General features: G+C 43.3%; 1 protein-coding gene across 1 annotated transcript; it reads right to left on the bottom strand.

The window, feature by feature from the left end:
• Window positions 1-32,377: 32,377 nt before the first annotated feature.
• Ampd1 (adenosine monophosphate deaminase 1) lies at window positions 32,378-56,409 on the bottom strand. Its single transcript, XM_051199102.1, has 15 exons — window positions 56,348-56,409; window positions 51,489-51,669; window positions 49,571-49,736; window positions 45,530-45,695; window positions 43,736-43,955; window positions 42,419-42,548; window positions 39,847-40,041; window positions 39,447-39,578; window positions 38,799-38,962; window positions 36,366-36,492; window positions 36,020-36,183; window positions 35,230-35,350; window positions 33,186-33,359; window positions 32,895-33,005; window positions 32,378-32,580 (listed from the first exon to the last, which is right to left on the bottom strand). The coding sequence occupies exons 1-15, from the start codon at window positions 56,367-56,369 to the stop codon at window positions 32,422-32,424; spliced, it is 2,232 nt and encodes a 743-aa protein (XP_051055059.1). The 5' UTR covers window positions 56,370-56,409; the 3' UTR covers window positions 32,378-32,421.
• Window positions 56,410-56,880: the final 471 nt, after the last annotated feature.

Genomic DNA, 56,880 nt, shown 5'->3' with positions numbered 1-56,880 from the left:
ATTCTTTGTGTATATGGTACTAGAAGAGCTTTATGTATGCTAAGCAAGCACTCCATCACCGAACAACATACACCTCCAGCCCATAAATCTATTCTTTACAAACCTCTCTCTTAATGAAACAAGGACCAATGTAATATTACAAAAATCACACATAAGGCTGGGCATAGTGGTACAGGCCTTTAATCCCAGCAATCAGGAGGCAGAGGCAGAGAGTCTCTGAGAGTTCAAGGCCAGCCTGGTCTACATAGTGAGTTCCAGGACAGCCAGGGTTACATAGTGAGATCCTGTCTCAAAACAAACAAAAAAAGCACATAGAAGCAGAACTGTGTCCAGTAATTAAAAAGTGCATTTACATGTCTAGACGGGAACTGATTCACAAACACATCAGTAACTAATTTCCTCCTCTCGTCTTCTGTTGCTATGTAGTATTAGCCCATCACATACCCTTATTTCAGCTGAACTGTTAGCAACACAGGGTTTCACACAGGCTGCTGAAGAGACTCAACCCAAAGGCACTCTTATCTTGTCTCTGGCTGCACTTCCCACATCTGTGCCACCACGCCCTGGACTCAATCAGCACTCACCTTTCTCATCCTTCCTTTCACAGAGGCCTCACTCAGCCAGCCCCACAAAGCACTTCCTCAACTGCGAAGGAACACTGGCCAAAACTTTTCCTGCCACCAAGCAGAGACCTGCTCTCAAGCCCTGCTGCACAGGCTTATAAATAGCATCGACCAGAACTTCCTGAGCTAGGGTCATCCTTCCTCCCGTTTCATCTGTGTGGTCCTGATTAACAGGCAGGAAACTATCTTAGCCTGGCTGTCAATACAGCTGACCAAGCTGTACTGTCGCGTGTGCACATACACACGCGCACACGCACACACACACATTTATTCTTGCCAGAGGAAATGCTCTTCAGGACTTGCACAGCTTTCATTTAAACCACAAGTTTTTGAAATCACTTTTCCTACTGTGTTCACTATACACAGGAGTCTCTTGTGGCATTTGCACACAGAATTATGAAAGCACAAGAGTCACACTTGCTCCTTTATACTCATTCTTATTCGCACCCTCACTTCCCCTACTTTAGTTTCATGCCCTCCTTTTCCCCTCCAGCTTCCACATTAAGGAAGTCATGTGATGTTTGTCTTTGTGGGCATTCTGTTTTGTGGACATTTTTACAACTTTGTAGGAAATTTAGCTTTGCCGGAATAGAAACTCTAGTCTAATGCAAAAAATATTTCTTTTAAAAAATTAAGAAAGTAAACTCACATGAGTGATTAAAAAAAAAAAAACATAACAAAAAAGTGTGTGTGTGTGTGTGTGTGTATGTGTGTGTGTGACTTGTTTTTTGTTTTTCTGAGGCCAAATCTCACTCTGGAGCCCAGACTGGCCTCAGACTAGTCACAATCTCCTGTTCCAGCCTCTAGAAATATTAGCACTGCAGCATGACAATGCATGACAAAGCATTCAGCTACTGTTGATCAAGACTCCAAACATATTTTTCTTGCTTCTGATACGTGCAAGTGTTTTGACACTCGGGTTTTCTTCATTACAGACAAGATGGATCTGGTTACTGAAAGGCTTCCAGTCTTGTTAACAAAGCTTTCCCACTTTTCCCTAGTTAATATGGGGAACAGGAAGAACGTGAAAACTTTCAGAGCTACAAAAAAATGTTTAAACCTGAAAATTGAACTGGCAACAAATGGCTACATCTGTGGAATTGCTGCACCGGTGTTGTTCAATCCAAAGCAGGCAGCTCAGCTATAGGAGAGGATCCTACTTGTTCTCATTGTATGCTTTCAAAAGGTCAAGTCGTATGACAAACGGTATAATCCCAGCACTCAGGCTGAAGCAGAAGGATAGTGAATTTGAGGCCAGTTTCTGAACTACAGAAAGAGATCCTGAATCAAAAGAAAACATACAAGTTTTGATGCCTTTAACATTTATGACTGTACTGATAACACAACAAAAACCTTTAGAGTTAATTTCACAGTTCTAATATTTTTTGCAAAATTGAGGGTTCTATATTTTTCTTTTTGTTTGCTTTTTGCTACCCGGCCTCATGCTATAGCCCAGGGTGGTTTACACTGGGATTGTAGGTGCAAGTCACCTAGTTTCCAAATAAATTTATTCCTTTTATAAAATGACTTGCCTAATATGTCTCACTTTAAAAAATAAAATAACTAACTTGTCAAACAAAACTTACCTCAGCCAGCTCATATTCTCTCTAGTGCCTCTTCCCCATGTCTCTCCTAGCCTGAAAGAACCTCCAAACCCATTTCTGTTTCCCTGGTCCTTCTACTATGAAGAGACCTCCACCCCATAATGCTGGTTAGTTTTCAAGGTCTCTTCTAACCTTCATCTTTTAAAAAACTCCCAGGCTGAGGCCACCTAATTCATATTACTAGAGATTGCCTTTTCAAACTTGCTCAGAGTTCTTCCTGCAGAAGGTCACGATGCAAACATCTTACAATTTAAACATCTCTCTCTCTCTCTCTCTAAGTTTTTTGTGTAGCCTTGGCTGCCCAGGGACTTGCTCTGTAGACCAGGCTGGCCTTGAACTCACAGAGATCCATCTGCCTCTGCCTCCCAAGTGCTGTTTTTAAAGCTAAGGGCTTCATGACCTCTGAAGTCATGTAGCACTCAAAGGAGAAGGTAGGAGCATAGTCACAGTGGGTGGTGACAGCAAGAGATGTAGCAGTAGTCAGCAAGTCCCTAGGAGAGCAGAAAAAAGCAAACCAAGCACTCTCGAGTTAAGTGTGAAATGGAATGCTTTTGGGGATTCTAAACCAGGCTTCTTTGCTTTTACTTTCTGTTGTTCTCCAGTGTATTTATATCCATCAAATAAATCCACCAAAGGCAGTTATCAGCTTAAAACGTCACATGTGTTCACCATATTACAGGAACCAACGTGACCCCAGTCAGGTAACAAATTCTCTTTGGACAAGAGAATATGGATGCTCGATTTACCAAATTCTCATCCATGGCAAGTTTCTTCACATCCTTTACAACAATCTAATTAATTAGATGAAGTTGTTATAATCACTTAGATCATTCGTTCTCCTTTTCTTATTTTTTGCATGTGTGCATCTGTAGAGTAGTGGTTGACACCTGTCTACTTCAGTGCTCACCGAGGCAGGCTTCTCACTTGAGCTTGAGCTCACCCCACTCAGCTATTCTAGCCTGCTCCCTTGTTTCAGGGATTCCCCTGTCTCTATCTCCCAAGTACTGGAGTTCCAGGCTGGAAGACACTCCTGGCTAGCATTTACATGGGTACTGGGGACCAGAACTTAGTTACCCATGCTTGCACAACAAGTACTTTACCCTGGAGCCATCTTTCAAGTTTCAATTTAGGTCACCCTAAAAGTTGACTCACTAAGTGATAAAGGGGCAAAATGGTCAATTTTATGATATATAAATTTTACCTAAATTAAAAAGAAACTAATGAGCTGGCTGGTGGTGGCACAAGCCTTTAATCCTAGCACTCGGGAGGTAGAGGCAGGCAGATCTCTGAGTTTGAAGCAGAGCAGGTTCCAGATCAAGGTCCAAAACTGCACAGAGAAACCCTGTCTTGAAGAAGAAAAAAAAACCAAAAAACAAAAAACTAACTAATGGCCGGGTAGTGGTGGCGTACAACTTTAATCTCAGCACTTTGGAGGCAGAGGTAGAATGACTTCAGTGAGTCTGAGGCCAGTCTGGTCTACAAAGCAAGTTCTAGGACAGCCAGGGATGTTACACAGAGAAACCCTGTCTGGAAAAAACAAGAAAGAGAGAAAAAACTAATGAAAGCAAGCAGGAAAACTCACCTGTAGCCATGACTGATTGGAATCACCTTGCTTGTACAGCTATAAACTATACAGAAGAAGATAGATAGACGGCTTTCTATATTATATATAAGCACAAGGGACTGTGATCCCTGAAGGAAGCCGAGCCCCACTTTCTCCCTGGATACATTCTATAACACAGCATTGAGCTGGGGAGCCCCAACAGGGTGTGGCAGCCTTGCTAAGTTGAAGATAAAGAGACTAGAGTTCTAAAGGGGCTAAAGCAAACAGAACTTTCCAGGCAAACTTACCAGAAAAAACAAGGGGGGGGGTGGATGGGGGAGGGGGTGAAGCTCCATAAATTTACATAATTTACATGAAGCCTTGGCTAAGCATTGATCTGTAAATGCAGATGTGGCTGGGCAATCAACAACCAATAAACTAAGACCAACCAGGAGGGAAGGGTAAACAGACCATCACCAAGTTCACAAAGGCCCAGGGAATGTTCAAATTTCACTAACAGATAGGGCTGGAGAGACAGCTCAGTCAGTAAGAAAGAGCACGTACTGTAGAAGACTCAAGTTCAGTTCTCAGTATCCACGTGGCAATTCAAAAGTACCTGAACTTCCACTCTGGGGGAACCCAGCGTCTCTGGCTTCCTCGGGCACCTGCACTCATGTACTACATTTACATACTCGCAATTTAAAATAAAAGTGGCAAGATGAATCATATTGCAGCATTAATGTTGATCATATTCATTGCCAAAGCATACATTAAAAAAAAAAGTGCCAGACACAGCAGAATTAGCAAAGACTTCAAGTCAGCTAATTACAAATCTGTTATTTAAAGAAAAAAGTGACAAATAGAAGAAAAGAAAACAAGGGCCTCAGTCGGTAAAACACTTGCCACACAAGCAGAAGGACATGAGTTCAATCCCTAGCACTCATGACTTAAAATGAAATCCCAGCACTGGGCAGGCTGAGCAGGGCAGTGTGTATGTATAATCCCAGCCTTGGGCAGACAGAAACAGGAAGATCCCTGAAGATGGCTGGCTAGCAAGCTCAGCTGTATCAGTGAGCTCCAGGTTCAGTGACAGGCCCTGTTTTTAAAAATAAGATTGAGGGGATGGAGAAAAAGCTCAGTGGTTAAAAGTACTGGCTGCTCTTCCAGTGGATTTGGATTTGATTCCCAGAACACACAGGTGGTTAACAACCATCTATAACTCCAGTTCCAAGGGATCTCATTTCCTCTTCTGACCTCCAGGAATACCAAGCACACACACGTAGTACACAAGCAAACATGTAGACAAAACGGCCATACACATACAAAATTAAAAAAAAATTAAAAATAAAACTGAGAGACCTGAATAAGGAGGAGCTCATGGCCTCCAGACTGACAGCTGGGAAACCAGCATAGGACTGACCCAGAGCCCCTGAACATGGGTCTCAGTTACAGGTCCTGGGCAGTCTAAGGGACCTCTGACAGTGGAACCAGGATGTATCCCTGGTGCTCGAAAGGACTTCGGGAGCACATTCCTCATGGAGGGACACTCCCTTAGCCTAGAGACTCAAGGGAGGGCCTAGGCTAGTCTACCCCAAATGACTTGACAGATTTTGATGATCCCTCCTGGAAGGCCTCACCCTCCCTGGGCAGTGGGTGGGGAATGGGGAAGGTGGGGGGCATGGGAGGATGGGAAGGAGAAGGAAGATGGGAGGGATTGATATGTAAAGTAAGAATAAAATAAAACAAAACAGAATTGAAAGGGCCAGATGGTGGTGGTGAATACCTTTAATCCCTGCATGCAGAGGCAAAGCAATACAGAGAAACCCTGTCTCGAAAAAACAACCAAAAAAAGACAGATATTAACTTAAAAATGGTATATGCCTTTCTTTTTAGCATTGGGAGGCAGAGGTAGGAGTATCAGGAGCTGATGGTCAGCCTTGAGTTTAAGCCAGTCTGAGTTACCTTGAGAGCCTTGTCTCAAAAAGCAAATGTGTGTGTGTGTGTGTGTGTGTGTGTGTGTGTGTGTGTGTATGTATAGATATACATATATGCATACATAAATACACACACACATACACACACACACACACACACACACACACACACACACACACATATATATATATCCCAAACCAAAAGAAACACTTTATTAAAAAAATGTGTAAAACATGCTGTTTATCAGGCTGTGGAGATGGCTTAATGGGTAAAAGTGTATGCTGAACAAGTGTGAGGACCGAAGTTCATATCCCCAGCATGCATGTAAAATGGAGTGTATCTGAATGAACCCATAATCTCATTGGGTGGGGGACAGGGTGGAGACAGGAGAATCACAAAAAAGCCCGGCAAAACCGTGAGGCCCAGGTTTAATAAGTGGTCCTGTTTCAAAGGAATAAGGCAGAGTGATAAAGCAGGATGGTCATCTTCCTGTGGCCTCCCCACTCCCCCAGCCCCCCCACACATCATCTCTCTCTCGTTCTCTCTCTCTCTCTCTCTCTCTCTCTCTCTCTCTCTCCTCACACACACACACACACACACACACACACACACACACACACCTCTCTCAAACACCTGACTACCCTGGAAACCATCTGATGACATAACCTCAATTTTCAGTCTCATTGCTTGGTGAGCAAAGGAAATTATGGATATGAGAAGCCTTCATATCTGTAATGAATTAGGACTCTTGGAAAGAAGTGACTCCATGCTAGACAAGGTGTGTTAATTGTTCTAAACAACAGTCACTCTTTAAATGGAAATTCTACAGAACCAGAACAGAGATACTTTGATGATTCCTCCTCCACACAGTTGAGGTGGAACCCATGACCTTGGGCATAAGTGTAAGTTCTAGCATGGGGTTCCACCTCCAGAAGAACATACATTCATTTCACCATGGATGCTTAAGCTCTTGTTCTTCTTTGGTCGTGGGAAAAGTGGGAATTGGCTATTTTAATAACATTTGTTTTATGTTTAGAGCCAAAGAAACCATTTATCTGAAGAAAGCAGCTGCCAGCTACTTAGCTACCAGAAGGAACATGGCCAAATGGAAAAAGGATTGTTGTTGGCATCCTGAGGATGGCATTTCAGGAAAAAGATAAGAGATAAAAATCTCTGGGGGAAAATAAAGAAGCAGCTCTCCATTAATTATTTTTAAAAAGCAGTATGGCATGGTAAAGAGAGACAGTATGAGTTCTACATCTCCTGTGTGTGGCTCTTTAACAAACGTCGCGACACTCCCCCAGTCCTCCCTGCCAAGTGTTTCACTGCAATGGAGATGGAGAAATGGCTTTCCCAGAATGAAGAGTGAAGCCCCCTACTGCTGGTGGCACTGGGTTCAAATGTGAATGTGCTAACTCCGCTTGCTTTTTCCATTCAATACATTTATTCATTTCATTTCATTCCTACACTGTTGTAACAGCACAGAAGCAGGAACCTGAAGCGGGGAATAATTTTGCGGGAGTTACAATTCTAAATTGATAACATTTTTCCTTAACTTTTTTGTGTGCATAAATACTTTGTATGTCTGTGCACCACAGAGGTCAGAAGAGGGTGGCAGATGCCCTGGGACTGGAGTCACAGAAGTTGTCAGCCATCATGATAGTGCTAGGAATCGAACCTGGGTCCACTGGTAGATCAGTCCGTGCTCCTTTATCACTGAATCATAGCTCCAGCCCCTCCTTGGTTTTGTTGTCATTTTTGTTTTGTTGGTTTTTGAGACAAAGTTTCTCAGTGTAGCCCTGGCTGTCCTGGAATTCACTCTGTAGATCAGGCTGGCCTTGATTCATAGATCCACCGGTTTCTGCCTCCTGAGTGCTGGGATTAAAGGCATGAACCAACACTGTTTAGTAGGTACCTTGACCTCTGGCCATTTTGATGACCCATAAGAATATTTAATATCTCTTTTTGGAGCCATGAGATGGTTTAGCAGTTAAGATTATTTGTTGCTCTTGGAGAAGAGCTGAGTTCAGTTCTCAGCACCACATGGTGGGAGTTCCAGGGGATCTACCACTCTCGTCTAACTTCCGTGGACACTGCTTGGACATGTTGCACATACATGCAGGCAGGAAAACACTCATACACATAAAGTAAAAACAAGTATATTTTTAAAGGAAACATTAAAAAATAATAAATAAGCTGGGTGTGGTGGTACTTTTAATCCCAGCTTGGAAGGCAGAGGCAGTCAGATCTCTGTGAGTTCCAGGCTAGCCTGGTCTAACAAAACAAGTTCCAGGGCAGCCAGGGCTATTATACAGAGAAATAAATAAATTAATAAAAGTATTTCTGTCTTTTTTAGAGTGGAGAGACAAGATGCTTCTCTGAATGTAGCCTGTTTCTTGGGGAACAGAATCGCTCACTCACTTGGGCAATGAAGGAGACAAACCACGGAAGAATGCGCTGCTACACCATGTGTGGGGGCAGTATCATGGCACACAGTGCAGAGAGTACAGGCTTCAGAGCTAGACATCTGGGCTTGTCCTCTCCAATTCACCCATCAACACAGATGCTTCTAACCTCTCAAGAGCCTTAACGTGTTTCACTTACAACAAGGGAACAAGTCTTGTCGTACAGTGCATGGAGGACAAAATGAATAGCATGTAAAGCATCTTGTACCAAGTTTGTGATGATGGCTACCACACTACTGTAGAAAGTTAGCTGCACTCTATGGGGCTGACAGTACACAGCTTGACAGCATCTCACTCTTCTTTCCTCCGATAACGATGACATTAAGGTATTCCCTTATCCCCACTCTCTATGGCCCACCTGCCCTCTGTCTCATCCCATTCAATTAATATGGCCAGGCTACTAAAGCTTGGATCCTATCAGACTCTAAAGCAGCTGTCTTCAACCTACAGGTCAGAACCCTTTAGGGGTTGAATGACCTTTTCACAGGGGTCACCTAAGATCATCTGCATATCAGATACATTATTTTCATAACAGGAGCAAAATTACAGTTATGAACTAGCAACAAAATAGTCTTACGGTTGGGGTCACCACAACATGAAGAACTGTTCTAAAGGGTGGAAGCATTAGGAAGGTTGAAACCCACTGGTCTAGGGGGTGCTCCACAGTCTACAAAACTTCCAAGGAGCAGCAGATTTTTTTTCAAGAAGTGAAGCAAGGTTCTGCTATCAAAATTGAATTAATACTTCCCAATCATCTCCGGTATAAGAAATAAATTAAGTTATTGAACTTAATTCCCTCAATTAATATGAGACAGGCACAGTCTTCTCTATCAATATTAGCTCACTGATCTTTAAGTTGCCTTTCTGTGTCCTGTGTCTGTGGGTTTTATATCTCTGAACTTAACCAACTATGGATTGAAAACACTTGGGGGGGGGTTTCTGTACTAAATATGGACAGACGTCTTTTGTCCTTATCCGACAAGCAGCATGTTATAGAAATTATCTCAATGCACTCACATTGCACTCACATTCTATCAGTTGCTCTGAGTTGTCCAGAGTAGGTTCACCACACATATGAAGGTGACCACAGCTGACACTGCACCATTTTATAGAAAGATCTTGGGCATATATAGACTTTGGTATCCATGAAGTAGTCCTGAGACAAATCCCATGAAGCTGAGGGTTGACTCTATTAACTTATTCCTAAACACATCTAATTCTTTGACCCTTACTATCACTCAAGGTGTGAGACAACACTAACATAATAATAACACAATTAGAAATATTTTAAAATTGGCAAAAGCAGGGCTGGCAAGAAGGCTTCCCTTGCAATGGACCCAAGTTCAGTTCCTAGGGATCCAATGCCTCTTCTAGCTCCTGTACACAATGCATTCACATATACATATCCATAGTCAGTCCATCCATCCATCCATCTAGCCATCTGTCTATCTGCCAGTCCCCCCCCCCACCTTCTCTCTCTCACACACACACAATTAAAAAGAAAAGAATTTTTTTTTTTTTTTTTTTTTTTTTTTTTTTTGAGACAGGGTTTCTCTGTTTAACAGCCCTGGCTATCCTGGAACTCACTCTGTAGACCAGATTGGCCTGGAAGATTCACCTGCCTCTGCGTGAGTGCTGGGACTAAAGGTGTGAACCCCTCTCTCCTGTAAAATAAATCTTAATAAACTAAAAAAAAAAAGGGGGGGGAACTGTGCACAACTTCAAAGCTTTCAAAATGCACCTGCTTTTATAGCACATGCATAAAATAGTTTTACTACCTTTAAAGATAGTTTCTGGGACTGGCAGGATGGTTCAGTGGGTAAAAGTGCTTGTCACCAAGTCTGACAACCTAAATCTGACCTCCAAAACTCACTGAGAACTGACTCCTGCAAATTGTCCTGTGACCTCTTGGGGACACATATGCATAAGTGCAAAAACACAGCTGCACAAAATAAATGCACACATAAGTACAAATGGCTCCTGGTTTAAAAGATAAAATTATGTGTACATATTTTCTGATGTGGCACCAGTAAGATCAAGTTCATATTTTTTAACACAAGGACTTTTGGCTTCTAACTCTGCCTTCTGCCATTTGTGTTCCTCAGCTACTTTTATTCTGGTTATATCAAGTAATCTGCAGCATAGCAGCACAGAGTTGCAGCTCTGGCCTCACACAGGGCTCAGATACCATCAGATCTGGCTTTCAGCTTAGTAAGCAACCTTAAGTCACTGAACCCTTCTAAGTACACTCTGCCTCCTCATCTAGAAGATGCTCACAATGACACAGCATAAAGACTTTGAGCATTCAACATGGGCTATGCACAGTTCCACTCTAGCAATGTTAATCTGTGTTTGTTTGTTTGTTTGTTTGTTTGTTTAGTGGACAAGCAATCTACCACTGAGCACTTTTCCCAGCCTGCATCTAATTGTTTAACAACAACGCTAGATACTGCTGGAAGCCTCACTTGCAGAAGGGCAAACAGGCCCAAAGAGCATCCTTTCCACAAAATACAGATTGTACAAACTCATACTGTGTGAGTTTAAATATGAGGTATAAATACTGTGCAGTGCCTAGGATATAAACAATTGCTCAATAAATCACGGAGCCTATGAATTTCTTTGTGAGAATCTACCTTTTTTACATTTGCTATAGTGGGGATTGAACCTAGGGCTTTGCAAAAGCTAGGCAAATGCTCTCTCTACTCCTGGGCTATGTCAACAGCCCTTCAATTTTGTGAAGTAACATGCATACTCAATAGTAGCTGGAAAGTGTTTCTCTGAAGCCTTACTTGACCCAGTATGAATCAAGTGCCCGCTATGCATGCCATCTCTCTGTGGCTCCCTCCAAAATTTGAATTCTTCTTTGTTTTATTTTTTGTTTCTTTTTGTATTTTGTTTTGTTTTTCCAGACAAGATTTCTTTCTCCATGTAACAGCTCTGGCTGTCCTGGAACTCATTTTGTTAACCAGAGAATCTCAAGGTGGGAATCTTATTGGGCAGTGTAAGGGGGAGGGGGCTAGGCCTGCACAACAGTCTCAGGATTGGTGCGCTTCCAGGCTTGGGCGACTTGTCATGTTGACTGGTTCACTGGTTGCTATGGCCTATAGGCCCTTCCAGGGCGGTTGCTATGCTCTGCACGTCACTGTTGTGCCACTTTTACCGTAAAGCATGCCCAGAGCTGTAAAGCACATCCAGAGTCCAGCCAGCTAACACCTGATTGGTTCCTTGCCACGAGGAGATCAGGGTATCTGATCTCCTAGTGACAAGGGCAGGCAGGCCCAGCAAGGTCAAACAAGTGCTGAGTCAGAGCCTACTTGTCTTTTCTGCAGCCTGTCATGGTTACTAAAGCAGGGGGCTGGGTCCCTTCACTATGTAGCCCCAGCTAGTCTGGCACCTGTTATGTAGACCAGACTGGCCTTGAACTCACAGATCTACCTGCTTCTGCCTCTGAAGTTCTGTGATTAGAAGCCTGTGACACCATTTTTGATAAAGTATATAGGAATAAAGCAAGCAGAAAATTCCTCAATGAATTTAGCTAAAAATGTTTTCTAGCGAATCATTGGAGGCAAAAACAAACATAAAACAAGTAGCAACCTGGCTTATACTTCTCAAGCTTTTTCCATCTCGATGACGCTTACTTGAATAATCTTCAAAGAAGCACACATGGGATTTTGGCCTTTTATCTCTCTCCCGTTGGAGGAAACTGCCATATAAATAACTGAAAATGGCTCACAAAATAGCAAGTGTGTGTGTGTGTGTGTGTGTGTGTGTGTGTGTGTGTGTATACATATATACATATATACACATACATAAATACAGACATATATCCCAAACCACATACCCATGGCATATAGTCACACACTTGTGTGTGAGAATCACTCACACAATAAGCGAATGTAAATCTTTTTAAATAAGTTTTGGGGCCAGTGAGATAGGGTGTTAAAAGGCACTAGCTGTCAAGCCTAAGGGCTGATCCCTGGGGCCCACGTTGTAGGAGGGCCTGGCTGGAGGAAGTATGTCACTGGGGTGAAGCTTCAGAAGACTGGTGACATTTAGAGTTATTTCTGCCTTCTGTTTGAGATGTGAACTGCTCAAGTCACCTGCCACCTCTGCTATGCAGTCTTGAATTTTAAAACCCTTTGGAACTATAAGCCCAAAATTAACTCTCTTCTACAAGTTGTCTTGATTATGGTGTTTTATCTCAGAAATTAAAAAGTAACTAATATGAATGAGAAAATATTTCTGAATATGAATATAAATAATACCAAAGTTGCTCATTTAAATAATTAGCATAGAAATAATAAGAACAAATTTTCTATACTTACAGTCTGCCACACAGCAGATGCACAATTTCATTTGAAGCTCACAATTCATAAGGGAAGGGGCTGGAGAGAGGGCTCAGAGTACTTGTTGCTCTTTCCCGGGAGCTGACTTTGGTTCCCAGCACCTGTTCACAATCACCTGTAATTCTGGCTCCAGGGGATTGGGCACCTTCTTCTGGTCTCCATAGGTACAAGTAGTACAAACAGTACCTATGTAGGTGCACCTTTGAGGTTATGTGTTTACACACACACACAAACACTAGTTTGTAGACTACTGAAACATTTTAAAAGAGATGATAGCACAGGTTGGAGGAAGATAAGCTTTTGTTGTTGTTTCTTTTTGTTGTTTTGTTAGATGTATGGGTGTTTTGCCTGCATGTGCACCATGTGTGTGCAATGCGGTGCCTGTGGAGATCAGAAGACAGCATTAGATCCCCTGGGACTGGAATTACAGATGGCTGTGAGCTTCCATGTGGGTTCAGGAAACCGTACCTGGGTCCTCTGGAAGAGCAGCCAGTGTTCTTAACTGCTAAGCCATCTTTCCTGCACATTAATGGGATTTAAAAAGGCATTCCTCTCAGGCCACATATCAGAAGCCAGAAAACAGAGCAACAACCATGTTTCATAAGTAACCAGGCACTTGTCTAGAGTTCTAAACTAGAGACACAGCTCAGCAACACATGTGTGATGCCATGGGCTCAATCCAAAGGAAAACCCTTCAAAACCTCCAGGAATGTGAACTGGCTCTTCATCTAACTGCCGATTAGCATTTGAAAGAAAATTATGGTTTCTAAAGTTCCACTGGAACCTAGAGCCCAAGACAGATTCAGGAATCAGATTTATGGGAACCCTGAGGGCTTTGTGTCCTGGGAAAGCACCATCCCCAGAGAAGATGCTCTGACCACTCTTGCCATCCTTGGTCTCTTTCACAAATAAAGGGATTTATTTAGTTACATTATATATTCCATTTGTGATGTGAAAAGGTATTTAAAAAACTTTCACTCATGGAAAATGAGATACATAGAATAGACAACTTAATTTAGTTAATTTAGTCAAGATATAAATAGCTCTCAGGATGATTGGCTATTATTCAAATCAAATATTCCACTGGTTTTTCAAGCCACTGAGTTATTTTCTAAGGTGCCTCTTCCTGCTGTTAAGAATTTATAAAAGGAATGCAAACTACACAGGGTTTTGTGGTGCACACCTTTAAACCCAGTATGGAGAGGCAAAGGATCTCTGTATATCCCAAACCAGCCAAGCCTACATCTTAAGACCCATGTGAAACAACAAACAAAAAGTTAAAAGGAATTCAAACTAAGTGTCTAAGGCAGACACCCTATATATGCTAATAACACAAGCTAATTCACTGATCAAATCATCTCTCTGGCATAAACACAGTAATTACATTGGGTAAAAAGACTGACACAATAAACAAGCCTATAAAGTCAGGTTTTATCAAATACCAGTGTTTTAAAGGCATTCAACTAAGCAAACCTAAAAGGATACTTTTTAAGAAAAATTCTTCCATAGGAGCAGAAAGGGGATGGGATGTGGGGGAGGGGGGACAGGGGAGGAGGAGAGGGTGAGGGAACTGGGATTGACATGTAAAACAAGCTTGATTCTAATTTACATAAAAACATTATCATAAAAAATTCTCCCAGGGTGGTTGTTGTTGGGGGAGGGGTTGTTTTGTTTTGTCTTTAGCCAGGCTAACTAACCTCCAATCACTCTGTAGCCAAGAATGACCATGCTCTGAGCTTGCATTCTCTCATCTGGACCCCCCTACCAGGCCCAGTTCAGGGTGATGCTGGTGCCCTGTGCTTGCTAAGCAAGCACCTGACCAACTGAGTATCAAGTATCACCAGGCAAAGACCCTCCCAAAGTTTAAGATTGTTTCCAGCTAATACAACAATACAATTTATTGCCCATATTATTCTTCACCCATAAAGAAAGCTATTGAAGAATAGCGTCCGCCTGCCACAGCAAGTCCTCAAACTAACTTGACTCATACAAGATTTCTGATCAGCAATAAAAACAAATTGGGTCTCATAATTCTCAGCAAATAAAATGTAAACAGATTCAATCCAAGATCAAGGGACTGAAGAGATGGCTGAGTGGCTAAGAACACTGACAGTTCTTCCAGAGGACGTGGGTTCGATTCTCAGCAACAGGGTGGCTTACAACCATCTGTAATGGGATCTGATACCAGTACTGTATGCAGACAAACATGCAGAGAGAACACTCACATACATAAATAAAAAAAAGTTATACCAAAACAGAAAGAAAATCCAAGTCTGAATGTTTGCATAGCAATATATGTAAATGGTAACACTGCCTAAGCATCTACTGCTATTACTGAATTTAATTCTCACAACTGCCTTAAGAGACAATGATTACCTTTCATTGATGTTTTATTAAGGAAACCAAACTTTTAAGTTTTAAAAAGCTAACTAAATGCTTGTGAAAAAGGCAGATTTTCTACAGAGGGAGTTCCAGGACACACTCCAAAGCTACACAGAGAAACCCTGTCTTGAAAAACAAAACAAACAAACAACAACTAAAAAGATAAAAAAAAAAAAAAAAGTCAGATTATTAGTGATTTGAATAATGGCCTACCATCCAGTAGATAAGCTAGCTACTTATGACATCTTGCCTATTAGAGCACTGTGCAAGCTAGGATGTCTCAAACTATGTATGTATTGCCATTTCTAAAATCCACAGCGGCAAGAGTGGCAGGGAGCGCCTTCTCTTTTACTGATGTAGGAATCTGATGATGGTGATTTTCCCCAGCACACAGCCCTCTGCACTCTGGCAAATCTTATTTCTGGATCTGTGACACTTTCCTTTTTAGCCAAGAAAGCTAAGGCTGGCTGGATTGGTTAAAAGAAACCTGGGCTCCTGTATGTAACCACTACCTAAGTATTGCTGGTTGTAGACATAACAATACCAGTTACTGCAACAGGATGTTATAAGCAGCTTTTCCTGTCTTCTCAGCAGGGTTCTCCAAGGTCTAAACCCAAACATGAGTCAAATGCCCACATCTAAGAACAGCCTTGTGCAGACTCTGCAGACATCCATCACTTCAGGACCCTTCTCAAGGGTGTGTATCAACTAGAAATAAAAATGGCAGGGCTAGAGGTGGCGCTGAGGCTCAGGGCACCTGCAGTTCTTCCAGTTTGGTCCCCAGCACCTGCACTGAGAGGCCCACAACTGCCTGTCACTCCAGCTGTAGGGGATCCAATGCCCTCTTCAGGCCTTTGTGGCACTCTTGCACATACACATAAATAAAAATAAAATCTTAATAATGGCGTAGGTAAGCTAGGCATTGTGGCACACACCTGTAACCCCAGCACTGAGTGTGTGAGGCTGGAGGATTTCATGTCTGAGGCGACCCAGGGCTGCATGACAAGACTCTATCTCAAAATAAAACAAATGAATAAACAACAAGCATTTTAGATAAAACAACCAAATGACATTTCAGCAGGCAGGGGAAGTTTTACAAGCTACCACAATTGGGAAATTATATACAAAGTAACTTTAATACCACAAAGCTTTTAGAATTTCATTACATTAATTCAAAATTGGAAAAGATAATTAAACAAATCTTAATCTTTTTATCTAATTACCAGTAAGAAATCTTCTCTGAAGCCAGTACTAACTGCCCGGAACTGGAACATGGCCACTTATCACAGCACTAGAAAGCCAGTAAAACCCTCACTTCCACTAGTGTTCAAAGACTGCAGTTTTCCCCACACTCAAAGAGATATAAGGTTTTAAAAGTCACAACATAGGACTGGTAAGATGGCTCAGCAGGTAAAGGTGCTTGCTACCAAGCCTGACCATCGATGTCCGAGGCCCTGGACCCACTTGCTGGGAGAAGAGAACAGACTGCCACAGGATGTCCTCAGACCACACAACCATGAGAGCACCCACAAAATAAATAAGTAAATAAAGTCTAAGGTTTTTACAGCCACAAAGTAACACTAACAATAGAGAATTTAAAAGTACTGAAGGCCAGGGAACAGCTGTACATCTACCCCCACCTACATAATCACTGGTATATTTTGGTGTTTCCTCCTGATCTTTTTTTATGAGAGTATTTTTATGGAGCTGTAATTAGAATGTATTTATAATTGTATCTTCTTATTTTTCAACTTAAAGCTATATAAAATGATGACAATTTTCAAGGGTTCTGAACTGTTGACACAAATGGCTCACCCCAAACATGAATCTATATCCATTATAACATGTAACTTCCTGTCTTGCTCTAAGCTAAAAGCTGGAAGACGGTTCTCTGTCTTCAACTCACGCTCCAAAATTATATGTTCTTTGCATATTTCATCTCACTTGGTGTGCTGGTTTGGTTTTTTTGGTCAACTTCCACGGACCTAAATGTATCTTGGAGGAGGGGATCTCAATTAAGGAATTGTGTCCACCAGACTGACCTATGGGCAAGTCTGTAGGTCATTTTTTGATTAATGATTGATGTGGGGACCCAGCCCACTGTGGGCAGGGCCATCCTGGGCAGTGGGTCCCTGTGTGGAAAGAAGAAAGAAAGGAGAGAGAGAGAGAGCGTATTGAGCAAGCCATAATGGCAAGGCAATAAGCAGCATTCCTCCATGGTTCTTGCCTCTACTTGAATCATGTCCTAAATTCTATAGATGATGAATTGTGACCAGAACCTGTACCCCAAATAAATCCTCTCCAACCCAGGTTGCTTTTGGCTACAGTGTTTATCATAGCAACAGAAAGTAAACTAGCAGGGCTGGCAATATCAAAGCACCAAGAGTAACATTTTTTTACTTGGTTATCTCTCAACTTGCCGTTTAGAACACTAGAAACAGTACTTCCTCTGGGAACCACACTGCTAGGTTTGCAGTTTCAAACACCTTCAGGTCACAATATCATTTAGAAATAACCACAGTTATTATTGTTACTAAAAGCACTTCTCTCCCTAAAATCATCAGATGGATCAGAGAAGGCAGATCCCTACCCCTAACACGCCAGAGAAGGGCGAGGAAAGCCTTTACACAGGAGAGATGATCAGTGAGCAGAGCAGTGGTATTGGCAGAAAGGATGCTCCAGCATGGGCTGTTGGAGCTAGAACAGAATGAGGGTACGTACATGTGGGCTGATGGATGGGTGTGAGCTGTCAGAGCAGGGCAGAGCATTGTCAAGTGCATCTCAGCTCTCAACTAGTTTTCTACGCGTTAACACACAAAGTCAGCAAGCAAACAGCACCCTGACTGAATATTACACAGCTAGTAAGAAGAATGAATTAGAGATCCGGGTGCCGATATGGAAGGGAACAGATATACAAGAGGGGAAAGAGCCAGGGGGAAACCATTTCTCCAGTCTTTTAAGGATATAAATGCATCTATCCACTTAACCTCCAGTAACATGAATTAGGATGTCACACAACTAACACCTATCCTTTGTCCTCTTCTCAAACGGTGTCAGGTGAGGGGTAAGTTCTCATTTTCCTCAAAATAGAGAAGAGAATGATGACTAAGTGACACCACGGTGGCTTTTGCAGTTCAGTACATTGAGCTGTGACTTAGTTTTATTATCTTCGTGTTAGTACTTTTCACACTACTAGCCATTTCTTAGGTTTATATATTTTTATTTCACGTGTGAGTGTTGGCCTGCATGGATGTGTTGTGTGTGTATACCGTGTGCATGCAGTGCCTGTGGAGGCCAGAAGAGGGGGTTGGGTCACACAAACAAATGGTTGTCAGCTACCCAGTAGGTGCTAGGAACCAAAGCCAGGTCCTAAGCAAAAGCAGGAGTGCTCTTAACTGCTGAGCCATCAGTACCTGGTGTGGACTGCATGGGGACTGTGCTGAATGACAAGTTCCAGCATTGTGTCCTTGCAGGTCTCATTTTCCAGCACCTTTTACTTTCATTTTTAATGATTCTCACTATGTGTTATAGGAATTCCCTTAGGCCTTTTCCTTTGGGAAATTTTGTGCAGGTCTTGAAGGATGAGAATATATAGAATGGCAGCCTCTTTAAACAAAATAGTTCTTGGGAAAAAGACTGAACACTGTGGAACCACATAGTGTGATAACTCTGCTTACTCCCACGCAAGTTAATACCAAGTTGCTAGAAAATTTGATAAGTAACATATGCTTTATAAATAAGCTATATTTGATAATCAAGATTTGTAATTCCTAAAGTCTACTCCAGTTCACAGTAATATGACTTTTGGTCACTTTAAGCTTTAGCTATTTGGATAAACTAAGTCAAAAAACTACAATATTCTATGAGAGAGAGAGAGAGAGAGAGAGAGAGAGAGAGAGAGAGAGAGAGAGAGAGAGAGTCCATCCGAGTCAGGTATTTAGACAAAATCCCCCATTCCCTCAGAGGCTTGAAGAAAGTTCCTGCTTGCTAAAAAGGGAGTCATTCTTATCTCTAGCAAGAGGAACTTTTGGCTCTCCATTAACATATGACTGGTGCCTATTTGTCAAGGTCAATGCTAGTTTCCTCAATGCCTGATCATAAACCATATCCAACCTCACCTCTCCCTTTCTCCCATTTAATCCTTTGAGCAATTATAGAGGATAAAAGGTGTAGCCTTTTTTCAATAAAGGAGTAGCCATCCTGATTCACCTTCAAATCTGTCAATCTCCTTCCCACCTCACTGCAGACACCTACTCCTTGGGACTTAAACCCTGCTGGAGCTGGACTCCAGCAAGTAACCAAGGTTTGCATTCTGCTTCTATCCATGGCTCAGTGTTTACTGTTCTTGTAACTTTATTAAAAAATACAACATGTTGCTGGTAGGTAGTGACATACACCCAGGACCCGGGAGGCAGAAACAGGTGGATCTATGTGAGTTCCAGGCCAGCCTGTCTACAACATGAGTTCTGGGACAGCCAGGACTGTTACACAAAGAAACCCTGTCTTGAAAAATTAAATATTTAAAAAAATATATAGTATGCCTTCCCCCCTTTTTTATGATTTACTTTAATTATGTGTGTGTGTGTGTGTGTGTGTGTGCGTGTGTGCATGTTTATTTATGTGTGGGTAAGCACATGAGTGCAGGTGCCCACAAGAGCTAGAGATGCCAGGTCACTATGCAGCTGGTTACAGGTGATTGTGAGCCACCTAATATGGTGCTGGGAATCAAACTTGGATCCTCTGGAAGAGCAATGGATGTTCTTAACCGCTAAGTCATCTCTCCACCCTCAGTACGTAGTATCTTATGCGGTTTCTTTTGTACAAAATAATATCTGTATGGTTTACTTTGCTGTATATGAGGGTTTTTCATTTCTTGCTGCTGTATAGAATAATATTTAATGGTTAAAAAAAAAATACCAGCACTTACTTTTTCAGATCTCCTGCTGATAAGTACGTGCACTGTTTGCAGATTTGGCCTGTGCTGTATAAGGAGGGATTGGGTAGAATGCATTAGCTAGGCACTTACTTGCCTAGCACTGGCTTGACTCCTGGTATCACCAAATAAAAAGCTGTTACCAATATTTGATACATAATTTTTTATAGACATAATTAGTTTTTCTTGGTGTTACCAGAATTTCTACTCTGTAGAGTGGGTCTATTACTATAACATGTACTTTTCCGAAGTGTTTGGACCAAATTACACTCTCACCAGCAAACGGGAATCTAGACTAGACCCTCCTTATCTCACTAGCACTCAGAACTGTTGTTGTCTTGGAGCTCTAGGTCCTCTGTACACAATGGCATCTCATGGTTTCCACGTAAGCTTGTCAACCTCATTCCTTTCTTTTGTATTTGTTTATTGGGATGAGGCCTCAGCATCCATCCCTGTCTGGCCTTGAACTTGTAATCTTCCTGCCACAGTCTCTAAAGTAGCATGCCGCCACACATGGTCAAACTCTTCTATCCTGTACTGCATGACTCTTCATTGCCATACAAATATTATTTTTAAAAATTATTTTTATAGGCCATTTGTTGAAATTAGCATCTCATAAATTCCAGAAACACTGCCAGCTCTGAGAAGTGTCTGAGTCGGTGTACATGTATCATAGACACATGACATAGACAAAAGACAGGAGAGACACCAGATGTTTAGAGCCATGGAAGCCAAGAAGCCAGGAAGACCAAGATCTGAGTGTCTGGTGGGCATCAGGACCCAGACAAGGGCAGGCTAAGTGGCAAGGAGGAGGCTGAAGGAGAGATGGCAGTGAACTGGGAGTGGATGGGGCCATGAAGAACAGGAGCAGCAATGGTAAACAATCCTGCAAGGAGTTAGCCCAAGGCAGCAAGTGGACAATACAGTGAGAGTGCGAAGGAGCATCGGGTGCAGGAGAGCTTTTCTCCTTAACACAGGAAAGAAGTTATATTTAAACCCGGGTGGGAAGGCGTCAGGAAGGAAGGGGGAAGAAACAAGGATAGAGAACAGAAGCCCAGGAAGGAGAGAAGGCAGGAACCTTCCGTGGGATCTGGAGGGGTGAGCAATCACCAGGGGCAGGGCCACTCTGCCACTGGAGCAGGAGTGAGGACAAACAAAGGACAAGTAATGCAGGCAGATTTACAGGCTTTGGGGCTACTCTATGATGAAGTTCTAGCGGAGGGGTTTTACTGTTTCTTTGCTTTGAAATAAGAAGCAAGATTGCCTGCTGAGAGGGGGGAGATGGGAGAGCTAAAGGTGTGTGGAGGAACGAATATTTCAATCGGGCTTTGTGAGAAAACAAAGCAAGAGCACATGGGTTTCCCTGGCACAGGGCTTGTTTCCTTCTAGGAGTGCTAGGATTTGAACCCAGGGCTTCACTCATGCTACAGCCCCAGCCCTGCACAAGTGTTCTACCCAGAATCCACCAGATGGACAGGAAAAGCGAGCCAGGGAGCTGTGGTCACAGCTATCACAGAAGGAAAGGTCCTAAAAGAAAGGAAAGGGCAGACTCATGTCATATAACTAAGGACTGAGGTAGGGTCCATGCATGTGGCCACAGGAAATAAAGGTTTTCAATAGGACGGTGGTGTAATTTCCATGTAAACCGTCCCCAGTAAGCTCCAGTGTTCGATGGTGGCTCTGTTTTGGGAGGTTAGGAAGCTTTGGGAGGTGAGGCCTCGCTGGAGGAAGTGAGTCACTGGAGGCTGGCCTTAAGGCTTGATAAACCTGGCTCAATTTCCCATCTTCTCTGCTTCCTGATGGCAGACATATGTCACCACAGGCCTTACAAGCTGGCAACTATGCCTTCCACACCATGGCAGACTGCATCACTAAAGATGGAACTAAAATACCTCAGCCACTGCTTCTGCTCTGAAATTTGGTCACGGCAGTAAGAAAAATAACTAACACAGATGATCTGGACAAAGTATGAATATGACATTTATTTGAAAGTCAGTAAGAGAGAGTGAAAACAGCCATAAGGAAACAACTTCAAATAGAACATTTGAAAGCTCAAAGGGCGGAGGTGCCTTATGTTTTTGGAAACTCTAGAGCAGTGGTTCTCAACCTTCCTAATGCTATGACCCCTTAATACAGTTCCTCATGTTGTGCTGACCCCAACCATAACATTATTTTGTGGCTACTTCATAACTATAATTTTGCTACTGTTATGAATCATAATGTAAACATCTGTTGTTTTCCAATGTTGACCCCTGTGTAAGGGTCAACTGACCACCACCCCCAAAAGGGGTCACAACTTACAGGTTGAGAACCACTGCATTAAGGGAAGGCCGGAGGAGGGAGAGAAAAAAAGAGCATGCAGGAAATGGGGAGATGGGTAAACCTCATGAAATAAAGAGTACTAAGGCTTGCGTGGCGTTTGAAAACAGTGACAGTTCTTACAGAAGTGGGAGAGGAGAAAACACGTGTAGCATGAGACCAAGTTGGTTGATTCTGATCATATCACATGACCCTATTGTAGTAAAAAGGACTATCTATGATAAGAATTAAAGGCCTAGCTACCCGAGAATAGCTCAAGTGTTTATCTTGAGATAGGTCCTAACTATGGTGGCCCAGGCTAGCCTTACACTTCAAGTCCTCCTGTCTCAACCACAGGATACAATCTTTAAGAGCTGCTTAACAATGAGCAGTGGTTAACAGATTAGGGGACAAATTCTTAGTTGACCTTGGATAACATGATTCATAGAGGGGATAGACTACATAATTCTTAAACTTCCTCGGAACCTGGGCACAGTAATAAAGAATATAAACTTGGGCCAAAGGTAGGAAAATTATTGACTACCCTTACATGGGGGAATGCCTTACTTCTCCAGAATGCACACAGAATGCCAGAGGAGACAAGGATTGGCAAGGGCAAGAATGAAGTCTGGACGCATTGTGGTGGTACACAGCCCTCACCCAGATCTCTGGATGCCTCAAAGGTTAAGGCTAGCCTGGGCTACAGAAGACCCTGTCTCAAAACAACAAATCTGAAGCCTAGGTTAAGAGACTAAGAAATGGGATGTTTGTAGTGAGAAACTGAGTTCTAGGAAAGTAACAAACACAAAGAAGTCAGGCATGCAAGAGCAAAGGGAAGAAGACAGTGGGCAGCATGGTGTGGGGTGGGCAGAATCAAAGGAAAGTTGCCTAAGGACAGCAACAGCAGAAGATAATGCTGATGTGGTTTTACACACACACACACACACACACACACACACACACACACACACACAGTTCACAAAACAGTAACTTCTATCACTATATAAGATAAAGTATAGCATATAATTTAGGTCAAATATTATCATTTTTTCAATTCCAACATAAACCGTATAAAAATTAAGTTAGGGAAGATTCGCTGTAATGATATAGGCAACTTTTCCTAATCCCAGTCTGGAAAACACATGGACAATGCTATGTGCTTATCAGGTTCACTTAAGAGTCTGTTTCATTCTTTTGCATCTAATTGGGTAAGGGTTGAGAATCCCAGCTAAAACAATGAGCTGCCGTAAGCGGTAAAAATAGCAACACACTCAGTAATGGAAGTTCTTTAGTCTTAATACAGAATGTGATGCCATTATTCTTCCGAGGAAATAAAGAACAAATCTCAAGAATTTGATGTCCTCTGGAACAAACCTTCCAGTTACCTGCTAATGTGATAGGAGAGGAATCATTTCTTCTAGAGACATTGCCTCACCATGTATCCCTGGCTGGCCAGGAGCCCCCTTTGTATACTAGGCTAGCCTTGAACAAAGAGACACATCCGCCTCTGATTGTTAAGGGTGTGTGCCACCAAGGCTAACAAGGTCAAGATTTTAAGCCATATTTTCCTTCAAGGTTTCAAATATTTCTGCTATGTAACTAAATTAGCCAATAGTGGCTCCTTCTCAAACTGTTCTTACGTAAGTCGAAGAGTGGTAAGTCAAGTCTCTATTTTTCTTTGAAAGTATCTATTTATTGGATTTTTTAAAGACTTATTTTTATGTATATGAGTGTTTTGCCTACATGTACATTAATGTGCCACAGTGCACAGTGCCCTGAGAGGCCAGAAGAGGACATCAGGTTCCCTGGACTCTCCTGTCATGTTGGTGCCGGGAACTGAAGCCAGGACACCCCCCACCCCTCCACAATGGCAGCAAGCTTCCTTAACAGAACAATTTCTCCAGCTCCCATGTGTCTGTCTGGGAGTCAGGGTCTCCTGTAGTTCAGTATAGCTGTGAGTTCACTGTAAAGCTGAAGATGGCCTGGGGCTCCTGACCCTCCTACCTCCATCTATATTCTGGGGGTACAGACTTTATGTGTTTGTTTGTTTCGAGACAGGGTTTCTCTGTGTGGCTTTGGAGCCTGTCCTGGAACTCACTCTGTAGAGGAGGCTGGCCTGGAACTCAGAGATCCACCTGCCTCTGCCTCCTGAGTGCTGGAATCAAATGTGTAAGCCTCCACCACCCAGTTGGAGGTGCAGACTTTTACCACCTCATCCAGCTTATGTGAACCTGGGACCAAAAACAAAGCCTCTTGCATACTAGGCAGGGACTCAACTGAGCTACACCCAGCCCTCTTTGAAAATATTTGAAAGACCTTGTTTTTTTTTTTTGGGGGGGGGGTCTAGGGTAAGGCTCAGGCTGGCTTCAAACTCCTATGCAGTCCAGGATGGCCTTAAATTTCCGATTACCCTGCCTCTACTTCCATGGTACTAAGATTATAGACCAGTCTGGGACCTAACCTAGTCTTGTGTGATAGTGGAGATTGATCACAGGGATTCAAGCAAGCGACAAGGCACTGTACCAACCTGGCTACATCTCAGCCTGAAAGTTGTTTAACCTTCCAGTAGAACTCATCTGAACGTTTTATGACAATTGACAGGATCTCTTCCTGAGTGAGTCTGTGTAGTGGTGGGAAGCTCAGCTGGTTATCTGAGACCTGCATCACCCATCACCCTTATCCTGGATGAGCCTGCCTGACATCTGCATCTCATTGCTCTACAGACCCTACAGGTTCAGAACAGAGACAGTTAAAAATAATAAAGCCAGCCTATTCACTGAGTTTTCCAAGCTAAGAAACAAAAGTCATTGCCTTTTCTACTCCTCTGCAGCTAATGGACTCTTGAGCACTCCCAATCCCCTATCTTGGCAGCTGCCCTCTCCTCTTCTTGGTGTTGTTTCTTACTCTGGATCCTCATCTGCTCCATCAGGAGTTACTTCAATAGCAAACTTGGCCTATCTATCTTATCCACCTCCAAATTACCTCCCTGCCTTTTGTCTGCCTTCATTCAATCCAGCCACCACACAGAACCATTACTGTGTAATCTTGTCTAATTACTTCCAACTCTTCTCTAGCTCTCCATTGTCTCTAGATTCAGTTGCAAAGTCCTTACACATAGATTCTCTCCAATAACTGGTGTTAACAGACTCATTCCCCCTCCCCTCCACCATAGCTTTACAGAGGTATCTGTTAAAAATAGATGCTATTTCAAAGTATTAAAAACACCTTCAATACCATATTCTACAGTGATAGATTTTGTCAAAATGAACTTAATCACTCATTTCTTTATTCCAAGTCAGGGGACCTAATCCCCTACACTTACCTGGCAAATGCAGTGATCTAATGTAACAAACAACTGTGTTCTGCAATTTTCTTTTTCTAGATTATTTTTAGTTCAACCACCCACCTCTGTACCTCTGACTTTAGTAACCAGAACACATTTCTCAAACTTGCCATAGAGTCACATAGATTCCTGGCTCTCATTCATAACCATCCCACAGCTCGGCAAACTCCCAGTCATCTGTCAACATCAAATTCAAATGTGGTGTTTGATTCAACATTTTCTACAGCTTCCCTCCCTATCGAAAGCACAATAACTGTTTCTCACCATGGTTTCCATTACATTCTGTTTTTACCTCTATTATCAGACTAAAACTAGAGTGGCTTTATTTTACTTGTTTATTGTTTTATTTTGGGACAGATTTCCTGTTTTAGTCCAAGCAAGTCTCCAAAATTTCATGGCCTCCCAAGTACTGGGACTACAGGTATATCCACCATAACTGGTACATACATCTCTTCTCTTGCATCTAACATTTAAGTCATGGTTTGACAACAGATATTTTAAACTTCTTATTGAAAAATAGACACATCTTATATTACTAAGATAATGCCCAAAGTGACTGGGAGTTTAAAAACAAGAAGAATCCCATGTCATTTACCAGCACACACACACACAGACACACAGACACACAGATACACACACACACACACACACACACACACACACAATTCTACATACAAAGTATAATTAAATTGTAGCTTGGACATGCCTCTATATCTTGTAACACCAGTTTTTCTGTCTGACCCTCCTCCTCCTTTCCTCCCTCTCTCTCTCTTTCACTCTCTCTCTCTCTCTGTGTGTGTGTGTGTGTGTGTGTGTGTGTGTGTGTGTGTGTCTGATTTGAAGTTCATAAAAGCTCTGTCTTTAAAATACCTGTTGATTTCACTGTGTCTTACAGAATTTGAAACTCAATATAAAGCAGAGATTGAGAGCTGAGCTCAGTGTTACTGTAGCCTGGCAGGCTGACACCTCCACTACTTGGAACTGGTGGCAGGCAGGTTACTCAGTTTCTCTATGTCTCTCAGTGATGACAGTGTCCCTCATTGGTGCCTTTTGTGAAGACTAAAAAGCTAATATGTGAAACAAATTCAGGACACTGCCTGCACTGAGCTTTCCAAATAGCTTTTCAGTACTTATTTAGCTCACTTAGTAGAAAGGGTACATACTCTCCTAGGTAGGAATGCATCCTTTCCATGCATACCTACAATGTAGGTTCTAAACTATGCCTTAAATAAGACAGTTGCTCAATAAGTAGGACCAATATAAGGTGTTAGTTAGACCTGTAAGGTCAACAAATAAATTTTCAGTGAATTCATTATGCAGTTACACGCTTAGAGTTGGTTTTTAAAATAGTTTTAAGAACTTTAAAAAGTTGGTTTTTAGACAACATAATAACAAACACCACAATTCTAGCTCTCAGAGATAAATAGAATTACCACATATTTAAGACTAGGCTAAATAGACAGTTAAAGGCCAAAGTGAGTTATAGAACAAGAGCCTTTCTCACATAAAAAAAAAAAAAAAAAAAAAGTTTCAAAACATCTATTCTCAGGCTGGCAGTGGTGGTGCATGCCTTTAACCCCAGCATTTGGGAGGCAGAGGCAGACGGATCTCTGTGAGTTCCAGGATAGGCTCCAAAGCTATACACAGAAACTCTGTCTTAACCCCTCCCTCATCTCCCCCCAAAAAAACACCTATTCTCCCACTCAATTGTTGAAAATGTTTAAATGAAACTTTTTCTCTAAATTTTGTTTTGTTTTGTTTTTAAACAGGGTCTCACCATATAGCTTAGTTAGCCTGAAACTCACTATATAGGCCATGCTGGCCTTGAACTCATAGAGATCCACTTGCCTCTGCCTCCCATGTGATGAAATTAAACATGTGCACCATTACACTAGGCTAAAGATTTATTTTTATTTACATGTATGTATATATGTCTAAGTGAGCATATGTTGCATATATGAAGTTGTCCCTTGAAGGCAAAAGAAGATATCAGATCCCATGAAGCTGGGGTTACAGGCAGTTGTAAACTACCAGACATGGGTGCTGGGAGTGGAACCTGGGTCCTCTGGAAAAGCAGCAAGTGCTCTTAACCACTGGGTCTTCTCTCCAGCCTCACAAAGAAAACTCCTGACAGAGCACAAAATAATTTACTAGTAATTTCTCTTCTAGTCCTCCACTTAATTTCACTGTAGTATACAGTACTCTAAAATCCTTGCCTACTACAGATCATTTAAAAGTAATATAATTTCCAGTTGGGGTGGGCGTGTGGCTCAGTGGTAGAGTACTTGTGTAGTAGTCACAAGACCCTAGTTTCATCCTACAAAGCAAGAGGAAAAAAAAGCCAATAAGCTAGCTCAGCGACACTGAGCCTGAGTTCAATTGCCAGAATCCAGTGGATGAAAGAAGAAACTTAAGATCACAAATTGTCTTCTGACCTCCATACATGCACCCTGTGTGCCCACAAGAATAATAAATACATTTTATTATATTTATTAATTTGTGGGGGCAGGCAATGTGTCAGAACACATTTGGAGGTCAAGGGACAATCTGCGTGAGCTGGTTCTCTCCTTCTACAGGTCCTGGGGACTGAACTCACATCTTTAGACTTGGCAGCAAGTATCCTTATGCCCCAATTCATTCCTTTAGCCCTGCAATATGAAGTTTTTACTTTGTTTTGTTTCACTTTGTTATGGAGTCACATGTACCTCAAGCTGGTCTCAAACTCACTATATAGTCAGGAATGATCTGGAACTTCTGAACCCCAGCTTGTACCTCTCTTATGCTGGGATGGCAGGCATGAACCACCACACCCAGTTTAGGAAATACTGGGATTGAACCCAGGACTCTGTGCATGGTAGGCAAATATACCACCAACAACTATATCCACATCCCTAACTTTAAATTTTAAATAAGAAAAGGAAAGAGACTGCCTACTGCTCTCAATCAAAAACACTGATATTGCTGCATCTAAAAAAAAAGTCTATTGCCACATCCAACAGGCTAATGAAAGGCCATGAGACACAATTACTACAGTTCCTGGTTTCTGCCTTTGAAATGACTCCAGATCGCCCTTAAGTATCCCTAGTAGAAACCTCCTGGTTACAGATTGCTATTTCTTTTTTCTTTTTTTTTTTTTTTAAATTTCCCATCCTCCCCCAAATTCATATGCACATACCCACAAGTAAAGGACACAAACTTCTATAATAAAAACTATACAAAACCCACAGCCACATAGTAACTGTTTTAGAGAACACATCTTCCTAAAAAGCAGCCCCTCAATTTACAAAAACAAATGAGTCTTGCTTTGAAGCAATATACTCAGTTCGCTTTATCAGATATCCTTAGCTGTGACTACTTATCTAAGGTCAAGTAAAAGATTCTTTGATTGGTACAAACTCCATGGCAAATGATTCCACAACAGTATATACAGATACTATTTTAGAATACAGATGCTATTTTAGAAAAGTTCATGACTCAGTTAAGAATAGATCCGCTCATCAAACAATGGTAATTGTGTGGAAAAGAAGCTTAAATAACTTATTTACCTAGTAGAGAGAAGTTAGGCTTTATCTAACATACTTAAGCGAGCCAGTAGCTTTGAGATAAAGTTTTACAGGCACCTACTGTGTGCTAGGCATTTAGTAAATGTACAGAGTATACTTGCTACAGGATGCATGTGTATCATTCAACAATGCCTGACATTTGCAGAACGCTGTCACTCCTCTCCTTTGACTGTGAGAACACCCACGGGCGTCCCAGTTTTACACTTAGGTGAAACAAGCTAGGAAGAGTTACCCTGGCAGAGGTGTGACGTTTTGTTTGCGGGTCTCAGCGCCAGAGCGGAGCCTTTTGACTCATAATCAAATCATCGCCTTGTCTCCTGGTTACTCCACAGTCGTACTTCCAGTTCCACTCTTGGATTTTTAACTTAAAAAACTACTTGATGACTTCCACTCTTGAGCTTGCCAGGCTGTTTGGAGGCAAAGTGCGCGCATACTTTACTGCAGTTTGAAGTGCCCCGCTCGGGCACGTCCAAGTTCAAGACCGCCTGAAAGGCGCGTTTCCTCCCGACGGGAGCGCTCTGGCTCCTCGGCCCGCGCCCCCGACCGCGCCTGCGGCTCGCACGCATGCTGACACCCGCCTTCCCTTGACCCGAAGTGCCCAGCTCCCGACCGACCACGAACACGCGGGACGCCCCTGAAGCGATGCCAATAGCTGAGCGACCGAGGCCCCACTGCCTCACTGCCCGGCCGCATCCCGTCGCTTACCTGCCTGGGCCGCCACGCCGCCTCCCGCAGGGATAGGAGACTCGCTGTCTGTGGCCTTTGGGGATCCAGCTCTGGCCTCTTCGTCCCGCCCCCGCAGGTCCGCAGTCCCCGCCCTCAGACACGCCCCTTCTCTGGCCTGGTCACGCCCCCTAGCCCACCCAGTAGGCTCCGCCCCTCCCAGTTCTCTTCGCCATGCCCAGAACCTACGCCTGGCCGACTCTCCGCCCCCCAGCTCTGGTGAGCCAGAGCACAAATTGGTTCTACACTGCGACCTCGGCCCAGGCTTGTTTATTTCCGCATCTGCAGTCGGACAGACCCCACGCGACGAACTAGCACCGCGAGGAAGAGCCTAGTTGAATCAGGAGCCAAACAGCACCTCTTTTAAGAAAACCATAAAGCAGCTCAGGGAGCAAACATCCCTTGGGAATGTTAGGCTAGTAGAGAGATGCCAATAACGCACCTGGCCCCAGGTTTGGAATCCCGAGCCGGATGCCTTTGATGCCCACTCCAGGTGCCGACCCGGTCGCCACACCCGGTTGAGACTCACACTCAAGCGCTCCCGCCTGCAACACGATCTTGCTCAAGTATGCACATGGCTCTGTGCCTGCTGCAGGAGTAGCCCAGTTTCACTCTACGAGACTGGGATGAATAGAGTCTAGTTCCCAGCATCTAACCGCCCCACCCTAACTCTCCCCGCCCCACTCCACCCCACCCTCCCCATCCGACCTTGTGTCTGGTAACCAAGTTTCCCTTGCTTGTTCACACAGAGGTACCAAAATAGAAGACTGCCACAGAGAGGTGTTTGATTACAAGTCACCGATGACTGTCACCAGCCAATTTAACCAAGACAAAAAAAGGCAGCATGTTCCAATCCGTTGTGACGCTATGAGGTAGGGACAATAAAAGGACTACTTTCTACAGTGAAGGTGAAGTAATGGCAGCACCTTTAAAAAAACTAGTGAGGAAAAAAAAAAGCTCTAGTGAGGAAATACATGTAAGTCTTGTTTGGAATAAGTTGTAGACACTGGTCTTTATGAACGCCATTGCTCCCTTACCTAAAGTGTGTATCTTTATACATATGTGTGTGTGTATTATTATTTTTTATAGACAGGATCTCACAGTGTAGCCCAGGCTGGCCTGCCTCAGAGTTCCTATTCTTTTACCCCTGCTTCCGGAGTGCCAGCATAGGCATGAGCCATCACAACCAGCTTTTAATCTATTTGGAAAGTATCCCAGGTAAGCTGTACAAGATGAAATTTGGGACTAAAACAGTGGTTTTGAAACTTGTGTTTTGAACTTTGCATCCAGAAAGATTCTCTACCAGAATGAAGAAGACTTGGATTCCAAGATGAGTGGAATAAATTAATTCCATCATGTATTCTACTGCCCTCTTATGGGTAAGAGGGAGCTAGATCTAATAGTGTCCTGCTACTGTTTAAGTCTGAGAATAATGTTTATGATTTGGATTATTTTGTTAATTAGGAAGCCAACATAAAATCAGGTTCTTGACAAATAAATACTCATCAAACAGAATTTTTAACTTCAGAAACCAGGAAGAGGAATCTCGCACCATAGCTAGTACAAACATGTCCTACAGGACACACCTAAGCTCACGGCTACCTGTGCAAAAAAGGAAATACGCAGGAATTTGCTCTCATTACATCCTGAGATGTTTTGAGGAGTTCTCATTTTCACACATTTTATAGCCTCAAGGGTGAACAACTTGAAAGCAGAATGAAAATCATCTTTCTGCTTTTGGTATCTAAGATGGTATCTGATAGTATACTTTTGATCTGTAAGCACTTTTTTAAAAAACCGAGTGAAACATCAACCTAACCACCAGATGGCAACACAGTTGTGTGTGAACAAATGTAATCTGGGTGATTGGAGCATCCCTGACCTGAAGTACCTGGCATCTCTATCCTCTCTCTCTCTCTCTCTCTCTCTCTCTCTCTGTGTGTGTGTGTGTGTGTGTGTGTCTTTCTCTGTAGTCAGAGTCTCACTATGTGGTTTTGGCTCTCCTGAAAGCCAGGTTTGTTTGAACTCAGAGAGATCTGCTTGTCTGTACCTCCTGAGTGCTGGGACTAAAGGTCTGAGACACTCTACCTAGCAGGCATATTTCTAACAAGTCCCATAGGGCTCCTGCTTCAGCAAGCTAAGAATCCCCTGCTAGGGTAAATCTTCCCTCAGTGCTACTCACAAATACCGATATTTCTTAAACTTTCATATAACCGGTCTGACCTTGCCTTAGAAAGCCTCTGTTGACTTACTTAAGCTTTGTCAAAAACACCTTTAAATGGATCCAGGCACCTTAACTGTGTTGTTTCCATAGTCCCAAAGCCCATCTTCTCTCACCATTGAGTCCTTGGCTACTCTGATATCTGTCCTACCTGGAAGCCATGTAGGCACTGGAGTCACACAAACTTATGTCCCCACTGCCGCCCCTCATGAAGATTATCTTGAGACCATTATCTACCTAATTTACATTTGCTCAGTATCCCCTAAAATGGAAATTATATATACTGTACAAAGGTGTAAAAGGAACTGGGTGAATGAAATATCAGTGAAGCACTTAATACAAAGCTTGAGTTATTTTAAGAGAAGGGTCTCAATAATTAGTACATAGGATTCAAACTCTCAATGAAAATCCCACTCCGTGTTATTCAGTTTATTTCCTTCACTTATTCTGTAGGTTTGAGACCCTCAGTAATTAAGTTGAGTTCATAACACCAAGTTTCATAACGATAGGCCATGCGAATTTGAGCCACATTTGTCCTCCGGATATCATTTCCAACAGGGCCTTCCTCAAGGTAATTTTTGCCCAGAAACTTTGTTTTCTCCTGTAAGACAACAAGAGGAGAATGCTCAATGTCTCTTTTCATACTGGGATAGACAAGGATTTCACCCTCCACCATAATCTTCATGCTACTCATAAACAAAAGGAAAAACAGTGACCCGCTCATTTAGTGCCTTGTGTGCATGTTTCCTGAGAAATCAAATGTATGTTATTTCCTGAGAGACATGGCCAGAGAATAGAACTCAGTGGGGGAGTCGTAGGGATTCACAACAGAGCCTCACAGGCTGGTGCCCTACCACTGAACTATATCCCCAGTCCCAGACAGTGCTAGACCCAATCAACCATGGTCAAGTCTACCTCGTGAGAAATTCCACACTGCAGAACACTGTTCCTTGCCACTTCACACATGTCACAGGTGCTCAGCTTGAAGACTTGGGCGGCAATGGCATATTCTTCCATCAGGGGCTCCTGTAGTTATTTATGTACACAAGGAGAGGTAGTTATTTATGTACATAAGGAGAGGTAAGAGAAACAATGCACATCCTACATAAAGAGAATGGAGAAGTGCCTTGATTTGACTCTCAGTTTCTGGGTGGGGAATGATAGCTCAGCAAAACACACTTGTATTGCTCAATCCTCTGTGTGTACCTTGGTGAAGTGGAATTGCATCGGGTCATCAGTGGACAGTGAGATCATCAGGCCTTTCTGGAGGAAATCCAAGAAAGGATTTTTTGCATATTCAAGAAACAGGCTGTTGTTACTTAATGGTGACATGGCGATGGGAATCTGGGCTAAGAAAAACAAGTACTGTAACACAGGACTCTGAAAAGAAAGTAAAAGTAACAATGAGGATAGTGAAAAGGGCTAGACACTAGAAACTTTAAAAACCCCATGGTCTCTAGGCTATGGTGACACACGCCTTTGATCCCAGCACTCGGATCTCTGTGAGTTCGAGGCCAGCTTGGACTACAAAGTTAGTTCCAGGACAGGCTCCAAAGCTACACAGAGAAACCCTGTCTCAAAAATAAATAAATAGATAAAAATCCCATGGTCAGTCTTATGTTTTAGCTTTCAACAAAGGTATCTTAAAATATTCTAGAAAGTGATTATAGTTTTCCTTTTCTTTCTTTTTTCTTTTTTAATATACATTGGTGTTTTGCCTGCATGTGTATCTGTGTGAAGGTGTCAGATCCCCTGGAACTGGGGTTTCAGACAGTTGTGAGCTGCCATGAGGATGCCAGAAACTGAACATGGGTTCTTAACCAGGCTGATTATAGTTTTTCAATGTAAATAATTAAAATTAAATGTTCTGATATTGCTTTCAGAAGTGTTGGGCAAAATTGGTTCTTTAAACTTGAGTAGTAAGTTATCAAAGTTAGAAGGTCTGATCTAGGCAATTACAAGTCCAAAGAGTTTCCCCGAAACCTGCTTTTTTTTTTTTTTCTTTTTTGGCTACATGAAAGTTATGACTCTCACAAGAGACATTTTAAAGCAAGCTACAACAAGAAACCTGTCCAAAAAAAAAAAAAAAAAAAAAAAGTAGCTGCAGGGAAGCCAAACCACCTCTGATGTTAACCTGTCAGAATTCTAAGATGAAAGTTGGGAGATGTTTGTTCATTCATCTCTGAGGGTAGCTAGCAAAGAGAAACCCTTTGCAACTCTCACTACCTAGGAAAACCCCAGAATATTTCATGCTCAGTGACCCTCATTTAATAATAAGGGTACTACTAAAGACTCAGAGTAACAAAGTCAAAGCTATTCATTTTTTCAACTTTGCAAAGCTGGATAATAACCCTAACCAGAACCCTAACCCTAACCCTAACCTTAACAACAATGGCTGATAGGGCAACAGTGGTTTCCATAGTCCTAGATCATGAAAATGTCCTGCTCTGTTTGTGTCATGGGCTGGTTCTCTAAGGAGTCATGGTCTTTCCCACTAGTATAGCCTAGTCCTTATTCCAAGTTCCCCATCCTCCTGGGGCTTGAGATCTACCCTATCCTTCCTCTCTTCTGATACCTTGAACTTTTCAGTCCTAAGGGGAAAGTGCAAAGCATTCAGGTTATCAGATGCCAGCTGTTAGATAGGGAAGATGGATGGAGTGCCTCCTGTTATCCTTGATTCACTGATGAGCTCAAAATAGAGCTTATATTGGAAATGGACCATAATGATTTGTTACAGCTCTAATATAGAATTACTATTAGTATTATAAAATACTCCAGCAGGGTATGGTGGCGCACACCTTTAATCCCAGTACTCGGGAGCCAGAGGCAAGAGGATCTCTGTGAGTTCAAGACCAACCTGGTCTACAAGAGCTAGTTCCAGGTTAGCCTCCAAAGCCACGGAGAAACTCTGTCTCGGGGGAAAAAAAAGAAAGAAAGAACGAAAGAAAGAAAGAAAGAAAGAAAGAAAGAAAGAAAGAAAGAAAGAAAGAAAAAGGAAGGAAGGAAGAAAGAAAGAAAGAAAGAAAGAAAAAGGAAGGAAGGAAGAAAGAAAGAAAGAAAGAAAGAAAGAGGAGGAGATACTCTAAGCCAGATGTGGTGGTATTTACCTGTTATCCCAAGTCCCAGCAATCAGAAGTAGAGGCAGGGAGGAAGGAGAATCAGGAATTCAAATTCATCTTTAGCTACATAGAGAATTCAAGTCTAGCATGAGCCCTGTCTCAAAATTAAATTTAAAAAGCTTCAAACTCACCTTCTTTAAATTCAGGCCGTGAGAAATATTGTCTGCTATCATAAAGGCTGTCATGAGGTGGGTGAGAGCTCCCGCCTCCCCACAGTGGGGGCGGAACAGAAATGTATTCATGCCTCGTTCCCTGTGGAAAGGAAAGTGCTGTGGGAACCCCAAGTTCTGGGCAGAGAGATTTACAAGAAAATCCATTGGCAGAGTTAACACTTGGGAAGGGAACAGCCGCCAAACAGATCCAGCAAAACAGCTGCAAGTCCTCATTGTAATTCTTACTGAATACAAACATTATTTTTAAAGAGGCAACAGAGGATGTGGAGGGACAAAGAAGCAATGGAGAATGGAGTACCCCATGCAGGGACATCTTCAGTTTCAATGTGTGCCTCCCCGGGTTCCAGGCACATACATAGTGCGCAGACATACATCAGGCAAAAAGCTTATACACATAAAATTAAAGTAGATAAATACTCAAAAGGAATAATACTAATAGCAAAAGTAAGAAGCAGTGGTGTGCATCTTTGATCCTAAGACTCCTAACGTGAGAAGGAGGCTGAGGCCAGAACTGCCAGGAAACTCAAGTCTAGCATGTAATATGGCAGAAACAAGAGAGGCTTTGCCTCAGGAACCTGGAAGAAGGGAACCAACATCTGAAAGTTGTCCTCTGACCTCCCCAGTTGCTCTGCACCAATACACACACACACACACACACACACACACACACACACACACACACTAATAAATACACTCACAAGCAGATGTATGAAAAGACATTTCTTCACCCCTTTTCTCCTGCACTTACTTTCTCAGGCTGTTGAGCACTGTGATGTTTGCATACATGTAGTAGGCATAGTAAGTATAAGATGGGTTGTTTTCTGTTGTCCACTCCTCAGGCTTGGGACTCTTGGAGGAAAACATGTGACCACTGTGTTTGGACTCATCATCCACACTGTCAAAGCCAGTGATCTGTCAGAAAAGTGAGTCATGCCACGAGTTCTGTCGGAGGGCAGAGGCTCTGCCCGCAGAAAAACTCCTCAGACAGCTCCAAAAGGGAGTTCAATATACAGATAAGCAGGGCGAATCGGCAAGGGCCAGCAAGGACAACTGGCTTATGCCAGAAGTATAAGAGGCTGAAGGGTCATACTTACATGCTTGAGAAAGACACTGAGGTCTGGGTGAGCTTGGGGGTTGACGGTAGCCTCAAACACTGGAAGGAAAATATTCTCCAGCATCTTTCCAAAGTGTGGCAGGAAATTCTTGGATCGAAACACATCACTAAGGGCAAGAGGGAAAGGAATTTAGGAGGACAGGAAGCACAGTAAGATGCACTTACTGGGAGTCAGAGAACCAAATGTCATGTGTCAGAAAGGGCCTGGTGTGTTCAACCTACACCCACTCCCACACATACTCCTTACATATACATGAAGAGTTTGGGTTGGAGCCGGGCGGTGGTGATGCGCACCTTTGTTCTGCTCTGGGGAGGAGAGGCAATTGGATCTCTGTGAGTTCTAGACCAGCCTGGTTTATATAGCTAGTTCCAGGATGGCCAGAGCTACACAGAGAAACCCTGTCTCAACCCCTGCTCCCCCCCAAAAGAGTTTGGGTTAGACTGGGCACTGGACCACATACCCCAGCTCTTCTATAAACTCCCTGTGGCAAGAAAACTCAACCTCTACAACCGAGTCCAGCTATGAGGAATAGTAATTGTGCCACAGAGAGCTCAGCGATCAAACACATTTGTGGTCAGAAGACAGTAAACAGGAAAATGCTATCAAGTGTTCCTCTCTGGGGATGGAAAGATGGCTCAGAGTTATAGCACTGGCTGCTCTTCTAGAGGTCCTGAGTTCAATTCCCAAGGTGGCTCACAACCATCTACACTAAGATCTGGCACACTCTTATGGCCTGCAGGCATACATGCAGACAGAACACTATACTATATACATAATAAAAATGATAGTACATGTCAACACTCTGGGAGACTCTCACACACACCCTTAATATGTGGTAACAATAGATTATACCACTTTTCTTATTTGTTTTTAAAGATAGGGATTCTCTGTGTAGCCCTTGCCATCTTGGAACTCAGTCTGTAGACCAGGATAGCCTCAAACTCAGAGATTTGCCTACCTCTACTAGGATTAAAGGCTTATGCCACCACTGCCCAACACCAGAAACTTTTCTAAATAGCCAAAAATATTAGCTACATTAACCTTCATAACAATTTAATACATTAGGTCCCATTTTTTAGGTATTTTGAAAGACCTGAACTCATGATCTGAGCTTCATAGCTGTGGAGCAAACACTTTTAGCATCTGAGCCATCTCTCCTGGCCCAATAAAGGAAACCATGCATTGCCACAGGGCGCATAAGTAGGTTGACAGAGACTATGTATGTAAGCATGTAAGTTAGATAAAAGAGCATTGATATTGTGCATAGGAGAGAAGCCATCCCTGCAGGCAGGGAGTGACTGCACATACCATGGAAGGGAGTAGACTTCCTTAGCAGCACTAATGACAAATACTATGATTACAGGGAACTTGGGCTGTTATGAGTGAATCAGCCAGTGGCGGTAAAGGTTTGGATACAAGACAACTATGGTTGGATTCTGACATGGTGGCACAATCCTGAGTTCCTAGCATTCAGGAGACAAACAGGTGGTTTGTGTGTCATCATCCAACGCTGCAGCAAAGAACAACTGTCTAACAGACAACACCGATGCCATGTACACGGGTCTTACTCTAACGGACATGGCCAATGTGCGATACACACAGGTCTTACTCTAATACACATGACCAATGTGCGATACACACGGGTCTTACTCTAACACACATGACCAATGTGCGATACACACGGGTCTTACTCTAATACACATGACCAATGTGCGATACACACGGGTCTTACTCTAACACACATGACCAATGTGCCATACACACGGGTCTTACTCTAACACACATGACCAATGTGCGATACACACGGGTCTTACTCTAACGGACATGGCCAATGTGCGATACACACGGGTCTTACTCTAACACACATGACCAATGTGTGATGTACACGGTTCTTACTCTAACGGACATGACCAATGTGTGATGTATACGGTTCTTACTCTAACACACATGGCCAATGTGCGATACACACGGGTCTTACTCTAACACACATGACCAATGTGCGATACACACGGGTCTTACTCTAACAGCAAGACAGATGTATATACGTGGTTCTTACTCTATCTTAGCTCTTCCTTAGCTCCTGGGGAAAATACTTACTAGATCCTTACTTTTAGTTTGAAAATCAAACTAAGTTGGGTGTGGTGGTACATACCTACCTATAATTCATGCACTCAGGCAGCAGAAGCAGGAGGATTTCAAGTTTGAGGTCAGCCAGGGCTACATAGCAAGGCCTTATGGGGGGGGAGAGGGAGAGGAAGGGAGGAGGGATTTTGGAGCCAGTCCCCAGTGTAGTCTCTTCGGAAAAGCTGACATTTATTTAAACGATCTATAGCTTTCTGATTCAGGTTGAGAGGAGACAGGTGGTAAGACAGGCTTGAGAGCCTGGCCCCATGGGGAGGGGCAAATACATACTAGATCCTAGGGACCTGGATCATCCATGTCATGTTGGGGCAATAGATGCGGTTGCAGACAAACCAAGAGGAGAGTTTGCTCCACTCATCAGGACTGCGGCCGTAGATGGACAGGCGGGGCTCCGCATGCTGGTACTTGGCATCCACCAGGTCTGCACCCACCTCCTGTCAAACCAACAGAAGGGTTGGAGGCCAGGAATTCTCACAAGTTCTCCCAGAGGTCTAGACCAGAGGGATGAAGGGAGAGGAAAAGTGAAAGGGAGTGAGGACAGGAGCATCAAAGATCTAAGGGGGCAGAAGAGACTTTAGTGAGGACAAAGACTCAGGTGACGGAGACCAGGGGGAAGGATCAGGCTAAGGATGATGAGACAGCCGTGGGGCCCACCTCCCTAGGACACAGGCCTCAGCCCCACATGCTACACTTGCTTCTTAAAGCACAACATCACAAGGGTTACTCCTAGTTCTGCCCAAACATGGAAGGCCAGGTCCTTAACCCCTGAATCACACCTTAACTTCTCTACCCTAAAAACAGAGGCATTTCCCCAGAGGTACCTCCCTCCCCTCCCCCTTCCCTTTCTGCCTTCCTTCTTTCCTGCCTTCCCTTCTCTCCTCTTCTATTCAGAACCATACTAAGTATTTTTTTACTCACCTTGATGATAGTGGCAAAATATTCCCCTTTAATGTAATTGTCTGTTTTTAGGTAGAGGTCCCGAAGCTCACTAGCACCCACAGGATTGTATTTGTCATTGAATTTATCAAAACGTTGGAATGTCTGGCGTCCCTGAATCGGGAAATAAGAGCAGAGGTTTTGATTACCAGAGCTTCCTGGATACAGAGCCCTGGGAATGAACAACTGGGACAAGGGGCTGATCTCAGGGGAAGAGGATGGGCAAGAGTGAAGTTCAGTGAGTGATAGTGGGTGAACCTCAAAACTCATCAGGGGTGCTTTCAGCCATCACAGGTCAGGTAGCCAAGGTAGTTAAGAGGGCTGTGCTAAGGGAGGGATGGACTGGGACATTTGGGGTTCTGTGTAAAACTTCCCAACCTACAGCATGAACATCCAGAGAGTCAACCGTCAGGTCATACGGGTGCATATTTAATTTAGCAAAAAGTTCCTTTAGGGTCAGATCCTTCTCTTTAGTGCTGTAGACCACTCGATCAGCGTCAGTATGGTACGATTTCTTAATAAAGCGCAGCAGGTGCTTCTGGTTCATGCAGGCAGCGGCATGGATGTGAGTATCCACCTATGTGCACATTCAGAGGAAGGAAAACCAGCAATCAGCTTTGTTTATGCAGCTGGTAGTGGCCCCAGACCTGCAGATTGCACTGAGGAGGGAGGAAGGAACGGATGGTGATGTGAACCTAAAGCTGAGAGAGGTGGCCCAGTAGTAAAGACCTGTTTGCATCCTCTCTGTGCCTGTGAAGAATGTGAGTGGTTCAGCGTGGGGGGGGGGGGCACGGATGATGCTTGGCCCTCCCAAACATCAGCACACCAGTATGCTCCCTGTATCAGAGACGAAATACTTACTGCTCGTTCTCTACTGCACAAATACAAGTAGAAGCAGTGTCACTATCATAGCTTTTGCACCCAAGGAAGTTAAGATTTACATTATGAAGCTCGTTGCTTACACTGGCACATGCCTGTAATCTCAGCTACATCCCAGCCCTGGGGAGGAGGAGGCAGGAGAATCAGGAGTTTAAAGTCATCTTCAACTATATATCAAGTGTGAGACCTTGCTTCAAGAAACAAAAACAAGAAGGAAGTAGGAAGATGGCTCACTGGGTAAAAAAAGTATTTGCCACAAAGCTTGATGACCACAAAGAGCTGACCCCCGAAAACTGCCTTGATTCAATGATGGTGAGGTAAAAACAAGATTCGTAAGTACAATATTATTTGTCAGTTTGAGGCAATTTCACGCACCCCAGTGACAGGGGAGGTCCTTCTGTGTGCTGTGAATTTATGTTTCTCTTATTGGTTTAATAAAACGCTGATTGGCCAATAGCCAGGCAGAAAGGTGGGGCTACCAGACTAGGAGAATTCTGTGAAAAGGAGGACAGAGTGAGGAGCCTCTAGGGAGATGCCATGTAGCTGCCGGGAAGATAGAACACTGGGCATTCTCTGGTAAGATAAGGCCATGTGGAAATGCATAGATGTATAGTTGTGGGTTAATAATTAAGAGAGAGATAGCCAGTAAGAAGCATAAGCCATTGATCGAACAGTTTATAATTAATATAAGCTTCTGTGTGTTTATTTGGGGCTAAACAGCTGTAGAACCAGATGAGACAGAAACTCAGTCTACAGCTCCAGCTGGCCTGGACTTAATATGTAGCTGAAGATGACTTCAAACCCTAGATCCTCCTGCCTTTACCTCTCAGGCTGGGATTTCAGGCATGTAGTACATTTATTTATTTATTTTGAGACAGACTTTCACTCTGTAAATCAGGCTGGTCTTGAACTCACAGAGATCCATTGCCTCTGCCTCCCCAGTACAGGGATTAAAGATGGGCCACCACACTTAGCTTATCATACCCATTTTATAAAATGAATATTAGTCAGACATGGTGCATGCTGTACTCCCAGCACTCAGGAGGCAGAGGCAGGAGGATCACTGTAAGTTGGAGGGCATCTTGGTGTGTATAATGGTTCCAGGCCAGCCAGGGCTACACAGTGACCATGTCACAAAAATCAATAGGGATAGCTCAGCAGTAAAGAGTGCTTATTCCTTTTGCAGAGGTCCCAAGTTCAGTTCCCAGCACACTGTAGTTCACAGCTGCCTGTAACTCTAGTTCCAGGACATCCAATACCATCTTCTGGCTTCTGAGGGTACCTGTACTCATTGTGCACATCTCTTCCCTTTCTCTTGCCTCACACTCCTCACACTCGCACACAACTTCAAAAAATAATTAAAGAATCATTATTTTTTTAAAAAAATATTAATACATTTATTTTTGATAAACTATCTGCTCAAAATTTGATGGCAGCTAAGCTAAGACTTGTGACTAAAACTTGGCTTAGATATTTCCACCTCTGCTTCCTTGAGATCATTTGCAAGGTCAGACAGAACATACACTGGAAGTGCTCCTGACTGACTGGGTTTTGCAGTCAGTAAATGCAGCATCTGAAATCTTTATGTCATGGTGTGGAGCAAACCTATTCCTCAACTTTACAAATCAAAACAAAAACAATTTAATTCTTCACCCCAAGTTCCATAGTTCGGATGCAGAAGACAAAGTGAAGGAAGCTCTCCCAAGGGTGAAGTAGTGACTTTTGAAACTTTTGGCTTTTATTCTTGTTGGTGACAGCTATAATTTATTTTTGCAGCACTGGGCCCCAAACCCAGGGCCTTGCACACCTCACGTTGGTCATTGTTTCTGTCACTGGGCTGCTTCTTCTTAATTATAATTTTCCCGTGTCAAGTATCAGGTTTTTTCCCTCTTGGGCAAGCAACAGAATAGCACTTCAAATCTTCTAGATCTAATCTACCTGCCTTCATTAAAATCCATGCAACCTGCAGAAGTGGTATGTTCGTCAGTCAGCAAACAGCTTCTTGCCCTTAAGAACTCAGAGATCCTGCAGGTGGAGTGCACATCCCTGAGGAGCTCTGAGCTGGGTGCACTCACCTTCCTGCAGTTATAAAAGTCCCGGTGGGGGTTGTTCTTCAACTCCTTCAGCTCATCCATCTCGTTCAGCATCTGATGGACCTGGAACTTGGAGGAGAGGAACTTCAGACGCCGGTGAGCATAAGTCTTACTGGAAAAAGTAAATGCACAGGATTCGTAAATCTTTCCAGACAGGTAAGGAAAATGACAATTTCAAAGCCACCATGACTCTCCTCACCCACAGGAGGAAATTGTTGTGGGAAGAAATACTGTTTGTTCCTCTACAACTAGCCCAGTATAGAGTACCCAGCTTCTCAGCAAAGTTGGACACAATACTGAGGGAGGACTTGGGAAGGCAATAAAAAATCTGTGGGGACCCTGTAGGTCAAAGGTTAGATCCCGGCTGTGGAGTCAGTAGACCTGGGCACCATCCTGGTTAAGCACTGTGTGACACAGACTTAGTTACTCCACCCCTTCAACTTACATATGCTTCAGTTTGTTAAACTGTAATTAAAGTATCTCAGAGTAGGGTGGGGAGGGAGATGGCTCAGCGGTTAAGACCTGAGTTGGGTTCCTAGGACCCACCTCTGGGATCTCACAACTCTGCCTGTTAGTCTGTTGCCATCAGGCCAGGGAATCTAATGCCTCTGGCTGCCATGGGACCTGCACTCACATGCACATACCCACACATAGACACTTACATATGTATGCAATTAAAAAGATAAAACAAGCTGGACAGTGGCGGTGCACACCATTGACCTCTAGTAACCAGGAGGCAGAGGCAGGTGGATCTCTGTGAAGGGCAGCTTGCAAGTCTACAAAGTGAGTTCCAGGACAGTCAGGACTACATAGAGAAACCCTGTCTCAAAACACAAAACAATAATAATAGTAATAAAATAAATTCTAAAAGAAAAAAAAAGATTATATCATAGTAGGGCTGTAGCTCAGTTCATAGAGTGCCTTCCTAGCATGTAAAGTCCGGTGTTTGATCCACGGCACTGCATAAACAGAGCATGATGGTGCAAGCCTGTAATCCCAGCACTTGGGAGGCGAAGGCAGAATGACAGAAGTTCAAGGTCATCAGGACTACATAGCAAGTTTGATATTAGCCTGGGCTACTTGAGACACTTCAAATAAATAAACAGATGGCAGATGAAACAGATAGATAGATAGGTAGATAGGTAGATAGATGACAGACAGATGCATTACATAAGGCATCCCTTATGTAATGCAATAAAAGAGTTTTCTGTAGTGTTTTAAGATAGTGAGCGTGCGATGGTATTCTTGTGATCATCAGTAACACTGCTTGCTGATGTTTAGATCTCAGTTAATACTTACACAGGCCCTTGTGCAATTAGAGCAAGCAAAAAGTTCATGTCATCCAGGAAGTCATCCAGATTTGGGTAAGGGTAGGGCTTAGGCTCCTCTCTGCGGGCTGCTGCTTCATCAGGGAAGATGTAAATCACACCACCCTTCATCTCCAGGTGATAGCCCAGGTTTGCAGGAAGGTCCTCTGTACGAAAGGGATCTTCTCCCTTCTTCGGAGGAGGGGTAAAGACTTTTTCAATAAAACACAGAGTAATATATCAGCATACAGGACAAGTGGCCGTGTAAACATAACCCAAATAATAAACAGTGCACTATCTCATTCATTAGTTTGTCATCTCATACTTCAACTTTATTAACTTGCCCCCCCCCTTTTTTTTTAAGACAAGGTCTGGCTATGTAGCCCTGGCTGTCCTGTAACAGCCATCTTTCCAGGTCCTTTTAAATTATTTTTTAATATTTATTTATTTATCTTGTGTATGCAAATGTGCACATACCACAGTATACATATGCAGGTCAAAGTCTGTTTGGGGTTGGCATTATATTTTTTAACCCTAGCATTTGGGAAGTGAAGGCAAAATAATCGGGAGTTTAAGGCCATCCTTGGCTATATAACATATTTAAGGTCAGTATGGGCTACATGATCCCAAAGGAAAAAAAAAAAGGTATAGCTCTAAATGCCTAAATATAGGAATTGATTAAAACAATTGTGATACAATTATACAACAGAAATAGGCAAAATTGTTAAAACCTGATTATTACATTTTATAATTATATAAGACAGACCTGCTAAGGAAAGTCAGGACATTAGATTCCTTTTTAAATTTTATCTATTTTTACATTTATTTGTATTGTGGATATATGCATATGTGTTCATAGTGTGTGTGAGAACAAGTTTTGAGAATCCAGCTTTCTCTTCTGACCTTGTGGGTCTGGGGATCAAGCTCAGGTATTTAGGCTCAGCAAAAGGTCCCCTTTACCCACTAAGCCATTTCACCAGCCCTATAGATTTCAATAGAGGCCAGAAGCAGATAAGAAATGATGGGATGTGGGCTGCCCACTGCAAGCTTAGGTTGCCTTTAAACAGGTGGATTTAGAGTAAATAAACAAAGAGAAAGGCAATCCAGGGCTATCCCTAGCCTCCAAACAGAACAAACTCAGGGAGGTGCTGAGCTACAGAGACATCTAGAAAGGCTTCCAACTAAAGCTGAGGGAGATATGCAGGTCTGCAATGCCTGAACTTGGGAGGGTAAGCCAGGAGAATCAGTCAAGGACACCCTCAGCTACAGATCAAGGTTTGAGGCCTCCCTGGATAAACTTGAGATCCTGTCACAAACAAACACTCCCATCCATAACCAAGACTAAGGAGGATGGAGTAGAGGTCATCGATTTAGAAACAGGGTAGAGCACTGAAATGTCCTTTGAATGGAGATGGGAGAGATTGGCTGGCTCTGTAGGAGATGAAAGGCAGAGAAAGGTTTTCATCAGGAAAAATAACGTGCTTGAATCTGTGTTTAATATCCAGCGTAGAAGTGAGGATGATGCAAAAGACGGTGAGACTGAATTGTAGCCGAGTAATTAGGACACTTTCATACCCACTGAAACAAGAAACACACAGGCCTAAGCTGGGGTTGGAAGCCGCTAACGACAGAATAAGTAATTGACATGGGGGCCGCAGGTAGGGGCCAATGGCTACTATGATACCTTAAGACTGGGTCACTGATACTCTAAGAATGTTTGTTAGAATTCTTATTTAGTAGGTAAGCCAAACGCTGTATTTCTTACATCCATGAGAGAATAAGTCACCTGGATAGAAGCTCTCATTTGATACCAAGGCTTCGCCGTCAATATTCCTCAGGTACTTGGAGGGAGTCTTGGGGAACCTCTGGAATGACTTCTGCATGTATTTCTCCCTTATACACAACGCCCGATAGAGACCTTTACAAACCACCTCAAAGTCTTCAACTGTTACCTGCCAAGAAAGAGTCAGAGCTGAACCTGTGAGATCAGAGAAAGTGGCCAGGCTGATCTCTCTGCTCTCCTGTGTGTTGTGGGCCTCCTGCTGAGCCTCTCCTTCCTGGCTGTTTCTTCAGTTCTAAGAACTCTCTCCAGGACTGACTTCTGGAGTTTTTCTATCTCTTTTATCTCTCTACCATACCCCACCTGCATTTGTTTCTGAGGTTTTTGGTTCTAGGGCTCAAATTCAAGGCCAAATAGTCTATCACTGAGCCTCCAGGTACCCTGTTTTGGTTTTTGCTACACAGTGGTAATTATCTAAAATTTTAAAAACGTGATTAAAAGAACTGATTGCTTTTTATCACCGTTTTTGTTTTTTAGCTTATCACACAAAGTAGTGGGTTTCATCATGGCGTCTTCGTAAGTGTCAGCATACTTTGTTCTCATCCACTTCCTTTGCCTACAGCCCTTCTTCCTGCTGCTGCTCCCCTTTATCATCCAGTTAGTCTCCCCTCTGCTTTCCTGTTGCATGTCCTCTATTTCCCCCTCTTAATATCTCTTCTCCATTTCCAACTTCTGGTTTTGTCATACACACCATTCTAAATCTAGATTCTGCATATAAGAAAATGTGGTATATTTGTCTTTCTGAGTCTGGCTTATTTCACTTAACATAATGATTTCTAATTGCATCTATTCTGAAAATGTCATGATTTTACAGTGTGTGTGTGTGTGTGTGTGTGTGTGTGTGTGTGTTATAGGTACATGTGTTGCAGGTGTGTGTGTGTGGGGAGGGTCCATGGAGGATACAGGATGTCCCACTCCATCACTGTCTGCTTTATTCCCTTGAGAGAGGGACTGTCACTGAACCTGGAGCTAGGCTGGCAGTCAGTGAGACCCAAAGACTCTCCTATCTCTGCTACCCCAGCACTGGGGTTACAGGCAAGTGTGGCTGCATCCAGTTTTGTGCAGGGTGCTGGGGATTTGAACTCAGTTCTTCCCTTCTTTCACTCTAAGTGGTCTTTTTCACTGAGTCATCCCCAAAGCCCCATGATTTCATTTTTAAGAAGAACCCATCCTAACATTGCATATGCATTCTTCCTTTAATGTGACATTTGCACCTTCAAAGTGCAAACCTCTGATATTGGGTGTGATGGTACGAGCCTATACTCCCAGCAGTTAGGAGGCTGAGGCTGGAGGACCACTGTAATTCCAAAGCCAGCCTGATCTACACAGGCATGCCAGGACAGCCAGCACTATATATCAAGGTCTTGTCTCAAAACAAAACAAAACAATAAAATGTAAACTTATGAGCACAGTATCTCAAACTGTCAAAATATATTGACAAGGGGTCAGCAGTTGAGTCTCACTTTTTAGCTGAGGTTGGACCTCCACCTCTTTATCTTCTTACCTTAGAGACAAGGTCTCATGTAGCCAGGGAAGCCTCCAACTTACTATATAGCCAAGGATAGCCCCAAACTACTTATCCCCCTACCTCTACCACCCAAGTGCTGGGGGTTATAGGTCTGAGACAACATGCCTATCTTTAAAAAAATGTTTTGAGACAGTAGCCCTGGCTGGACTTTAACTCAGCATGTAGCTCAGGATGGCCTCAAATTCCTGTCTCATCTTTCTGAGTCCCCAAGCCCAGCTTCTTTTAGATAGTCTCAGAGAATTTTGTCTTTGTCTAAAAAGAGAGAGAACTTCTAGAATAAAACTTGGTTTGAGCAGTCAGAAATTCCCTGCCTCACCTCTAGTTTATTCTTTTTTTTTTTTTTTTTTTTTTTTTTTTTTTTTTTACTTTTTGAGACACTGCATAGCCTCAAACTCGCACAGATCTGCCTGTCTCCGCTTCTTGAGTGCTGGGATTAATGGAGTGCACCACCACCCGGCTAGTTTACTATTTTATCAGACCCCAAAGACCTCTCTGGAGACAACACAAGCATGCTCCCAAAGACTGGGGATAACAGATGACAGATCCTGAGCAGTAAGTCTATTTGAGAACTCCTCTGGAATCCTGCTGGGGGAGTGCAGCTGCTGTATACCCTTGACTGAGGAGGGGCACTCCTTTTTGGCAGGTCCTCTTACGCTGAGTGTACAATCTAAGGGAATGACAGAATGACACACATATAGAGCTGGTAAGCAAGGAGACACCCACACAGCCAGCCAGATTGGCAGATAAACCCTGGCAATCAGCTGGGTGGCAGAAGTCACAGACAGACAGCTCACTTCCAGTTAGTCTACTTTGAAAGAGAGATGCTAGCTTTAGCCTAAGAGCCTGGAGTGAGTGCTCATCTGGGGGTCAACTTCTACTGCTGTGTAGAACCATGATAGACCAGCAGCCCATCAGCTCCTCAGGCACAGGATCTCACTCACCCTATGTCCCCACACCAGAACTTTAGCATTCAAGGCCTTTAGCAATTGGCCTCAATAAAGGCCAATTAAATTGAGTCAGCAGGTTCCAAAGGGCCTGAGACTTTAGCCCTAAGACAACCCTCCTCATTTCTGTTTACACTTCGATGATGCCCCTGTTGGCTACAGAGCACAGCCACAAGGGAAATTGCTCAGCACCTTAGCCATATTCAGCAGATAAAGGAAGCAACAAGACCCTAGGTCCAGGCTTCAGACATGGGGTCACTGTTCCCTGATTTCTGGGCATCTTCTCCCCTTCTGTTCCTGTTCTCATGTCCACCAAGCACAGAGACACCAAGTTTGTCTCCTGTTTTTAAGCCCTTTGAAGTCTGGAGTTTTCCAAATTGTGTTTGTTTCAATCATGTGCCATTTCATTAAACATCTCACGACAGTTCTTTAATGTCTGCCCCTGCTGTTTGCCCGGCACCCTGGTTACCATACTGAAGGAAATAAACAAACAAGAATAGCTTGAATTTCAGCACCCTGAGCCTGATCATCTCAGGCCTTACCCTGCCTGGGTCAGTTATATGAGAAGGGGGCTCAATATTGATTCTATATTTGGAGCAGAGACTGAGGGCTTGATAGCAGTTTCACAAATATGATGCTGATACTGCAAGTCTGTGTGGCAGAGATTTATTAATTGACAAGCAGGGCAAATTGTTAGTAACATGAGTTCAGTATCCCTGTAACATACTAGAATCCATTCCAGGCAACACCTGCTGTGTAAGCAGCTAATGAACCCAGAGACTTTATCTGATCTAAAGACAATGGTCTCATTGGAATTTTCCTTTCTTTAAAAATTTTTATTATGTCTGAATGTTTTGCATGCATACATGTGTGTGCACCATAACTGTATCCGTGGAGATCTAAGGAAGGTATCAGATCCTCTGGAACTGGAGTTCCAGACAGTTGTGAGCCACCATGTGAGTGCTGGGAATTGAACCCAGGTCCTCTACCAGAGCAACAAGGGCTCTCAATTGCTGAGTCATTCCTCCAGTGCCCCTCCATTAGATTTCCCTTTCTGTTTGTTTTGGGCATGTGCCATGGTGTGCACATGGAAATAAAGGACAGTTGCAGGATTTGGTTCTCTCTGTCCATCATATGGGGCCTGCGGGTTGAACCCTGGTTTTCAGCCTTGGTGGCAAGCTCCTTGACCTCTCAGCTATCTCGCAGTGTCCCCATCCCTCATCCCCTCACCTCTGTCATACTTTATGGTGCAGTCGGCAAGGACAAACTGCTGTCCATCACTGTTCTCTCTGGTCCTTTTTCCCAGTCTGTTCACTGTAGCATGGGATACCTACAGTGTGAGATGTGAGGTGTGAGATGACAGAGCAACACAGAAACATGGCATTCAGCATTAGTATGGAAATACAGATGAAGCGTGGCAAAGGAGGGATGCTGTATCTGCCTTAACAGGAAGCAGGATGGCATGAAGCTACAAGAGTCTGGCTGTATGGACATCTGCATGGCAAGCCAACTCACCCCAGAGGCATAGTCTCCGGTGATCTGTACCCTCTGGAAGTCAGGCACACTCTCGTAGGTCGGGGATGAAGAAATAAGTTCTTCGATGTGGGACAGTTTGGTAGAAGTTGTTTCACTTTGGGGGATGGACAAATTAACAGTCTTCCGTCCTTGGAAACGCCTTTTTCTGGGTTTGAAATTAACAAATAAAAGGAATTAGCTTGGTCTTCCTCAGGATTTTCATTGTAATAGATGGATTTTCACTATGCCAGTTTATTTTGAGGTCAAAAAAGTAAAGATTAAAATATGAATTGGGTCGAAACAAGATATCAGCATGATGGCAGAAGAAAGCACCAAGCAAATATGATGGCTCATTTTAGAACAGGAGACCCAAGAGAACATACTAGAAGGCCTTCACTATAACACCCTTTTTTCCAAACAGTGTGGCAGGAATGGACTAGGCAATCCAGCTATTACAGGGAACACAGGTGATGGCAGCTGTGTCCTGTGTCATTTTATTCATGCCCCTGAAATTCTGAGTTCCCATCTTCCGAACTGTACGGTGTCACACTCCTTACAGCCACAGCTTAGAACCACAGGTCTGCTGTGGCTCACATCTGACATCCCTCGCACGTATGTGTGCTGATGGCTTGCTCACCAGTCTGTGGCACTGTTGGGGAGGAGGCACAACTGTTGAGAAGTGGTAGAGTAGGAAGGAGTGACAACCAGCGGGTGCATGCTCTTGAAGGGGATATGAGACCCAGAGCCTCTCTCCTCCCTCCTCATACCATAATGTGATCAGCTTTGCTCCGTCAGAAACTCCCTTCTCGATGTTCCCCTCACCACAGGCCCAAAGCCACAGGGTCAACTGACCATGGATGAAAACTCTGAAAGTCAGAGCCCAAAATGCCTTTTCCCCTTTAAGTTCATCTGTCTTGGGTATTTTGTCAAACAGCTCCCTACCTTACAGGGTTTCCATGAGATTTAATGTATGTAGAATGGCTTTCTCAGTATTAGAGTATGTGTGTGTGTGTGTGTGTGTGTGTGTGTATGCAGAGGTTGAGACAGGGTTTCTCTGTGCATCCCTGGCTGTCCTAGAACTTGCTCTGTAGGTCAGGCTGGCCTCAAACTCAGAGCTCTGCTTGCCTCTGCCTCCCTACTGCTAGGATTAAAGGCATGCACTACCATGCCTGGCTGATGCTGTTTTATATGGACTTTTTTTTTTTTTTTTTTTTTTTTTTTAGTTTTTAGTTTGAAGAAACAAAAGCCCTGGACAAGATCCTTCAGGGAACTCCAAAGAAGATGATTTGCTGTTCCTCCCTTAAATCAAGAGAAAGACAGCAGGAGGGGGCAGGCAGGATCAGGGAGGAAGGGCTGAAAGGTCTGTGTGGTTAAGAGCTCTAGGGAGTGCTAGAAATAAAGGGAAATAATTCTTTTGCATGAAAGGTCTCTGATAACTCCTGGGAAGAGTCGCATGGATGACAGGTGCAGTGTGGATGGGGATGAAGTGTCCCTCCAAGGCCAAGGCGCCCTCAGACTGGCTGGACTGGCTGGGGAGGGATTCACCCAGAGAACACCACTGTTGACTATGGGGCATGCCTGAAGATGAAGGCATTTGGGTTCCAGTTCACCTACTGGCTGTGTCTATGAGGTGAGTGTTTGCTGCAGCTGGAAGCCCACTTTGGAGGCTCCTGTCCTCTTCCTGGGATAAACAGAAAGGCTTTATTTAGCTCAAGGAGCTGTAGATGAGGGTGGGCCCCCACCATGCTTTCTTCTCCTTCTGTCCTTGGTGTCTAACCCTAACAAAGGCAGTGAGAAGGAGGGAAAACTTGGAAGCCCGGCAGACTCCTTCCTTTCTGTGTGTCCTGCATTCAGGCAGACCGTCACTCAGGACCTGCTATTCCTCCCAAGGTGCTGCACATTTGCCCTAACCACTTACCTCCTGCCATCCATGGACATGGACAGATTCTCCATGTGGAATATGTGTGCTTGCATCTCATGAAGGGAAATTGGGCAGATCTCGTCCACGTCAAAGGGGGAAATCTCATGTCGACCCCCCTCATCTTTGACTTCAGAGGCAAACACTTTTTCGGCAAAGCTACGCATTGCATCATCAATTTCTAGAAGAGGGTTTTCACATATTAGTCAACATTCTTGTCCCAAAGCTGCCCAGGAGTCTCTGAGTATCAGGCACAAGGGTTAAGATAAATTGTGTTGACTTCGCGGCTTCGCTGACCTCCAGCCAGAACTCAGGCTTGCTCCCACACTACTAGGGCCCTGTGTGTGGAGCACACCCCTGGGAGGCCCCAAGGATGCAGCTAGACTCTTACGGGACACACTCTCAGTGTCCTGGCAGAGCTAAGTTGGATTTCATAGTCATCACACAACAGTCCTTTCTGTTAGGTTGGCTGGGTCCTCATGGTGTTTTTAAAGACACTAGAAGGATTGCTGGTCTGGACCTTATCGCTGGGAAATCAGCAGATACAGGAAATGAATGTGGCTTCTAGGGCCCTTCTAAGGAAAGTTTCTCTCATACAAAGACCTCTGCTTTTTTGAAAACCCTGATAACTGTAATATGGTGTTATGTGGTGAAAGGGAGCTGCTAAAACTTGGGCCACATCAAGGTGGGGGCCCATTCCTTGTGGATGTGACCTTTGACAATGAGTGACTTAGAAAGCCAACCCACTGTTACACCTTAAGTTTTCCCATTCTATTCCCTCCCGTGTGTGTGTGTGTGTGTGTGTGTGTGTGTGTGTGTGTGAGAGAGAGAGAGAGAGAGAGAGAGAGAGAGAGAGAGAGCCTTGAGTGTCAGTTTCCTCCTTCTACCATGTGGAACCCAGCCCAAGTTTTCCCATTGTTAAAATGAAGAAACAAGAGTGACCTCTACTAGCCTGGCACAGACTGATTCCCAAACCTTCAGAATGTAAGGCCACTTTCATCATACAGGATAGTGATAGCCATCAAGTGTTAGTTTTTGGTTGAGTCCCACTGTCCTCTCCACGTGCCCAGCACTTCTAAGAGCCTCTTGGTATTTCCAGAAAAGAACTGGTCAGCAATAATGAGAACAGCAAACAGCAATCCACTAGAGCACACTGACTCAGAAACCTGCCTGTCGGCAGAGCAAACTACACAGAGAATGGCCCTGCGTTGCCAGTGTCTATGCAGGCCTCCAAAAGGTGATTATTTTCAATCTGATTTTGAGGTATAACTTCCCTGCGCTCCTTCACCGCCACCACTAGCCAGCCAGCCACCCTCCCCGTTTTCAGTTGCCTTGTGTGTTAAGTGGGGGCACTGATACCAACCCAACCTCACTTTCAAGGCTGTTATGACATAATGAGTGAGATAATGTGTGTGGAAACCCTTCAAGAAAAACAAAGCGTCAGATTAAACAGAATGAGGTCATTTGGCAGCACAGTTGGTTAGCTCTGGGCCATTAACGATGAGATGTAGCCATGGCCATATGTGATGCAGCACACATTAGCAACAATAGCAAGTGACTCGTGACCTCACCAATGCTGTCAGGTAGTTTTCAGATCCTGGCTACCAATGGCAGAGTTAACAGGGCAGACTATGTTGCTTGAACCTTGAGCATATTTTTGCATGGTTAAACACAAACACCTCCTGAAACCGAAAAGCATGTTTGGATGCTGTTAGCGGTTCTTTGGCAAGCACAGCAATCCACAGTGAAAAAAGTGGAACACTGAGTAGATATAAGTGATGGCTGAGAATGGCTCCCCAGCCCACCACCAGCTGATCCCTAGAAACAGCATCATTCCTCCCAGAGCATCACAGACACAAAGCTGAGTGGTGGGCAGAAGTTAGAGGCTTCACACACACATGAAGGACAAATGGAAACAGGCCAGTTGATTATGATGATGAGGACGAGGGTGACAAAGCCATGGCTTGTCATGCTGGGTCTGTGGCAGTGCTTCTGAAGACCTCAGGAGGAGGACAGTGTGGAATTGATGCCAGAAACAAAATCCCATCTGGCAACACCCTGGTTCTTCTAGAACAGCGTTTGTTATCTGGGACTGTTCGTGTTCGTTTGTCTCATATACACACATACATACATACATATATACATATACACACACACACACACACATATATATATATATATACATATATTACATATATTAGAGTATAGCTTTTACTAAGGTTGTATCTCCCTCAAGTAGCTTACATGATGACCCAAAATGATATGGTTGGTATTTGGTTCCACAGAATTAAACAGCTGTTTGCTCTCCATGCAAGCACAGCTGAAATTTGATCTCTAACACTAGAGCTCTGCCTTCCAACTCCTTCAGGGCACAGCGGTGACTGTGGGGAGGAAAAAATGAAACTAGTATTTTAAAAATAAGTAGGTAAAATGTGATGACAACCCAAATTCAGGAAGGAGAAATAATCTCAAGCTTATGTAGGTAATTACTGACTTCTCAGCATATTGTCTGAGCTCATGGAACATCTGAGGGGGTGGTGTCTGAGGGACAGGACATCTATATCAGGACAAATAGGAAATAGAAAGGTAAAGTGGCAAAATAGGGCACTGGGTTAAGGTGAGCCTTGGGCAAAGCACATGGTCACCAGGAGCCTATGGTTCATCATCATGAAAGGAGAATGTTAACAAGTCAACCTCAGAATGCTGCTCTGAAGACCATAGACAACATATTTAAAGTCTGCAGGGTGCTCTCCCTAACATTTGGGATTACTAATGCAGGAAGTGCACAGCTCGAAAAAAAGATCACCGTGCTTGCTTCTCCACCCGACCAATCCGGAAACCAAGGCTTATTTTCCAGCAGAGTTTATTCATGTATGGGAAAGGCCAGCTTGCAGGCTTCCCAGCTCCCACATCTCATCTTACAGAGGAACTTGGAGTCAGAACTACATCAGTCAGCAAAAGAGCAGCAGAACTTGAGAAGAGGGTGGAACACACAACTAAAGCTGGTTTTATCTAAAATCATGTTTTATCTGGCCCAAAAATTCACAACAATTTTTTTTCACTAGAGTTGAGGATCATCTAAATTAAGGTTTAGTAGACCCCTGTTGACCCATCTGTATGTTTTATTTCAGAGTAGCAAACAAGAAACTTGGGAGGTAGCCTTTATTTGCTTGTGTGTTTTGTTGTTGCATTTTAAGACAGGGTCTCCCTATGTACTCCAGGCTGGCCTTGAACTCTCCTCCACCTGCCTCAGCCTTCCTAGTGCTGCGATTACAGATGCTTACCATCATGTTTCCCTTGGGGGGGGGCGGGGGAGGGATACTAGTGAGTGTTTTGTTTTTAGTTTTTGTGATTTGGAAATCCATGAAGGTTGTTTGCTAGCTACGGTTATTAGTAATCATTACTGACTTTTGGTGGTTCCATTTATAAACCCTGCTTGAGAAATAGCACTTTTGTATAAGTTAAAGAATACCATCACTTCTTTTAAAGATACTTGCAAGTGACAGGAAAAACAGTCCAAGATACTCACATTTTCCTTGACCTGTGTGAAGTAAAACAAAACAAGACACAACAGATGAACAATGAGCACTCATTGTGCCGGTGAACTCAGGCTTTGGGAACCAGCATGTAGGCTGCCACAGGAAGGAAGGGCTGGTCCAAAGTACTGTTCTAGCTCCTCTTCTAGTCTCTTACTGTGTGCTGCCCGAGGACATCACGGGAATAAGGTCATTATACACTGCCGGGCCCCTTCCTTACTGGCATTCATCTTTAAGAACATATGAATAAAAAGAACTCCTTGGGAGGCTTGTGTGCTGAGGGTTGAGCCTGGGTTCTCGTGCATGCTATTGTCAAGCTCACATTGCACTACTGAGCCACATTCTTAGCCAATACAGGTATTTTTTGGTAGGGTGGAAATTTAAAAGAAGACAAAACAAAGGAATCTGGTGAAGAGGGCTAGGAACTCTCAAGCAATGCTGGGAGTAGGTAAACAAAACCAGCTTATTTGGTAAATCAGTTGGTAGCACCCATTGAGCCAATATTTCTGAGACCCAATTCCAATGGAGATACCCTTTATACACAGAGAAGGTTTTAGATGCATAGGGTCAAGAAGACATTTATGCATATAAAATATGGTAAAAATGAAGCAAGAGATTAAGAAAGCTGGAGTACCATGCTGCTATTTCAAATGGTTTTAGGAAGTGTTTAGAATAAATACATAATATGTCACATTATAACATTAAGCTAAAGCATTCTCCTGCCCAAAGGCTATACAATTACTGGTGGAACACAAATTCAACTGTGTTCTTAAAGGCATCTTTACTTTTGTATAGGACACAGACTAGAAGCTGAATGCCAAAATGTTGAGTGTATCTTTGAACCAGTGATGAGACTATATGACTTTTAAAGCTACTGTTTCCTAATTTTTTTTAAGTGAGTGCTTATTACTTTAACTTTTGGTGTAATTATTCTTTTTATTTCATGTGCTTGACTTTTTTATAGTGAAGCATACATACAATTGATTTCTTTAAGAAATCTTTCTGAGTTAATCACACGATGGGTTAAAGTTCCTGCCATGCTTATGATCTTTCTTCTGTACACTAGAAACAACCCTCCTTGGGTCTGTAAAATCATAGCTTTTGCTCAGAGTAGTCCAATAGATGGGTCAGCTTTCTAAAGGATTCAAAGACATAGTTTGAGAAAATAACCCTCCTCCCACAAGCAGAAAGAAAGCAAGCAAACTTGGAAATGCTTCACCTCTCCCTGACATGGACACCCAAAGCTACCACAGACCCTAAATGAAGAATTACTGAAGCTGAAGAAAAATCCCTGAGTTCTCCAAATATTGTCTGCACACCTACCTGTAAGTTTGAACAGAGGCATTGTGGCTGGGATCCTTGATTCTAGGAGAGCACAGCAGAGAAGAGAGCAGGACTGTGGGGGAGGCTGGCGGGACTTTGAAACACTGGGACACTCATTTTATTATTTTGTTTTGCCCCCTGTAATCTGACTCTTCCCTGCTAAAAGGAGAGATGAGCTTCAGACCTATTTATAGCTTTAGGCAATGACAGTGGCAAACAGGTGAAGCCTCCAGGCTTTATCTTAGGATTTTAGAAAAGGTAGCTGTAGAGGCCTGGAATCAGATTTCAACAGCACCATGCAACGTGCTGGCTCATCAAGGATGGCTTTCTTACAGAATGTGACCCAATGTCTATTTTTTACCCCACTTATATCAAGGTCTCCTGGGCTTCTGAAAAGAGGAATTCCTAACACCAGGAAAGCTTTCTGTGTTTAGTGAATGTCGTCCTAGTACATTCATCAAGTCCTCAGCACACACGATCTCCCCCCCTCCCCCACAAACACACTTACTAGCTGTGTAGTCTCACTATTTGAA

Source organism: Phodopus roborovskii, unplaced genomic scaffold (genome assembly GCF_943737965.1).
Source record: "Phodopus roborovskii unplaced genomic scaffold, PHOROB, whole genome shotgun sequence".
Taxonomy (NCBI): domain Eukaryota; kingdom Metazoa; phylum Chordata; class Mammalia; order Rodentia; family Cricetidae; genus Phodopus; species Phodopus roborovskii.
The sequence above is the reverse complement of the archived record's forward strand: the minus strand, read 5'-3'. Positions and strand labels throughout refer to the sequence as shown.

Excerpts from the sequence above, each read along its gene's own strand:
- Ampd1 (XM_051199102.1), bottom strand. The coding sequence starts at position 56,369 with ATGCCTCTGTTCAAACTTACAG. Across the intron at positions 39,579-39,846 it reads ACTCTCTGGATGTTCATGCT|GGACGCCAGACATTCCAACG; the intron begins GTAGGTTGGGAA and ends TTCCCGATTCAG. Across the intron at positions 36,184-36,365 it reads TCAGTGTCTTTCTCAAGCAT|ATCACTGGCTTTGACAGTGT; the intron begins GTAAGTATGACC and ends CTTTTCTGACAG.